Source organism: Episyrphus balteatus, chromosome 1 (assembly GCF_945859705.1).
Source record: "Episyrphus balteatus chromosome 1, idEpiBalt1.1, whole genome shotgun sequence".
Classification (NCBI taxonomy): Eukaryota; Metazoa; Arthropoda; class Insecta; order Diptera; family Syrphidae; genus Episyrphus; species Episyrphus balteatus.
Genome location: NC_079134.1, coordinates 11,768,776 through 11,840,864, shown reverse-complemented (window position 1 = coordinate 11,840,864; position 72,089 = coordinate 11,768,776). Strand labels below are relative to the sequence as shown.

Below are 72,089 nucleotides of genomic sequence, written 5' to 3'. Positions count from 1 at the left end.
TTATTTGTGTCTTCACTCAACCAGCATCCTATATACCCGTAATGTTGCGGTTTTCACAGTATATATATATACTGGTAAAGTGGGTGGCATGCATCATTCGCTGTTTGGGCATCTTCTACAAGGACTCCTCTTTATCTCGAAAGTAATCTCAACTGACTGCGTTGTGGTGGTCTGGTTTCTCAGTTTCTATACCGCATCCTAGACAATGCACATTAGCAACAATGATAAACTTAAATAAAAAAAATAAATACGATGACAGTTTTCGAATTTGTGGATTGTATTTCAAAAAAATAAATAAAAACTGAATAAAAAGTCCTTCTATGGAAGGATATGGTTATTCTAGAACTAGGATAAAACATAACTCATGCACCTCCTAGAAGATGATTGTTTTTGTATTTGCACAAGGGAACGGCGACAGCGTGTAGGTAAATACTTGAGAAGAGTTCAGGGCTGCACATAAGGAGAAGGATTCATACGCGAGATAAGGTCATTAACATTTTACTCAGTTTTTCAATCCAACAAATGAATTCGCTCCTACATCATCTAACAAGAAATTGGTTGAACTAAAAAAAACAAAAAAAAAAAAATACAAAAAAGGATGAAAAACACCTGAAAGTCTGAATTTCTCTGTCAAAGGACTCAAACTGACTTTGTGTGCAAATGCATCGCTATGCGCCGTTTGTCGCCTTTGGATTCATCATCCACACAAAATTATGAGTACGCCAGTGGGTGAAATAGTCTGCTGCTGCAAGTTTATTTATTATTATTTTTCCGTGTGTTCTCCTTCGTGTCTCATGCATAAATGTATCAAGGAGGTGTGTATTTCTCAAACCATACAAACAAAACACCTACAACAACAGAATAGGAAAGTGAAATAAAAATAGATGCAAAGTTGAAGAGATATGGCAGCATAAGGAGCTGGATGGGATTGAAGTGTTTTTCTACTATATCGTTAGTGTGCTGTCGCCATCTATATGACAAAAGACACGGTTATTGTTTCGTATCGTCCTGATGACGATATTCTCTGGCCACTTTTGTTTTGTTATTATTAACCTCCTTCCCCTCCTCTTCAAGCTTTTTTTTTTTGGGTGTTATTTGGCTCGAATGTCAATAGCAAGGATACGCACTCGAAATGATAAAAATAGAAAAAAAGCTGAGTGATTCTTATGATAATGTATCTTCTATGACGTATATTTTCTGATGGTAATGTACAAAGGTGATTGTCATAATTAAAGGATTCATATGGAAGTGATATTTTCTTTAGAAATATGTAATGGAAGCTGAATGTCGAGGTTAATGGAAAAGAAAATGAGTTATTGATTAAACTGGATATAAACACATCTATTATCGTAAATGTTAAAGAAAATCTATCTTTACATCCATAATCATTAAGCTTTTTTGTTACATCTTGTAAATGGAGAGTTGTGTTTAAACCCACACTTTATACCTAATAGAAATGTCATCCACAAAAAACAAAATTCTTTCTTTGAACATTTCATCGTATTATTATCAGAATTTATGGGACTGAAGGATAATATTTAGTTAAGTTGTTACTTTCCTTCCCACCATCTACCAACTTTCTTAACACAATTTGGCAACCGCCTATCCCAGACTACAAATGGTTAATAACCGAGCGTCCCAGACTAAACCATAATTTTGAAATACCGCCAGCCACTTCCAGTAAAAACACAAGATTTACATTAAAAAAACGACAACTTTTTTCTTTACTTCCCAGACTATAGCGAATTTTTCAACATTGAAAGCCATACTATAAATGAGAACAACAGCAGCACGACAACATAGGTACATTTTTAATTGTATACAAAAATATTATTTTAATTAATTTTAGTTTGATTTTTTTCTTGATTTTTATAATTCACATTTGTTTTTACAAAAAATTATTTGATTTTTTTAGTCTACTTTTATTAGATGATCTCCACAAAGTTAAACCGTAATAGATTTGTATTAATTTTATCAGTAAAATTAAAAGCAAGTAAAGTAAATGATTTGTTTTTAAAAAACTTATGCTCTCTGAATTTTTATATTAATAAAAATATATTAAAAAAAAAATTAAATCCTTTTTTTTGAAAATTTTTCGCAATAAAAAATTAATTTGTCTATTTTTGGCTATATTTATTGTAAGATATTGAGAAGAGGAAAAGTGTTTCAAAAACTTTACTTCATTAGGTACTATTGAATTTTTTTGATAAAAACAAACTTTTCTTCAATTTTTCTTAAGTTTGAATTTTTGAACGTAAATTTTTATTTTATGACGAAAAATTAAATAAAAAAAGATATGTATGTCAAATGTGTTTCCTTAATTTTTTTTTAAATCCTGAAATTGAGGACCAAGTTTTCAATAACATTTCATTCGGTTTAATTGGATCTTAATTTAAATATAGAAATAAGGCAGCCACACAAAAAAAAAATAAAATGTTCTGACTTGGGGGTGCGACTATGTTAATCATATGTTAATCATAATGTCATTTTGCACATCACGTCAGGTTTTCGAGATAACCTCAAAAAATGTCACAGCCACACAAATTTTTTTTTTGTTTGATCTAAGGGTGCGACTATGTTAAATATATATTTTTCGGGTCGCTGAAACCAGATTCTAAGTCTATTTTTCCATATCAGTTCAGATTTTCGAGATAATCTCAAAAAAGATCATTATGTCAGGTTGTCTGTGGCCTCTTTTTGAGTTTATCTAGAAAACCTGACGTGATCGAGTAAAACGGATTTCCGATTCATAGTCACACAGACGACCTGACTCAAACATCTTTTTTGAGGTTATCTCGAAAACCTGACGTGATAAGGCAAAATAGACTTCGAATCTGGTTTCAGCGACCCGAAAAACATATCGAAGGCTGAAAACTGAAGTGAACCAAGTCACGAAAAGAAGAAAAAAAGAAATAATAAATACGGTAACATAAATTAAATGTATGGAGAAAGAGTATTAAAAATTAGTGATGGGAACTATCGAATAAAAACTATCAAACTATCGATAGTTGTAAAATATTCATTCATTCGATAGTTTTAAATCATTCATTCATTCATTTATTTAGTTACTATTTTCATTCGAATAGTTTTTTCATTCGATAGTTTAGTTAATATTTTCATTCGAATAGTTTTTTTTATGCGATAAATTTTTCATTCAAATAATTTTCTTAAACGATAATTTTTTCATTTGAATAGTTTTCTTAAACGATAGTTTTTTGATTTGAATAGTTTTTTTATACAATTTTTCATTTGAAGAGTTTTTTTATACGATAGGATTTTTATTCGATAGTTTATTCGATAGTTTGTTCGATAGTTTTTATTCGATAGTTTTATTCGATAGTTTTTATTCGAATGAATAAATGAAATCGATAGTTCAAATCATTCGATAGTTCCAATCACTATTAAAAATAAATGATTAGAATCGTAACTGTTTCGTTTTGGCTCCCTAATATTGTTATTTATTGATCTTAAGTTACTCCACTATTAGGCCAGTCATTATATACATTTGGAAATGCAAAATGACCGAGAAAGCTAAATTTTGGATATGTTGTAGAGGATACTTAAAAAAGCTTAGTTTTCGACCCAGATTTCCTATGAGCTTTTTCCGCCATTTTGAAAAAAAGGATAAAATTGATTTTTTGACAATAAATAACTCGGCTATCTGACGAGATGCGAAAATTTTACAAGAAGCTTTTTTGTAGCTTTTAACAAGTTCTACAATTCATGCACACACATTTTTTGTGTATCATGAACCGTTTCTGATCTAATTGCAATTTTGATGAACTAAATAATATAGAGATTGAAGCAAATTACAAAATGCACAATCAACACAAAAAGCCGGTATACTGTATTTACAAAATTTGGGTTAACAAAATTGGGGTTACAAAAAAACCATTACCATCTTCTTCTCATTATTTATTAAATAACATTTGTATGTATGTGTTACTGATATAATAATATAAACATTAAAAAAAAAACATGAATGATTGTTTTTTTTTAGAACCGAACGGGTGCGCTTGCTTGGCGGTTCGGCCGGCTGAAAGTCGTAATTTTTGTCCAAAAAAAAATATAAAACTACGACATTGTAGGGGTGAATGTGGTCTACAAATTTTATTTTAATAATTTTTTCGATATTCATCACCCAAAAATAGATTATGTCAAAAAACAAATGGCATGTCCTAAATTTTTGACTTTTTTAACCGATATTTCGAAAACGGTACATGATACACAAAAAATGTGTGTGCATGAATTGTCAAAAAAAAACAATTTTATCCTTTTTTTCAAAATTGCGGAAAAAGCTCGTAGGAAATCTTGGTCGAAAACTTCAAGTTAAGCTTTTTTAAGCATCCTCTAAAACATATCCAAAATTTAGCTTTCTCGGTCATTTTGCATTTCTAAGCCGTTTTTTCCGACATAATGACTGGCCTATATAGAAACTTTCAAATGTTTATTTTTTTAGTCAATATGTACCAAAAAAATAGTACAAATTCCTTTTGTTCCTTGAACTGTTTGGGTTATTCTTTCAGCCCTGGTAAGTAAGAATTGCTCTAGCGTTCAAATTGAAATCTCACAACTAGATACATATCGATATAGGAGCAGCTCAGAAAAAGTCTTCAACAGAAAATATGTACCCATTCCTATAAAATTATCGAATTAATGGTAGTTAACACAGCTATCAAAAGATCTTAATCCAAATTTGTTTCTGACACCTTACTGTTGGAGTTATAATGACCAGTCATTAAAAACTTAATTAGATTCTAGCAATTAATACAAATCATTTTAATCCTTCCATCTATAGAATGGTCTTCCAAATGCCTCCTACACACTCTTATTGAAATCGCATTTTAAAGTATCTAGGCGAGGTAGGTACTTTGTGAAAACGATGATGTGCCAACGTGAGAATATTGTCAAGTCGCTATCCGGTCATCCCGTATTCGTTGATTATGGCAAGCAGAGAAGAGACACTCGACTCGACAAATAGAAACCCGTGTATCCTTTAATGAAAATCATAAATTAAAATTAATCCAACAGCTGGAGGAATGCATTTCTGGTCACCACTTCGCATAATCGTTCACCACAATGTGTGCAAGAGCGTTTTAGTTCGGTGTTTGGGTTAGGTGTATCGACTACGACGACATCAAGGACCCAAAAGGAAGATATAACTAAACTGCTCTATGCTATAGAGGGCGCGTGACACTGATAACCGCTCTCTTCATTGGGGCAAGGATTGTATACGCGATCTAATGGTCAGGCTATAAAATTTAATGACCGGTCATAACTTGTCTAGCGGCTTAAAGGGCATCGGACATTGTAAGCATCGTATACAGCGGCTATAAAGGCGGACGACTAACCAACGTCGACAACGATGATGATAGCAATAGCCAACAAATTGGCAGGCAGCAATAACAACATACAAACACTGCTCCTTGTTGTTGTGGCAACAACAGCAGCAGAAGCAGCGGAGCATCCGTAGTCGTCGATACAACAACAAAACAGATTAATCGATGATTTCGATAAAGTGGAAGAAGATGATGATGCCGATGCGTCGGTCGTCGTTCGGTCAGACAGAGAATGAGGCATCTTCTTCTCCACGATAGACAATTGTTTCGAAGGAAACACAAGAGGTTATAGAGGAGGATTGAACACTTTAGTGGGCAAGAAATCCACAGAAATGAATGCTCATCAATCCGAAGTTGGTTCGGATGATGTCAAATTTTGATGACTATCACCGAGAGAACAATCCGTTTATCTTGCTAATGCAGGGAAGAGGGCGGATGAACAGGGGTTAAAGACTGCGAGTAGAAACCTTTGGCAAGGGTAGCATCGCACACAAAGTGCGAAATTAGAAGCCGCTTTCAATTTTATGCAGTCTGGAGGTTATAGGAATGGTTTCGATAAGAATGATAGACTATATATAGATTCGATGGAGTTGTGGCGCCAAAGATGGAAATTTTGTTGGCAAAAGGTGTCTGGGTGAGGATTAGTTTTCTTCTTTTTTTATCGATACGATGCAGTTTTAAAGGGTTCCAAAAGTTATGGTCAGATTAAAAAGATATATCGAAGTAAAAATGGTGTTTCCGTATTGAATTAAATTCGTCAAAAAAAAGACTGCCATTGACCGGAAATAAAGTATTCAATTTGGCCATGATGATTGGCAGTTACAAACAGATTTATAACTTTTGGAAATTGCTGAGTTAATGTGTGTCTGGGTTTTAGGGAGATTTATAAATGAGGTAGTAAAGATAGTCGCGACGAAAGATTAAGATAAACTACAAAAAGAAAACATAATCAATAATCATAAATTGGAATGATTTTTGATGTGTTGGAAAAGAACGAAAATGGAGTTAAGGAACTCGTAAAGAAGAATAGTGACCGTCTGGATTAAATCTATGAAAAGTTATATGTAACCCGAGTAAAAATGGAATTCCGCCGCACCACCGCTGCACCATGTCCGCACCACTTTTTGACCGCCGCACCAACGCTGCACCACGTCCGCACCATTTCATTTTAAAAAATATGAAACAAAAATCGCTGCACCACCGACCGTGTCGCACCACGTCTGCACCATGATCAAAAATTGTACTCTCGTACTTATACAATTGTTTAAGTCGCCTTCAAAGTTATTTTGACTTAAGCAAGAAATTGCCAGTTCGTACAAACATGGTGGTCGAGTGGTTAAGGTGTCGAATCTCCTTCTCGTCGGTAGTTTTTTTTATTTTTCAATAATCCAAGAATATGTTTCATGGTGTAGCGAATTTTTCATAGAAAATGAAATGGTGCGGACGTGGTGCAGTCGTGTTGCGGCGGTGGTGCACCGAATTTTTCATTCAAAATGAAATGGCGCGGACGTGGTGCAGTCGTGGTTTGGCTTTGGTGCTCCGAAAACGGCGGTGGGTGGTGCAGCTGTGGTGCGGCGGTCAAGATTTTTTTATTTTTTAATTATATTTCTATTTTTACTCGGTAAATGAAGATATAATAAAATTTCCACAAGCAATGTGATAACTTTATGTGTTTTCAATGAATCGCTTAAAACTCGCATTTAATGTAAAAATTAAACGTATCTGGAAAAACCCATTTTCTGATTAGCTATAAGAAACATGTGTAAAAAAAATAAACAAAACGTGTCGCAAATCTTTCCCACATTTTTGTCTTCAAAACCTCTACCTCTAATTTGTTTATTTTATTTTTCTGTCTATTTGAAAATACACTTTCTAACCCCTTTAACTCTTTCTTTCCTCACATCTAGATAACTGATTTCTCAATTTCACTTTGCCTTCAGGGTTTTTGACAAACGAAAACAATCTAATAACAGACTATTTAATCACCTAACCTCAACCTCTAAACTTTTTCTGAAAAAGACAAAAGTCAACGTTTAGTAGTCACATGCTCACAAAAGCAAAAAAAAAGGTCCTTTAAATTTAAAATTGCTCTTACAAATGTAAACAAAGCAATTTAGAACATCTAAGTTGTAAAGTAAACTTATATCGTTTCTAATCTTTTCTTTTGTGCTATCATACGAAAATTGTTGAAACCCCGCATCAGCATCTCAGAGAGATCACATAGAAAAAGGATATTTGAATTTGGAACAAAGGCCAAAGGCAAATATCCTGCGGCTAAATGGTTTTCATTTGCCTATCAACTTTAGTTTTTTTTTTTTTATACAAGCTACAAAGAAAATGATACGCACACAGAAAAAATAACCCCCATGAGACATCGCTTAGAAGAAAAAAAATTCATCAGAATTGAAATTACAATCCTTTTCCTAGTGCCTATAAGCCTTTGATATCTCTATAAGAGTGTATTGTTCATTGACAAGTTTGAGTGTTTTAATCAACTGAAACAATATTGAACGCTTTGAAATTGGATTTTAAATGAGAAGTTTGTCACACGAAAAAAATATACCTACAATCGAAATCGTTTAACCATGGAAAATTGAAAAATTCACTCATTTAAGATTTAATTTATTTCAACAGAAACACCTTCTTCAACTGTCCCTTAAATTCAGCAGCCGCCAGGCATATTAAACAGAAAAGTCCTTCTTAAAAAACATAAAAACATAAAGTAAACTTTTTGGAGAAGGTCAAAAGAAACAAAATATAATTCTTGGAGGTTTATATTTTAGGTTTTTTTTTTTTTTTTTGTTGATTTTTCGGTCTGGTTTTTGGTTAGATTTGTTACATTATTTTTTGTTTTTTTACTTTTTTTTACGAACAATCTGGTTCTGACCCGAGATTCCTGGAGATGTTTTTATTTTTCTTCTGTTTATTCAAGCCATTGCATTTGAAATTCTTTCTGTAACCAAACCGCAAACTTTTGAAATTATGTGAAATGATTCAGAAAGGGTTCACCTTTAACATCAGTTATAGGGCTGTTAAGAGAAAAGTTGGGTTTCAAGAAGACCCTTAACTTTGTGGCTTCAAGGTTTTCTTTTTCAGTCAAATCATTCATTTGATAATTTCATTACTTTTGCTTTGTTAAATTTATAAATTTAATTAACGAAGTAGGTATACTATTTTGGCCCTCACTCGGTTATTTGAGTCACAAAATCAAAGTTGTTTTAATTTTATTGTAGGCAACTAAATTGTCTATAATATTGGTTATGATAACTTTGGCACAAAAGTCAATAATTAAGGAGTTAAAGCGCTGTTACTGAAACTGAAAATAAAGTGAAATCTTACACGTTTTTGAGGTCCTTTGAAAATTCGTTTTTTGTTCTTAATTTTGTAACAAATTGAAAAATTATAATAATCAAACGCGCAAGACATATTCTTGTAGGAAATAGATTGTACCACAAAAAATGTCTTATTAACTTTTTTCATTAATCTAACCATTCTAAAGATATTCGAGCTCAAAGTTAAAAAAAAATTATAAAAACATTTTTTACTTTTCAAAATTTTCTAATTCACTAAAAATTCATTATTTTCAAATAAGCAAGATATATTCTTGTAGAAGTTTAAACGTTCTATACAAAATTCCTTGGAATCAAATTGATTGCTTTAACCGTTTAGAAGATAATCGTATCCAAATCGCAATGCATACGAGTCATAAGAAAACTACTGAAATCAGTGGGCATTGGTTTGGATACGATTATCTTCTAAACGGTTAAAGCAATCAATTGGATTCCAAGGAATTTTGTATAGAACGTTTAAGCTTCTACAAGAATATATCTTGCTAATTTGAAAATAATGAATTTCCAATGAATTAGAAAATTTTGAAAAGTAAAAAATGTTTTTATAATTTTTTACTTGCTCTATAGGGCAAGTATTGGTTTCGTGTAGAAAAAAAAATCGAGCTTTAATCAAAACCAACATTATAGCCCAGTAGAATTAAACATTTCAAATGGAAAAAATTAGATCGTGCAATTTTTTTTCATAGGATGTTAGAGGGGATCACTGGGAGCTTAGAACCAGTTTTTCGGGAAAATCGACCTTGTGCTTAAGCCGCCATCTTGGATTAAAGGTAAAACACGTTTTAGTGAATAACTCGGCCATTTTTGATTTTTGACAAAAATTATATATGTAAAACTTGTAGAAAATTTTATTTTCTATAACTTTTGTCTTAATAAATTTTTCTATGGGACCTATATTGTTCGAGTTAATTTGAAAAAACTATACCCCTACTCAGCTTAAACTTTATACCCGCTTTGATTATAGATTTTAAGATCAACGCAATATGGGAGTGTTTTTATATGTTTTTGGGAATGATAAATCTAGCTGCAATGTTAGTTTTTGCAAATTCCTGAAATTTTATAAACAAAAGGAACTATCTCAAAATCGGTAAGTGTCGTTTTAAAAAAAATTAGTAAATATTATAATTGATGTCTAGCAAGACAAGCAAGTCTTTGAAATTTTCAAATCGGTTCATTAATGCCTGAGATATGACCAATTGTTTATAACTCATTCTCTCTTTTAAGCTTTTATTATAAACAATTGGTCATATCTCAGGCATTAATGAACCGATTTGAAAATTTCAAAGACTTGCTTGTCTTGCTAGACATCAATTATAATATTTACTAATTTTTTTTAAAACGACACTTACCGATTTTGAGATAGTTCCTTTTGTTTATAAAATTTCAGGAATTTGCAAAAACTAACATTGCAGCTAGATTTATCATCCCCAAAAACATATAAAAACACTCCCATATTGCGTTGATCTTAAAATCTATAATCAAAGCGGGTATAAAGTTTAAGCTGAGTAGGGGTATAGTTTTTTCAAATTAACTCGAACAATATAGGTCACATAGAAAAATTTATTAAGACAAAAGTTATAGAAAATAAAATTTTCTACAAGTTTTACATATATAATTTTTGTCAAAAATCAAAAATGGCCGAGTTATTCACTAAAACGTGTTTTACCTTTAATCCAAGATGGCGGCTTAAGCACAAGGTCGATTTTCCCGAAAAACTGGTTTTAAGCTCCCAGTGATCCCCTCTATCATCCTATGAAAAAAAATTGCACGATCTAATTATTTCCATTTCAGCTTAATTTTTTGTACATCCCGACTGGGCTATTACGATGATGGAGAAGATCAAAAAAGTGGTTTTCGTCATGCCGTCCGTCGGTCTGTGCGTCTGTGCGTCTGTGCGTGTGTGCGTCTGTGCGTGTGTGCGTCTGTGCGTCTGTGCGTCCATCTGTACATCGAGCTAGGGCCTAAACGGATGGATGGATTTGCTTGAAACTTGGTACAGATGATTTTTACGTAATTCCCTAGACCCGTTTTTTTTATTTTTTTAATATCTCCATTTTAACGCATACCTCCCATATAACGTTTTCGAGCTATTGCAAATTTCTCGAAAATGGCTCTAACGATTTCGATCAAATTTGGTGTGCGGAATACTCTTATTGATTCTAACAAAACTGCGTTTTAGTTTTTCTCAAAAAATGCGGAGAACGGAAATATGGCGTTGCCGTTTTTCAAAAATTGACATATTTTTTAAGTTCATATATTTCATCAAAGAATTAGTTATTTTATTAAAATTTACAGAGATCATTAAGTTTAAAATGTTAAAAAAAAATATTTTTAAAAACATTTAAAAAAAAAAAAATTTTTAATCAATTTTTAAACTTTTGCTTTTTTTTTTTTTGATTTTTTTTCTACAAAATCTTAAATTTCCAATAGATATTTAAGATAAAGATACTGTGAACTACAAGAGCAAGTACGTGCGACCCAGTCGTGCATTTTATTTTAAATTTGACCTCGAATTTTTTAAGAATGCTTAGATTAATGAAAAAAGTTATTAAGACCTTTTTTGTGGAACAATCTTTTTCCTACAAGAATATGTCTTGCGTGTTTGATTATTATAATTTTTCAAGTTGTTACAAAATTAAGAAAAAAAAAACGAATTTTTAAAGATTTTCTCGATTTTTGGACCTCAAATATCTATTAAACGGTTAGATTAACAAAAAAAGTGTACAAGGCCTTTTTTGTAGAGCGTTCAATTTCCTACAAGAATATGTACAGAAATTTTCTAAACAATCGATTTTTAAAAAAATGATTTTTTTTTTAGTAGAAGCTTGATGTAAAAATGGAAAATTGCGAAGAGGAGGACCTTTCTATTAATATTAAGAGCTCATATTTGGTGTGTATATTCTAGAGGTGTCTAGCAATCGATTTTTCGGAGTACCAAATAAAAAAAAAAAAATTCAATTTTTTTGACCCACCCTAATAGGTATGCCTGGTACACGGTTTTAAAGGTAAAAAAGTTATCTCCATATTACAAAGTAAACTTATCCACATAGTTTTCTCCTAAAAATAGACTAGTAACGGAATTTATTTTCACCGTTTTCTATTTCTAAGGGTTCCAAAAAATATGATTTGAAATTAGAAGTCTATTTAATCTAAACTTCTTTTGAGGCAAGTAGCTAACTACCTACTATATGTACCTATAATAGTCAAGACTTAAAAAGTGTTTTCATACTCAGCCATTCAAACTTTTCACTAAGTTTTAACTTAGAATAAACGCTTACGGCCATATTATTCACTAGTTTAAAAAATACATCTGGATGTAAAGAAATTGAAATGTCAACAATAAATCTCAAATAAAGAATCCTTAGGAGGCGTTGAGGGTTACTTCTGAAACGAAATGTTAAAAATTGTAGATGATTTTAAGCAAAAATACTGGAAAGAAATATGAGCAATTTTTGGTAATGTTTGAACCTTGGAGTAATCATAACATGCAAAGAAAATCTTGTGAAAGACTAGTCTGATAGCATAACTTAAAAACTTTAAAACAATCAAAAAGAGAAATCAAATCATCTTTTTTTATTTTCAGAACTTGTTATATGCACACCAAAATAAGTCACATTTCGTTTTAAAAGGTTATAACATTGAAGACCTTTGCCATCTTAAACAATGATTTTTGTGTACTTATGTACATTTTGAAATTTGATTCGCTCAACTTTAAGTAGATTGATTCTATTTCGTTGAACTTTCAATAAAAACCCAACCTTAAATATTTTTAAAAACATAAAAGGCACCCATATGATGTATGCCTCTGGCTGGCTGGTTCAGCTTTTTTCCTCAATTTCATTGCCCTTTGCACCAGAATATGATTCTAATTCTTTTAGCAAATATGTAAAAAAGCAAAAAAAAAAAACGAATTTACAAAAGAAGTTACTCAAATAAACTCGAACCCTCTCTTTGAATACCTACCAACCATCAAATTTCAAATATTCTTTTAAATTCATTCAAATAATATAAAAGTTGATTTTTATCTCTATATTTGACTGAGAACATATGCCAGGATTTTTTTTTTTTTTTCAAAACCCTCCTCCACATCATCCACATTTATATATAGAACATATTTGCATTGTACCAATAAAAACTTTTATACTTTTAGTAGAGAATCATATCGTTGAGAAAAAAAGGCCAAGTCTTTACAATTCAAGTTTCAACAAAAAAAAAAAAAGAAAGTTGCACTCCATTCCCTTTGAATTCAAATTGAATGTGCGTAGCTTTTTTTTATACATAAAAATACACATCCTTTCATGAGCCACCCCAAGCTTCAAAAAACGAACACAAGTGGTCTGAGTCAATAAAAATAGAAAAATATAAAAAAATAAATTATTGATAAGTAGATGTTGCAGATTTTTGCTCATTTATTCTTCTTTTAAAAGGATGTTTAAGGAAGTTCTAAAAGAGCAAGAACCTTTCAAGAGGAATAAATTTCAAATATTGACTCAAGGCTTAAGGATTTTAATTTTGGTCCTTTATATAAAATTTGTAAGCTTTTGGGTAAATTTTCGTGTTTCAAATACTGACCCAGTAGAAATCGATGCTCTGCCCTGATTATCCTCAAAGTACAAAAAAGTACTCGTGGTATCAGCAGTTACAAAAGATTCAAAGTTACAATTTCAGGGCAGACCACATTGGTGCTCTCATTCTTCTTGTTCTAGCTCAAGTCCATTGGATTTTTCTATAGCACTCGGGTTAATTAGACTGTCCATAACTTTTACAAAACCTCCTCGAACATCAATGTTGACCTCCTGATATCTGTTTCAGGGAATGTTTCTTTAAATTACAATAAATTCAGCAATTTTCTCCACCGTTAATGGTCAACCATGAGGAAATCATTAATCAGTAGTTGAAGAAGAGACCAAGAGAGCAAACCTAAATGCGCATAAGAAATCGTAAAGGAAAAGCCATTTTGGCCACCGGCATAGAAAGGCTTTTGTGTGGTGTTCCTCTGTGTGTAGTTGGAGACCACAAGGGTCCACGTCCACGATAGTGGTCAGATGATTTATTTGCGCCGATGATTGCAACAAATCGGATTTTATGCTTCTGCAACGTTGTTGGTCGTCTTCGTGGTTCAAGCAAAGACTGCACTCGATATAAAAAAGATACACTCGAATCGATGATGATAGATACAACTAAATCAAGGACTGCAAATGACTTTTGAATGGGCTGCTGCTTGTGGAAGTGATGTCAATTGCTTGAACTCGAGTTAGATAAAGAGTGAAGTGTGGTTTGACCACTTCTTGGTTATTTTTTTGCTTGGTTTGATCTTTCATCATATGAAGCTAGCTCAGAAGATTGAATCCTTATTAATAGGCGTTGTGGAATGAGAGAGACGTAAAGAGGTTTTTTCTCGAATTGATGTGTTTTTAATCGGATTTTATTATAAATGGCTGCGCTTGAAGGCTAGAAAGACTTTAGTAGAAAAATAATTGGATGTCTTTTATTAAAAGAAAGAAGGTAGGAAGTGATAATATTCTCCGTTTAGGCATTTTATATATAAAACTGAGTTAAAATAGAAAAAAAAAGTATTTGTGCAATTCACACGTGGTAGAAGTGAAACCTTCAAAAATCATTTTTCTGGAAAAAAAATTACATCGTTAAAAAGCTTATACAAATTTTCATAAAGAATAAATCCATACCTAAATTTTTACAATGCACAAGAAGTATAAAAATAATTTATTCCAAACAATCATTTTTCATCAAAAAACAAAAAAAAAAATAATCTTTTCTTTCTTCTAACACCATTAAATCCACTTTTTTAAATGATAACCTATAATAAATCTTAAATCATTTGAAAGCTTATTATTTCACCTTTTATATGCAGCTTCAATCATATTTCTACGATGCGCGCAAAAAAAGTTAGAATTTTTTAAAGCCAACCATGTCAAAATTTGAAACTGAGATTACGGTACTTCCTACAGTGGTGGCTGGTCATCGGTAACAGATCTCCACAGTTATGATCAATTGATTTTTCATTTCGCTTTATCGTTTCATCGTGTTTCAAATCACTACGATACTAAAGAAGTTTTCACTTCAAAAATTATTAAACAACAACCGCAACATTAATTCTTTTCTTACAACTCCTGAAAAAAACACCCTTTGATCTTATAGGTTATTTGAATTAAATTTTTTAAGTACAAAATTATTTAAAAATGAAAATAAAAATTTAAAATTCAAAATGCAAAATGTAAAATGCAAATTCAAAAATGCAAAATGCAAAATGCAAATGCAAAATGCAAAATGCAAAATTGAAAATTGAAAATTGAAAATTGAAAATTGAAAATTGAAGATTGAAAATTGAAAATGCAAAATGCAAAATGCAAAATGTAAAATGCAAACTAGAAAATCAAAATGCGAAATACAAAATGCAAAATCCAAAATGTAAAATTTAGAACGTAAAATGCAAAATGCAAATTGCAAAATGCAAGATGCAATGTGCAAATTGCAAAATGTAAAATGTAAATGCAAAATGAAAAATGCAAAATGAAAAATGAAAAATGAAAAATGCAAAATGCAAAATGCAAAGTACAAAATGCAAAATGCAAGATGCAAGATGCAAGATGCAAGATGCAAAATGCAAAATGCAAAATGCAAAATGCAAAATGTAAAATGCAAAATTCAAAATGCAAAATGCAAGATGCAAGATGCAAAATGCAAAATGCAAAATGCAAAATGTAAAATGCAAAATGCAAAATGTAAATGCAAATTGCAAATGCAAAAGACAACATATTTAACCTCTAGTGATTACCCGTTGCTAAGTGGTCGCTATTTTCTCATTCCACAGAATCAACTTTTTCATAATATATACTCCAGATAGTGAATTTTAAGAAAAAAACAGATAAAACACTTTCTTTCCATATTTTTATTTTTTTTTTTTAATACAGACAATTGTTGCAAAACATAAATGTACACCATTCCCTTGCGATGCATATCGAGCTCTAGCCAGTTCAGTGTAGTGTTCAACAAGAACGGATCCGATAACTACAAAAGCGGAAACGGAAAAACCTGTTTGCTTTTTGGTTCATATGACGAAGTGAAAGGTATTGTAGTCGAGTCACCTACACCATCAACCTACACCTCCTTCAAACAAAAATAAAGGATATTACTTTTTAATGAGGACATGTAAGAGATTTTTTTTTTTTATATTTTCATTTTTATCCTCGTTCCTTCTTATAGAGTCCTCTGGTGTGTCCTGCCTGCATCTGTGACTGATATGTACCTATGTTGGCAAGCGCATATAATTCTGTCTATGTTTGTCTGAATAATTCAACATAGGGACAACGACAACATAACTTTCCACAGACATTTTTTATTTATTCTATTTTTTTTGACTTTATTTGTTCATGAGGAAAAGTAATATCGACAAAATTTCCGCCTTCAATGGATTTATATAAAAGTTTTTTAAATCCCATTCGATGGTCCCAAAAACGCTCGCTCTGGCTGGCTTTCTGGCTGACTCTGACTGAGTTATAGGATGAAAATTTTTAAAAGTGGTTGTGGAATGGAGATTGAAGTGGTTTTTATTACTTTGTGTTTATTTGCTGTTGAACATTTTTTGATCAACTTTAATGTTTGCAAAACGACAAAACTTGATGCAACTTTGGTACCTACAAGCTATACGACTGACGACTATGAGTAAATATAAAGACCATGAAGAATAGCTTTTGTATGGATTGGTTTGCTATTGTCGGGAATCGATATTGTTTTGGCGTATAGGTACTAACTTATGCATTAGTGTGTGTTAAAAGTATGAAGTCAAGTACCTGCAACATTGTAAATGTGAAATTTAAAGAGGATTTAATTTTGAACTTATATCCAGAATGCCAGTGTTGCAAAAAGTTTGAGGGAATATTTTATTGAAGATTTTTGCTGCAAAAATTCAGCAACAGTGCAAACAAAATAAGTTTTCAGTTAAACTTAAAGTTAGTCAGAGTTTGAAGTTGAAGAACTGAGTTTATAATTTTAGTTTTTTTTATTTTTTTTTTTTTTTCATTTTATGTCAAAGAGAATAGAGTATTTATGTAAATTTTTTTGTGGTAATTTGAAGAATTTTGGGCAGAGTTAACACAGAGTGCACGCAGTTGTGCATTTGGTGCTCTTTGACGACAAAATTCTTTTGCACGGTCATTTCTTGACGAAATGTCATGAAGAACATTTGTTTGGAAAATACAAAAAAGGTGCCAATTTTTCTTTTTTAATTTAAAATGGCGGCACCAAAATGCAGCCAGAATAAGCCTTTAAATAGAATGTTCTTTTTAAAAACAGTATTTAAGCTGGAAATTTGGCTAAATTCATAGCAAAAATGTGTTAGCTTCGATTCAAGATTCATATTTCATAAAAAATTAAAAAAAAAAAATGAAAAAACAGCCCAAAAAGTAACAATTTAATGAAACACACTTTAATTAAAGCATGTCTCATGGGACATGTCTCACGGGAAATATCTCATGGGACATGTCTCATGGGACATGTCTCATGGGAGCTAATAGATTTAAATATTTTAAATTCAAATCCGAAGTCGAAAAAAATCTATGAAGTCAAGTTTTTGAGGTATAAGAAGGTTTTAAATGAATTTTTATCTACGAAACGTGACTTCATAGATTTTTTCGACTTTGAATTTGAATTTAGATTATCTATAAAAAAAAATGAGAAGAGTAATATAAATTCGGTTTAACCCTCTACTGCATACGAAGCCAAATATGGTTTTGTCTATTTGTATGCACTTTTCTCTTCTCTCTCACAAAAAAAATGGTAAAGATTCAATACAATCCTCTTCTTTGTATTTCTGAGAACCCATAAGGATAGTTTTTTCGTGTGTCCGACACAAAATAAAGGTGTATTTTATGATCACAGGTGAGTCGATCAGTTGTGTGCATTGAAATCGAAAGTGTAGAATATTTTCATACTTTAAGTGTTAATTACTGCGTTTGTTTGGAAAGAAAAGTGGAATTAAAAATGTATTTTTGATGGATTGTCTTATTATGTATGCTATGAACCAATTTTTATTGAAAAAACAAATGATTGGCCTGGTCTTATGAGGGCAAAAAGTACGGAAGCCATATTTGGCTTCGTATGCATTAAGGGGTTTTAAATCTACAAAATTTGTTAAATTTTTTTGTTGTAAATTTTGTTCCTTTACATTTTTACTTTGCTTGGAAGCTATGTTTTACTTCAGAAATGGAGCCCCTTCGCTTTTAGAGACATTTTTTTAATGTTAACCCCATTTCCAGGGGCGTAACCACAAAAAATTTAGGTGGAGGGAGGCTCACCTATAATATTTTTCAATCATTTTATTACTTTTTAGTTTTTTTAAAATCTGGGAGTGGGTGAAAATGTTGGAGCAAGACTTACTTCGACAGTGGAAAGAATGTGAACCAGAAAAAATATATGTAACTGAAAAAACAAATTGCTTTTCTCGGTTCCATGGCTTAAAATGAGCCAAATTTAAAGTAATTCTTAACCTTTTGTAATGCAATGTATTTATTTTACTTTATTTTGTTTTTAAATGATAAATATTTATCTTTTTATAATTTTAATTTTATTCTTTACCTAATCTGAATAAATAAAATTAGTAAAATTTCTTACCCCTTAATGCATACGAAGCCAAATTTGGCTTATAAACAAATTTTTTAAATTAATTAATTTAAACAAATTTTTTTAATGTAAACCGTTTTGAAACAACCCAAAAAACCCATGTAAAGCATTTTTTAATTTTTTCGTCCGCTAATATTAATTCATGCAGTAGAGGGTTAACGAAAAAATAAATATTAGAAGAGGTTTGTGTATTTTCATACTTGCAGGCAGCTGCTTGTGTAATCAATTTATATTGAGGAATTTGAATGAACAACAACAACTTGTGTGTGTTACCACCAAGTTTATAGGCTGGAGTTATAGCTATTTCACGGGGACCAACCCGATCATCAGACTCCTTTCAGTGGTGCTAAGCCGCTTATGTTCAATTGATTTTGAAAATTGCCCGAGCTGGGCTTGAACTCACGACCTAGCGGTTGGGAGGCCGACGCAAATAAATTGTTCGTTTTATTGAACATTGAAATTTTTCATTATACCGTCATTAAACCGTCACAGGGTGACCAATTTTTCGATTGTTTTTTTGAATGCCCATAACTCCCGAAATATATGGCTGTGATTTTTTTTTATTATTTTTCTGATAACTGTCACCACCTACCCTATCTACCGTTTTCGTTTCGACGTTAACTTTTGGGACACCCTGTATAAGATATCTAAAAGTGTGTTTTACTAATTTGGTACTTTTTGGAGCAACAAAGGCAACACTGTGGGCCGTAGCATCGCTACATAGACACAGCTTTTTGAGAGCTAAACCACAGTGCGTTGCGTATATTTTATTAAAAAAAAAAACAATTCTATTCAAAATATACAGACAGATATTTCTTATCAATTTGAAGTGTAAAATGTAAAAAAAATTTAAAAAAAAAGTTTTTGATTCTTCGATTTTTTTTTAAATTGCTTTTTTTCAAAACTCAACCAGAATGTTTGATATCCAATACCTAGTTATTTAAGATATACCTAATTATACTTTAAACTACAAGAGCAAGTACGTCCGACTCGACCGTGCCATTTATTTTCTTTAAAAATTAAATTTCTATTTTTATTTGGGTACCTATTTTATTAAAGAAGAAAGCCCCAGCCATTTAAGTAGAAACCATTAATTAGGCTTTAAAAAGCATAAAAAAAACTGCTGACTCTGCAGTCAGTAAATGACAATAAATTTTCCAAAATTAAAATTAGTTTTCAGTTTGCAAAATAAAAAAAAAATTAATCCCACGAGTTTAATCCATGGTGAAAACTGAATTTGAACCATTATTTTCCAAGTGTTTCCGTGGTGTAGCGGTTATCACATCTGCCTAACACGCAGAAGGCCCCCGGTTCGATCCCGGGCGGAAACAATTTTTTTTTGTTTGTTTGTTTTTTTTTTTTTATAAATTGAATAACATCACATAACAAGTAGGTACCTATTTCAGATGAATACATTTTCTTTTTTCATAGTTCATCATGAGGTCACTTAGCCTACAACTATGGGCCGAAAAAGACGCTTTCAACCATATCTTACTTATTTAATTACGATAAGTAGTTTCGAAGTTATAGTAGAACAAACATGGTAAATGGTCAAGCACATAGCCATTCTTTATGCTTTGCAGTAGTCGAAATAATTAATTTGTAAAAAATAAAAAAATAAAAAAAAAGTTATCTGTTTCCGCCCGGGATCGAACCGGGGGCCTTCTGCGTGTTAGGCAGATGTGATAACCGCTACACCACGGAAACATATAACTAACGGTACTTTCAATAAAAACTTGACCACCATTCAATAATTTCAATCATAAAATTAGACCAATGTTGATTTAAATGTAATTCCATAGAATTGTACGTATACATTCACTTATTGATTCAACAAACAGGCTTAACAAGTAATAACGAGAGCAGTTATTCAAATGAGTTTGCCCCTTGATCTTATATGTTTTGTTGGCCTGGCTATTATGTGTACCGAGTGTCTGCTACTGACAATAATCACGCGTCATCGATAAAATCATTTTTGTATTTTTATTTTGACGACAAAAAAACCAAAACAAACCTGATAACTTTTTTTTTGCTTTGAAATTCAAACCACGACATATTCAAGAAGTGTCTCTGTCTCTCTTTCTCCCCATTTTGTCTGACAGACAGAAAAATAAACGAACAAAATCTTAATCTTTTTGAAATTGCAAACAAAACATTCAACACGACAGCCAACATAATAATTTATTGCATAATCATTTCCCACTGGACAATGGCCAAACATATCCATTCAATTCGCAGTCCGTCCGTAAGTCGGCTTCATCGTCGTCGACAAGATCAGTGATCATGTGGTGCCCACTTAAAACTTAGGCCTGTGACCAGAGAGCAAAGACTTCTGAATCATATTTGGAGCAACTCAATGACAGCTTACGACCGACAACGACGACGGGACGTCCAAAACCGCCGCCGCCGACAACGAAAACGCACGGTTTTGCATTCACATGAGAATAATTTTGTGAATACAATCCAATTAGTGTAATTCCCAGCGATTGTTAAATATCGATCGGCATCGGCGAGCTAAAAAAAAAAGAGGTTGCAACTTGCAAGTCGTCGCAACGATCAATCGTTTACAATTTACCAGTAATTCGCAAGAGGGTTTGCGATAATCGCTCTCTTTCTATTCTTTTTTCGGTTTTTGTAACTAAATAGGCTGGAATTGGCCAGCTTAACTGGTTTTAGGGATAAGGCTTTAATCTTGATATTGTATTTTAAGGCACAATGATCGATTGAGATCAGTCGCAGAGTCGGTCAGGAAATTAAGTTGATCGACTTCACTTTAGATTGTAATGATCTTGCAATTTTGCGAAAAGCGCTTCGGTTCGACGCGAATGGGTCCCTAAAAGACTTGTTATCGACTCGGCGGCGTTAGATAATTAATCTCAATTGATCTTGCAGTGAACACGGTACAGAGATGTTGATCGTTAGTCAGGTCGTTTAGACTTTTCGATCTTGCGATGCGATTTGAAAAGCGTCTATTAAGTCTCCATTGCTAATGGTTCCATGATATTACTTTGAAAGTTTATGATTCTCTTTCAAAGTTAACTTACATTCACATAATTTGTAGCTCATTTTGATATGTTCTTCGAAATAGCGTGACGAAGAATTTCAACCTCATATTGAAGGTATAAAGGTAAGGTATCTTTCTTTAACTTATGCATTCTGGTGGGCTCCAGAAAGCCATTACAAAGTTATGTTCTTGACCGTTATACAAGTACCTAAATAGTTTATTTTTTTTATGGACTTGGCGATGAATAATGTTGGAGGTTTTTTTTTTTTGGGAAAAACATGACTACAGGTCCACGGAAGGGATTAAGCAATGGAGCACGTAACTTTGCGTGTTTGGTATTAAAATTTACGGTATATTTTCTGAAAAGAAGACGAAAAAACAAGTGATTATGGTTAAACAGGATAGAATGAAGCCGTGAAGATGTTATAAGATATTACAAAACATACAATGATACAATTGATTTTAAGACTTTAAGGAGATATCAGATATTTAACAAAAATATGCAATAAAGATGTACCTACGTGTACGTACAATTTAATAAGTGAGGTGGTAGTTACATAGGACTATAAGGAAGTGAATTTTAATAATGAAGATAATAATGAAATTTTGAAGATTTTTCTCATTGATATATAGAACTAAAAGAATCGTCGTTAGAAAAATTACAATATTATATTAATTTATCGGGTAAGGAATAAATAAATAATTCTTAACATTATAGGTACAAAATATTTTTTAATGCCATTTAATATTTTTTTTTAAATTGTTGGATCCGTTTAAAAAAAATGTTTTCCAATAAAAAAAAGTCTTAAAACATTAAAAATTAAAGCACCACTGGGTTTTACGTAGGTACTTGCTCTAATGCTAAAAACTGCTTTTAATGATATTTTTTATAGCGTTAATGAAAGAATAATTTAAATTTAATTTTATCATTTATTTTATAAAAAAAAGTTTGAATTAATTTTTTTTTTTAAACAGCTTTATCAACCAATTTAAATTTCTAAATTTCAATTTAAATTCTTGTTCAACAAATAACAATAATAATTAATTTATCGGAGCCGTTTCATAAAAACATAATTTTTTGTAAGCACATGCACGAACATGTATGCAAACATTTTTGAAATAAAAAAATAAAAAAAAAAATGGCATGTCGTTTTGAATAAGTTTTTTTCACATAATAAGCATTCAGAGGGCTTGGGGCACCTCAAAATGAAATTATTTAAAAATTTTAAATATAAAGTTTTGTTCGTTTATAAATGGCGCAACTTTTTATTATTATGCCGATTCGAAAATAAAAAACAAAAATAAAATCACTCCACTTTAAAGTCCAGCCACGTAAAAACAGAAAATAAAGAGGTTTTTTAGAAAACCTCGAAAATGACAAGATATTTTTGAATCTGGTTTTCTGTTCTTGTTTTAAAATAAATAAAAGCATCGAATTTTTAAAACTAAATTAGTACTTAATTACATAAAATTTTGAAAAGAATTAGTTTGAAATTTTTTTTCCCAATTTTTTTTTTTAATTTTTATTTAAAAAATTAATTTTTCAAAAACTGTGCTATTTTATGGCTTTGTTTAAAATTTTTGTAAGAGAATAGGGTTTTGGCTTTGCAAAAAGGTATAGCACATTATTATTGATTTTGATTTCTAATAATTTTTTTTTCCAAAATAAGTCCCCGCTAAACGAGGGGGAATAGACCCCCTCCCATACGATTTTTTTCTTGTTATTTTGTATTTTATTTAAACACTTAAAATGAGGGTTACATATTGTACTAACAATCCTATTAATTTGATCCTTTTATCACAAACTGCACAATTATTTTTCATACTTTTACTTTTGCACCTCACTCCTTCAAAATATTAATTTGTATGAAAATTCAATACAAAATATAAGGAAGCTCTCTAAGTTTTTCATGAAAATTCAATATTCCATGATATATATAATTCATTTTTTGATTATTTTTGATTCTAATACGATGTATAAAATATATATGCCGTTAAAAAAAATGCAAAAAATTTTCCATGTGGTGCACCCTTTGACCTGAAATTTTTTGCAGATGACATATTTTATTATTTTTTTTATGGTATATGAAACGTCCACACAAAATTTTATCAACCTACCACTTTTTTCAAGGAGTACTTGGTAATATTCTGACTCTAGCTATTTGAGTAAAAGACAACTCATAAAGAGTCCAATAACTTTTTACATGATGGTCAAGATATTTTGGTTCTGATTTTAATTGATCGGACGTTAATAAATACCTCGAAATCATGTATCATACTTATAAAAATGTTTTATTACTTGTATTATGATATGCAATAAAGCAAGTGCAACACAAAAAAATTCTTGTATCTACCCTTCCGGATGGAATACAAGTTGGCCCAATATCTCAAAATAACACTTATATTGAGTATTACCCAACGATGTTAATTTCATGCTTTTATCACAAAGTGCACGATTGAACTTTTTTTTACCTAATGCTAAGCCGCCTCACTATTGAGCAAAATTGTTGATTTAAAACGGAAAAAGTTTGGCGGATTGTGAATCCTTCCGTATTTTGAAACATCAATGATTCCGCAAAATGTGTTCGAATACGGGATTTCGAAAAGCGAAAATTCAAAAATAAGATTTTCCTTTTTAATCATTTTTCAGAAGATCAACAAATTGGCGGCGGAAAACAACGTTTTGACTATTGCTCTCCCTATTTAATCAGCAGAAAAAGAAAGGGACACATAGCAACCATACGTTAACGAACGTATGAAGTAGTACTTACTTACCTACCTCATATAGAACCTGTTTTTTTTTTTATTAATCTGCTTTTCTCCCTCACAACTTATTCGATATCTAATGACTTTTTTTCAAGCATTTATATAGTTAAAAAATAAACCAAGAACAAAGTAAAAAAAATAATTTTTTGATTAAAATTTTTTGAAAAATCCAATTTTTCAAAACGTGACATTGAAGTTTTTTTTTTCAAATTTCTTTTTAGATGAGGATTAGTAGTTTCTTCAAAACTTTATTTTTTTTTTTTTAATCAAACGTCTCTGCCAAATTCGAAATTTTTTTTTGTTCTAAAAATGCATCTTAATAAAAGAAATTAAATTGCATACTTTTTTGGAGCTCAATTTTAATTAAAATGTTGTTTTTTTTTTGTATTTTAAGAACGAATTTAATATTTGTTTTTACTACCTATAAATTTACCAAATTCTTAAAACTTTTAGCTATTTCATGTGACCCAGGCGTGCATTATTTTATTTGTGATTTGTTCAAATTATTTTTTTTTAATTTTCATTTACCGTCAAGTAAAATTCAATCCTTTGTCAGTGCAGTGAATTTGATTTAAAGCAACTCACACTCTGTTTTCTCAGAATACCTTCCTTTTTTAATAAACAACTTCCTTGTAGTTAATACTGTTCAAATGTGCATTGTTCATTACAAGGCTCTTTAATTCATGTAACTCAACAACAGATGGTCGAGTTCGAGTTGTTATGTGTGTATTATAAAGGTCTTTAAAGGAAAGGAGAGATTGAAACGATTAAGGAATTTTATGAACTTCCATCCATGTCCTCCAGTCATTTTACAGAAGAAAACCCTCAGCCAGACAGATGGGTTATTCGAGATAATCCAAAAAGGGATATCAAAATCAAATATAAAAAAAATCTACATTAACAGGATATTCTACAATATTCCAACATTTCTATATGTAAATTAGGAATATCTTTTCAGCAAAATGGTCAGAGAAGGTTATGCATTGATTTTCTCTGTTGAAGTGCTGAGCTATATTAGAAGACGAACATTGGAATGGCAATCATGTAAAATGGAAGTATGTGAATGTCATTCGATTTTATATGACAAAATCTAATGGAAAATGCATTAGAATTTGAATCCTGGCAATAATTCAAAAACAGAACTTTATATTCATGTGATTGGGAGGAGAAGATTTCAAAATTTCAATTTATGGATCAATAAAAATAATATTATGAGAGGACGACAAAGTCTATGACCGTGAATTTCCCTTTTTCTCTATATTCGCATGCAGATTTTCCACACACACACAAACACTTTCGTATGTAGTCCTTGGATGATTCAACTTGGAGTTAGACTTCATTTAAAATTCTATTTAAATCTCTATTTTGAGTTATGGACGCATATAAAAGTTATGATATGACTTACGTAAGGAAGAGAAAGAGAGAGTAGATCAAGATTAACATAAAAGACCACCCGCGGTCGCGTGATGTCGAATTCACAAGATTTTTGTTTCAGTTTTTTTTTTTTTTTTTTTTTGAAAAACTACCGCCACTAGACACATTAAGGGTGCGGTATCATGTCATTAGAAGGCATTTTCAAGTGTGAAAATCTTCGAGGAAACCCATCATCATCATAAGACGAGGAAAAACGGTCTCACTTGACTGCTTGGATGTCATCGATCCATGTTTGAAGGCAAATTGTTAAAGTTGTGTGAAAAGATACATCCGCTGCTGTGTTACTGCCGCCGTCATAGTTGAAGTTGTGCCGTCAATTAGAGGCGGTTCCCTATCAAATGGTTTACAAAAAAAAAAGATCTATCTGTCTTTTCCTCAATGTAATTTAGAGTGGAATTGTATCTATGGTAATTGTAGACTTATACTAAACAGTTACAGTTACACATGGCATAAATATAGTTCAATCGAAACTAATTTAGAAGGAATTTTTTTTTAATTTCTGTTTTTTTCTTTCCGATAGATGAAAATGTGGAACTTTATCAATGTGCAGCAGTATTGAGGCCAAAATGTAATTTAATTGCATCTCAAAGGGGTGGCGTTGACTTTTTAATAATAGCTAGCGCCTTAGACTTGATTAATCGAAGGGATTTCTATAGATTTTTATCGTTTCTTGAAATAGTTTTTTTTTTTCTCAGACACAATTAGGTATCTTACTACATAATTGGGAACACTATTTCCGTTAGAATGGAATTAATAACTCGTCAGGTTAACGAACAAATAAATGTCGATTCAGATATTTCAAGTATAGGTACCTACATATACATAAGGCATCTTGTTTTAGCACCAGGGGCGTACATATCATTGTCTCCCGACTGCCCCGACAGATGCCAGGGGCCTTTGAAAGATTAGGAAGATTAGATGTATAGTGAAAAATTTTTTTTTTAATTAAATTTTCAGCTTTGTAAGGGCCCACAAATTGGAACCTGTCCCGGGCCTAAAACTAACTAACGGTACCTTTCATATTCAGTGCATTTTTACTTGCTCTATAGGGCAAGTATTGGTTTCGTGTAGAAAAAAATCGAGGTTTTAATAAAAACCAACATTACGATGATTGAGAAGATCAAAAAAGTGGTTTTCGTCATGCTATCCGTCGGTCTGTGCGTGTGTGCGTGTGTGCGTCTGTGCGTCCATCTGTACATCGAGCTAGGGCCTAAACGGATGGATGGAAAAATTCGGAGAACGGAAATATGGCGTTGACGTTTTTCAAAAATTGACATATTTTTTAAGTTCATATATTTCATCAAAGCATTAGTTATTTTATTTAAAATTTACGGAGATCATTAAGTATAAAATGTTAAAAAAAATATTTTTAAAAACATTTTTGAAAAAAAAAAATTTTTAATTTAATTTTCAAACTTTTGATTTTTTTTTTTTTTAATTTTTTTTCTACAAAATCTTAAATTTCCAATAGATATTTAAGATAAAGATACTGTGAACTACAAGAGCAAGTACGTGCGACCCAGTCGTGCATTTTATTTTTTACTGAAACCGCATCATGAAAAAAAAAAAATAGTTTAAATTGATAAGGATAATTTTAGAAAAAAGAGAAGAAACTTTTCTTAAGCGACTCATCGGAATAAAAGATTTGAGCAGCGAACTTTTTTTTTTTGAAACAATTTTAATTTTTCTGCAAAAAATTCTTAAGTTTATTTTTAATTTCAGTAACAAATTGTACTTATTGTTTTTAATAAACTTAAAAAATTATGTCATAAGCAAGAACAGTATTGTCCCATCAATATCGTTTAAGTCTACTTAAGGTAATTCTATGACTTTCAAATTATTGCTGAATAGATGAAGAATTATTTTTTAAATCGATCTCAGTAGTATGCGAATCTGAAGTAGTTGGGAAATGATTAATTAATTTATCACTTTTTGAATTTATTTGCAGCAATGGTAATACATTTTGAAGACCTCCAATTTTCAATCCAGAAGCTTTATTTAAATGATGAAGTTCTGTATAAAAACGTAAAAAAAAAATTAAAATAACGCAAATTTGCACAAATGTTCCACTGATATTCAGTCAATAGATACAAAGATCACCATAAAACAAGAAAAATCTCAAGTATTTTTTTTTATTTTAGAAAAACTTACTTAATCCCGAAATTCAAATGAACAAAAAAAAAAAATATTTAGAAAATTATATTTTGTTAAACGGTCTTGTTAGGTTCTAACGTTACGGGTGTATGTAAATATATAGCATTGGTATAGTATTGGAATCTTACACCAACATTCAAAGAAATACCTTCAAGAATTGAATTTAAAAAAAAATATTTAAAAGTACACCCATTTCAAAATTAGGTGCAAGTTTTTGGAACAAATCATTTTTTTTCACCTTTATCTGAATAATTTGAAACTTTTATTGAAACAACAAAAACTGTTGTGTAAATACACACACACGCTAAAGAAATTGGAAACGTCGTCCTGAAATCGATAGAATAACTGATAAATGTAAACTTGCAAGATTCTTAGAAGAATTCGTTGAACAGCTACTGCTACAAGTAAACAAACAATCATCTTGAACTATGATTCAAATGTTTCAATTGAATATTGAACTGCAGCGAATCATTTGTTGTTATATTGTAAATTGAATTTGTCGTTAGCACGTGGCACTACGTGTGTCGTTCTGCTGGTGGTTTATCTATCCAAAACACACCCACTACAAATTCAGGGAATAAAGTATAAGTTCTTGCAACAGGAGAACATACTCGTGCACTAAGTAAAATTGTTACACTCATTGAGGTTGTTTCAATACCTAAATAAAAAGATACAAAAATAAAAAAGTGAAAAGATGAACTTTCCCTTTATTTAATTTATGTACGTCTTGTCACAATAATGTTCTTAAGATTAGGAAAATCATCCAAAAGATGTGTTTTCGACATTAAAACGCCAACCAGGCGAATATTTGCACTTTTTGGTCAAACCGAAATTAAGCTTGAAGACAAACACCAGTAACATTTACATCTAATACCCCTTCAAGCAAACGAGTCCGACCTCGGTCCGAATCCGCTCCGCCTGAGTCGGACCTCGCCTACGAAACGGGTCCCACGGCGCACAGTGGGCCCATATGGACTTAGGCGTCTCAAAAATCTGTAACTTTGTTGTCTTTTGTGATAATTGCTTCAAATTTGGAATATAATGCCTTTGATATATAACGAATCATTCAACTTACTTTTTTTTTAAATTAAAATTGATTTTAAGCTTTTAAAAATTAGTCAAAGTTAAAAAAGTACGATTTTCGCTTGATTTGGGTATTTAAAAATATCTGTAACTTTTTTGTCTCCTGAAATAATTAAACCAAATTTGGAACATATAATCTTTAATGTATCAGAAATCATTGAGCGTAGTTTTTTTTAAACGCAAATTATTTTTGAGCTTTGAAAAGTTAGGCAAAGTTCAAAAAGTATAATTTTTGCTCGACTATGGCGTTCCAAAAATCTGTCATTTCTTCGAGTCTGAAAATAATTAACTCAAATTAGAAACACATTACCTGAAATGTTTAATAAATTATTTGACTGTTTTTTTTTAGCTAATATTATTATTTAAGTATTAAACTTTTATTCAAAGCTAAAAAAATACGATTTTGACTAGGCTAGAACGTCTCAAAAATCTGTATCTTTTGTATTTTAAAAGATTTTTAAATAGATAAAATTTTTTTCAACAATTACAATATTAAATTCTAACATTTTTCTGCTACCTTAGACTTTTTCTAATAGTACAAATATCTTCAATTTCGGGTGCATATACTAAGTCTAAGAGCCCACAGCAAATTTTGGGAGTGGAGGTATAACCAAAATGTGAGTATGCGTTTTAATAACGAATTCAAAAGTCTGGCAGCTTTAAATCGCGGCTTTATATGGTTTCCGATAGGTTAAATATCGCGAGTTTTCCAATTAATGTGAGTAGACTAAATTAACACAAAATCACATTCTGAATATAAGGACTGATGCTCTGTCATTCCCCCAAAGACTGAAAACATCAATCTTGACAGTGCGATCAATAGAACTCAAGATATGTATTGAAACAGGTCAGGATGCACCAAAATACGTTTTTTTGTACCATGTCTTTCGACAGATATATCGTTCTCTATCAAAGAGAAGCAGATAAAAGCAGCCAATTCTTTTTGTATCTTTTAGTACATAAACCAAAGAACAAAATTGTGAAAAAAAGTAGACAGCGGAAGACAGCGGAAACATTTAAAACTCAATTCGAAATTAAAAAACTGCAAATAAAAGCTTATTGTGTGAAAAAAATAATATAAATTAAAAATATATTTTTAAAAAATTTTATTTTCAGCAATATAAATAGCAGTTAAAATAAGCTTTCCAACGACATACAACACTTATATAATTTATTCAAATATAGTTTTGAAAACGTATCGTGAAGATTTGCTTTATTTTGTTACTCAAACAAAGTATTTTCAAGTGGAGACTTCAGATACAATTTTGTAATAGAGAAACTCATTTTAAAAATCAAATTTCAATGAAAACATATAGATTGACTTTCCCTTGATTCATTTCCGTAAAGAAATTACCAAAAATTAAAATTTCATAAAAACCATTTTTGAGACTCAAATGGTCCTTTGGGCCCATTGTGTGGCGGCTCAAATTAGTATGGAAATTATAATCACCGCGGAGCCGATTTTATATGAATTGGTTTTTTCACCACGATTTCTTCTTCGACTTTGTTTTCATACACAAAAAGTTGCAAGTGTGTGATTGCAACCCCGTTTTTCTCGTTTTGAGGTCGGAGTGTCTTTTTTGAACTCAGTTTTCATACACAAAAAATTGCAAGTGTGTGATTGGAACCCCGTTTTTTTTTCGTTTTGAGGTCGGAGTGTCTTTTCTGAACTCAGTTTTCTTGCTTGAATTGAGGAATTTAAAAAAATGTATAACTTTCAGGCATGGAAAACTCGATACAACTGTATCGAATTCGATACAAATGAATTTGCTCGAGTACAAAAATACAATTACAATTTGTCTGAATTCGATACAATTTTTGAATATGTCTCTTAAGAATTATTTTGCAATCTAATGCCGACTTTTTACGAGCACGATATTGATTGTCACTTTTGTCGCCTACGACTTACGTTCACACGAGTCGAAAAGCTTCGCCGCACGGCAAAAATTGACTCGTAAAATGTCCCAATAATATTTCAAAAACAGAGGAAATTGAAAGTAAGAAACGACAGATCTATTTTTATGTTCAATTTAATTTCAGATTTTTTTAACCAAAATAAATGTTACAATTTATTTATTATATTTATATTAATAAAACTGATGAAACTGTTCTATTTTTTCGATATTAATCAATAAAAATATTGTAATCTTAAAACCAAAATTACACTTTTATTTTTAGGTCCCCACATTTTTGCATTTTTTTTTTCATATTTTTTAATACTTCTTGTAGTCTTCTGTGAATAACTTTTTCCCATAAATATTTTTTACCGAAATAAAATAAAAATTAATCTTTTACGCAGAAAATAACGAAATGTATATAGAAAACTTAAGAGTTTTTGCTAATAAAACATTTTGATTAAATTTTAAATTAATTTCTCGTATGAAAACTATATTTCAATACAATTGCACCCATTTCAGTATAATACAAATAAATTTTTCAGTACAATTAAAAATGTCATTTTCCATTTCGATACCTTTACCTACTTGTTATATTCGATTGGTAGAAAAAAATTAGAAAAAATTTATAAAAAAATCTGTTTCCGCCCGGGATCGAACCGGGGGCCTTCTGCGTGTTAGGCAGATGTGATAACCGCTACACCACGGAAACACTTGACAAAACCTATTTTCAAAGTTTATCTCACGTTTGGACGCAATTTAGTATCAAATACCAGATTTGATAGAAGAATTATTTATGAACTTGTTATACAATTTCATTAAGTTACCAACCCAATCCTTATGTTAAATAAGTGTAACTTATTAATAAAATCAACATATCAGATACATTAATAAATTTATCAAAAAGCTAACAAGGCTAACATATTGATTTATAGAACATTCTTTATCGACTTCTAATAGCTCTCTATGTTCAATGTTATCAATAATTTCATTCATCAAACACTCTACTTCACCTGCACACATGAAATTAAATAAGATTAAAGGAGAGAGAAGGTAAAAAAAATAAAAAAAATTCAATGTTTATCACCATAAATAAAGATAGATAATAGCAATTAAGATTTGTATCTTTCAGATAAATATGTACACACACACGCCTTATGAATGAGTCCACACCGGGGCCTTTAAAAAAAAAAAAATACTTTCGACCGGCAAACTATGGTCCGTGTTCAGATGATTGCTCTGCGCATTAAATATTATGAATTCGTTATATGCACGATGGCGGCAGATCGTCATCATCATCATCATAATATCGACGGTTGTCGGTACTTTAGGCGGTCAGAAAACACGTTCAACTGGGGAAGAGATAAGATCAAAAGCAAAGCAGGACAGTGGGGATCTCGGTTTGGAGATGGAGGAAAGATAGAAGATCGATTGCATGATATTAACATTGAATTTAATGAGCCTGATAATAAGGCACTGGGTTAAATCGAGAGAGCTGTTGGTTGGACTCGCCAACTGGATATTGTCTTGTTTTTCCAGTTTTTCATAATATTCAATATGAGCTGTATCCATTGAATTTTGTTTGTAAGCAAAAAATATTTATCTTGGATGTGGGGCTAAAGGAAGCTGTTTTTAAAGGAAGAAACAAAGCAAGATCTTCAATTTGAATTTTTTTTTAAAACAATCTTCATAAAAGAATTTGCATTTTTATTCCTGGTTTTAATACCTATAAAGGGTCTGCTCTAAGTAAGCAGATGCTGTGCGAAAGTAGCACAAAATGTGAGTGAGATATAGAATACCTAAAAGTATTGTTTTTATACAAGTTTACTTTTTGGTACTAAAAAACTCTTTTTTACAGAATGCCTAAAAACATGTAAAAAAAGTTATCGAAAGGATTTTGGGGTTTTTAATTTTGAAAATATGTAAAATATAAATGTTTCCGCCCGGGATCGAACCGGGGGCCTTCTGCGTGTTAGGCAGATGTGATAACCACTACACCACGGAAACTCTTGATCATATAAATTCAAGCTGAATTTTTTGTGTTTTCTGTTAAAATTCAAATAACTTAATGAAATTTATTTCTTTAGAAGTAGAAATTAATAATCTTCTTGACTAATTAGATGTGACTGCTTGGAGTAAAAAGACTTTACTAAAAATGAGACTTTTAGAAAAATATAAAGTCTTCATATTGAAAAAGTAAGTGTGACTTCATGAACTAGAAAGGCTTCATGAAGCTTTTAGAAAACAAAATTTTTTTCAGGACGAATGACGACTTCAAGAATTAAAAGGTGTGGCTTCATAAACAATTTTGAGAAGTAAAAAGTCATCATGGTGAATGAGGACTTCACGAAACTGAATGTGTGAGTAGAAAGGCTTCATTTAGAGTGAGACTGTGAGAAAATAAAAGTCTTCATAACGAATTAAGACTTCACGAAGAAGAAAGTCCGACTTTATGGAGAAAACGGCTTCATTTAAAATAAGACTCTGGGAAATAAAAAGACTTCATGATGAATGGGGACTTCACGGAATAGAAAGTGTCATGGAGTTAAAAGGCTTAATTTAAAATCTGAGAAACAAAAAGCAAAAAGTGCTACTCCATGGATAAAAAGTCTTCATGACGAATGAGGACTTTATGAAGTAGTAATTGTGAATTCATGGTGTAAAGTGTGACTTCATGGAATGAATAAACTTAATTGAAATGAACGTGTGACTTCATGGCGTAGAAAAGCTTCATTTAAAATGAGACTTTAAAAATAAAAAGGCTTCATTTAGAATGAGACTTTGAGAAATGAAAAGTCTTCATAACGAATGAGGACTTAACGAAGAGTGCCTTCATGGATTTAATAGGCTTAATTGAGAATGAGACTTTGAGAGGTAAAAAGTCTACATGGCGAATGAGGACTTCATTTAAAATGACTCTTTGAGAAATGAAAAGTCTTCATAACGTGTTAGGGCTTAATTGAGAATTAGACCTTGAAAATAAAAAAATATCATAAGGATTGAGGGCTTCACAAAAGAACTTTAGTAAAAAAGATTTATTTAATGATGTGACTTCACGAAATAGATATTGTAACTTCATTAAGTAAAAATCATAACACTTGAAAGTTCAGTTTCTGTGTCCCAAATTTAAGACCAGATTCCAAGAACCTATTTATAGTGTCTAAATTACAACCGTTCTTATAAGAATGTTAAAATAACCTGTCTCCATCCCATTATATTTAATAAATGTATCTTTTTAAAGAACCATTCATCTTCTCGCATAATAATTGAATATTTTTAACCTCCTTTATTGCTGTAACCACATTGTATCACACAGGTTATCAGTTATACAATCTTTTCCAAGACTCATTTATCGTTGCATCTGAAACAAGAATTCAAAGGCATCAGAGTTGCTATCCGTTTAGCATCTCAATTAAAATTGTGTGAACAACTCTTGTAGCTGGCACTGGCAAAACTGTGTGTGAGATAATGAGTTAGTCAAGCGCGCAAACGGAAAGAGTGGTATCTTTTTTTTCAGCCAGCGAATCCGTGAATCCACACGAATCCGCTATAGGTCATTTAGCGTAAATGGGTGAAAAAAGTTATGTGGTGTTGAGGTATTAACATGAAATTTTGTGGTCGTCGTTCATTGTTCATTCGCAGATGATGATGATGACGATGTGAGGTAGATCTACTCTGCTGATGATGCGCTTGCAATGAAAAATTCCATAATAATTTCAGCAATTAGGTGAACGGGCTTAACAAGACGACTTCAAGAATTTAAAAAAAAAAAAAATTGCACTTCAAGGCTTCACTTTTACACACGCGCTAAAAGAGTGAGTGACATTGCATAGCTGATGTGTATGTGCAATAATGTAATAAACAACATTTCGGATGGTTGTGAAAAAAATGTCTAAAAATAAATTCAGATGGAATTAATGTAATACCATACCACAAATCCGTTGTGGTCCATTTGGATGATTTGCGGACATGAGGGACTGTGATTACACAGGTAGTTAACAAAAAAAGGACTAAATTCTATAAAAATGGTTCGTTTTATATCCTGCCCCCTGAGGCTATAGAAATCCAATCTAGAATGCAATGAATACTATTTGTGACGTCAGGCTTAATAAAACACAAACGAAAAAAAATAGAGGAAGGAGCATTTGCAATGATGTTCATGATGATAGGTTGAATAAAAAAGTACTCAAATTTCCGTTTGCCCTATATTCAGCTTATCAGTTTTTTTTCAGCATTCGTTTTTTTTTTCCGGAACTAGTTCATTCGAACAAGAGCTCATCCATTTTAGTCGGTAAACCTACCTCTCTGACACAACTCCTTTTTTTTAGCGTGTCGATATTTTTGTTTTTTATGTCCTGACATCTTCCACCCTAGTGACCAATTTGTGCCAATCGATAGGCAATCACTTTGATGAAATTGCACATTCGATTGAGTATAGAGTGTTCCCCCGGATACGCGAAGGCTGGATTCTTTTTTATGTGTTTCTCTGTTTCATGGAAACACGATTCGCATTGCCCTAGGAATATAGGGAGGAGTTCAATAGGAAATGTTTTTTTTGTTTTTTATATTTACCATCATGTCCTTCCTTAACAAAACAGGATAGTTAAAACAATAATGTTTTTATTGATTTGTTACGGAGAGTACCTATAACAAAAATTGTTACCTGGAGATAAATTGACCGTTGCCAGAGAGTGGTAGCAAATAAAGTCGACATTGTTGTGTATTCTTGGAACGTAGCTACACAAGGAAAAAGCAGGGTTCCCAGGTTGAGGGGAAAATCACCATTTTTGCCGATTTTCTTAGATGAAAGGGATAAAATAGGGGACGGGGATAAAAAAGGGGAAACAATATCTAAAAGGGGAAAAAATATCTAAAAAGAAAAATTTAAACTTACAAAAACGTTAGACACAATCTTTGAACAATGGAATCAATTTAAATAAAACTTAATTTCGAAATAAACTATCGTATTCAACGCTTAGTGGATTTTTTAATTTGACAGCTCTACTAAAAACTAGGGTGCTTCCATTTTGTAATTCACTCCTCATAATATTTCATTAAAGGAATCTGTACTTTTTTGGGTATATCAAACGAAATTTTCAGCCAGCAGCCGCGGCAGTAAAAAAAAATAAAAGTAAAATAAATACTTATACATTTTTAAGACATCGTTGTTAAAAAAGCCTGCCTTAATCGGCATAAATACTCTATGATTTACAAAAATACATCTAATATATGTAAAATAATATCCATTTTTTATTAAATTAGCACTGATATTTTAGATTTACCCTCAAAATAAAATTTGTGAAGTAGTTCCATACTTAATAAATTTTATTTTGACTGTTTTTAGTTTGAAAATTGAAATATGTATTTTGAGCTTCATTTTTGTCATTTTTTACTTGCTCTATAGGGCAAGTATTGGTTTCGTGTCGAAAAAAAAAATTGAGGTTTTAATCAAAACCAACATTACGATGGAGAATTCCAAAAAAGTGGGTCTCGCAATTCCGTCCGTGCGTCTGTACGTCTGTGCGTCTGTGCGGTTGTGCGTCCATCTGTACACATTTCCACAGCCTAAACGGGTGGATGGATTTTCTTCAAATTTGGTACAGATGATTTTTATGGAATTCTGAAAGTTGGTTTTTTTTTGTTTTTTTATATCTCATTTAGAACGTATACCTCCCATACAAAAAAATACGATATTACGAATTTCTCGAAAACGGCTCTAACGATTTTGATTAAACTTTGTATACGTAATATTTAAAGCAGTGGCAATAAAACTGCATTTTTTTTTTCTCAAAAAAGTCAAATAACAAAAAAAATTTTTTTCATTTAACATTTGCCCTAAATGTCGGCTCTTCCCCAATATCATTTTTTTTTAAATTTAGATCCAGCTTTTAAAATCTACAAGTAGACTAACATAAAAGTGCTTTGAGCAAGTACGTGCGACCCCAGTCGTGCATTTTATTTTTATTTACTTATGTCCATTATAAAGTTTTTATTTTTATAAATAAATTAAATACAAAATTAATATGTTTAAAAAATGATTTAAATAAAAAAATTTTTAAAAAATAAATACTTGCATTTTTTTCTGGAAAAAAGGGGATTTTTTTTTACGAAAAAGGGGAAAAATAAACGTTTTGGTGTTAAAAAAAAGGGGAATATTATTTTAAAAACCTGGGAACCCTGGGAAAAAGCATTTTTTTTTCTTCAGATAGGTAACAAAAGAGAAAAAGAGATGAGTATGAGTAATCATAGATGGACAATTTTAGTTTAAGAAGTAGCTATAGGATTTTCTATGAAAAACACAAAGATTTAAGGAATTTAAAAATAAAGAAAGTTTTTTTTTTGAAATAACTGTAAAAGACTTTACAATTGGGTTGCATCCAAAAAGTTCTCAACATTTAACAATGTTTTTATTGAAATAAAAAAAAAATTATAATGGAATAAAGAACAATTTTAAATGCGTTGGAGAAAAAGTTGTCAAACTCAAAACGAAAAATGTAATTTGAGCTCTCCTATTAAAAAAGAATTTAAGATTATTTTTTCTGAAGAGGCTTTTAACTAAAATATATAGAATAAAATGTACATATAGCGAATTGAATGTATTTTAAGAATTTGCGGTATGTTCCTTTAGTATATCTGAAAATGGTGTCTGACGATGAGAAAGATATCTCTGATCCAAATTGTTGGAAATAAAAAAAATCCAACAGATTCATTTTTAGGATAGGTGAATAATGATAAATGATCGAGGGAATATAGTAAAAATTTAGATTTTTTACAAAAAGTAGGCTTCCCGAAGAAAAAGATCGTATTTGCAAGAACATTAACACTTAAGAGCTGGGTTGTAAAAATATATATTAAAAAAAAATGCATTTGAAATTTAAAAAAAAATATTTACTGCATATGCAAAAAAAATTTTAGTTGCAACTGAAATATATTTGCGTTGAAAATAAAATGTTCAATGCAAATTAATTTTTTTTTCATTAAAAAAAAAATTGTATTGCAAATAAAAACATTCTGCTATTGCAGAATTCAATGCAAAATCTCTGCATTAAATATTTTTTTTAAATTCGTCGAATTTCTTACAATTTTAGCTATTTACATATTTATTACATTTGGCTATTACACTAGCTATTTCAATTATAATATTGAACCTAGTAAGGCCAAATAGTCAAAATTGTAATAAATTCGACTAATATACTTTTTTTTAATGCAGAAAGTTTTTTATTTTTTCAATGCAAAATGTTTTTATTTGCAATAATAATTTTATTTTCAATGCAAATATTTTTTTTTAATTGGAATAACATTTTTTTAGTGCAAAATATTTTTATTTGCAGTAAATTTGTTTTAAGGCAAATATATTTCAGTTGCAATACAAACATTTTTTTTTGGAATGCCAAAATTTTTTATTTGTAATGAATATTTTTTTAAATTTTTAATGGAAACCAGATGCATTAAAAAAATTATTTTTTAAAACCCTGCTTTAAAGGGGCTTGAAAAATCACAATTACTGTCAGAAGCCTTACTCCTTCGATCGTTACCTGACAAAAGTATCTTAGGAGATAGTTTGGAAATCTCTAATAGGTCAAGCAATCTCCGCTGTCTTTGAAAACACCGTTTCAAGAATAACGCGTTTAAGTTTTTGGGAACCAAAAATAAGCTTATTAATGTGAAATTTTCGGAAAAAAATATTCCGTTAAATGAAAGAAACAAATTACAACCACAACCCGGTTACAAAAAAGGTTAAAATCGATAGAGCACTTGTGGGATTGTTTGGAAAAACACATCCATAAACATCAAATTTCGTCAAAAAGCACATTAAAACAGGCTCTTCCGATAATATGGGTACCCGAAGAATTTGCGAAGAAACAGGTTATTAATATATGAGTTTTTCGGACTTATTATAGAATTCATTGCCTCTTCGAAAAGCACCCTTTCACCTAAAATCACTTTATTAGTCTTTTTGCCTTTTATCCTCTACCAAAATAAATTAGTTTGAAAAAATTAAATTTCCAGCACCCCGCTGCAAAATAAACATTCCTGATAGTGTGAACCCTACAGGGATCTCCATCATTCCCATCACACCTAATTTTCTTCACAAAAAATACCACTTCTTTAAACCAAATTATCCAAAACACACCTACACGTCTTCCATAACATTGTTTGGCCCTAAACATTTAACTTAGCTCTCCTCTCTCTGAACCAAAAAAAAACAATCCCAAAAGTGTAAATAATGTTTTCGATTATGAACTTGGAACGATCCCATTAATAAAATTGATACGATTATCGCCGGATCTTGCGTTTCGGTATGCACATAATCCCGAACGAATATAATTTACAACCACACAGCTTCAGCAGGTTCTCCTGGTTTCCATCCAGCTTCGTATAAGACTATCTCATAAGGAATCTCAATACTCTTTGGGCCTGACGATAAATTACTGCATGTGTCTCGAGACTAAATCGATCGTTAGATTTGGTCATGTGTAGGATGTGCGGGCATATATTCTTAAAATAAACTGCATCAGCCGTGACCTATGAGAGAGCAAGAGATCCCGAAGTTGTATATGTGCGCGCTTTCTATAATCAAAAAGTAATTTATCCGCACGGTTCCATAATTGGACCCAAACAACAATCAAAATAAAGTGTGTTCCAGGGATGTCATAAATAAAAATTCTTCAAACACATTTAATGCTTCATAATCCGATCTGATATCCATTTTCTGAGATGCTTCTGGTCCTTTAAACCTAAACCAATGTTTATAGTTCAGCATCATTAAAGCCTTTAAAGTGGAATCACAGAAGAAAAAAAGTTCTAAATCGAAACCCTCTACCGAAACCGTTTAAGCAAATAAATGAAAGAAGATTCAAAAATCTAAATGGGTTTTGAGCCTCTCAACCCGCACCTCAAAGCCTTTTTTTATGCCAAACAACGTGCTTCTCTTTGTCATCAAACAGCATACGCTGTGAAGCAATTTGTACTCCAACGGCATCGACATGGTGCTCCTTAAATCAAATGGAATTGCCCTTCAAGAAAACATATCCTGAGACATGTAATGGGAGCAAGGATAAGAGGCAGCTAGCTTATTTGCTGCTGCAAGTCACTCGCCATAACCGTCTTTTTTTTTCAAATTCATTTTCCGTTCTCGAATGACAGCTCTCGACTCTCGACAGAAGCCACTGGATTTGGCGAGATAGAAAAAAAGAGGGAAACTGGAACTCAATTGCTGCTGCCGTACAACTCTCGTGATCTCATTTGGAATTCTGTTTGCGTTTTTGGGATAAAACATTGAAGCTGGCTGGAGGAATCTATTTGTGGTGCGGTTTCTCATAAAGATACAGAGATACTCTCACTCACTACTGCTCTGCTCCTTCTTGGACATTTAACGTTGATACACGTTGCGTAAAATATGTTATGTGAGAAATCTCGGTCCTTGTGGTTCTTATCCTTGCGGTGGCGCTGCTACACACATTCGTTCCATTCGTATGTGGAATTTCTTTTTTTATGGAAAAACATCTCGGAGAAGGAGGTTAAATGCTTAACGAACGTAGAGTACGAGTAAAAGATTTAAACAAGGAATGGAGCCTCTGGATGCAGACTTATGTGTTGGTATGTTTATATGCTGCTGCAATTAATTGATTGCACATTAATTTACGGCAAGTCGAACGAAATGTAGATCAGAGAATAAAAAAGAACCAAAAGCAACCGGTCGTATATACACACACACAGTTGAAAATGTCAACGCAATTAACATTTCAATGAGGCCATCAGAAGATAAGAAGAAGCTAATGAATGTCCTTTCAATTCGTTTGGGAAGGATTTGCATACGCAAATCGAGCAGAAATTAATTTATTTTTTGTTGATTATTTTTGAGTAAATAATTGATCGGCCGGCGGCAGAAGTTGTGGTGCAATACAGATATCAGACTCAGGAAAAGAATGAGAAAAATAAGAGTGCAATTGTGTTAAATAAATTGTGGGGTACAATAAAAAGTATTTAATCTCATTTCTTTCTTTAATGTTTGTTCTTTAAATTAAAGGCTCGTATGGGGATTTATATTGACTAAAATGATTACGGAATTCTTAAGTTATGAACGCTCTTCTTAAAGAAAGATTTCTGTTCATACTAAATAAAATAAAATGCAAATTCGTTTTTCAAAAGAAATAAAACAACATCTGAAATCAAAATGTCCCACAAAACAAGTATGCAGTTTTGATTGATATATTAACATGCATTTTTAGAAAAAAAATTTTTAAATCGTTAGAGCCGTTTTTTAAAAAGCTAATTTTTTATAAATAATTTTTTGGAAAAAATAATTTTAAAAATAAAATTGGTATGCTTTTTTGAAGAAATCACTATTTAACATCTAAAAACGAAATTTCAAAAAAAATTCAATGTCACGTTTTCGAAAATTTGATTTTTCAAAAAAAAATTTTCAAAATTTTTTTAAAAATCCAAAAATTATTTTATTTTTTTTTTAAATTTTATTTTTGGCTCTCTATAGAGCTAAATGGAGTTAAAGAAGCCAAATTATTTAGCTTTATAAGCGCTTCTAGAGCTAAAAACGAACTAGAATTGTTACTTGGGCTGAAAATGCGTATTCATTTTCAGTATGCTAAAGAAGTACTTTCAGATTATTGCAATAAGTTCGATTTAGTTCCGATAGTGAATTGTGAATGCCAGCACAGAGGAATCAGAGAAACTAGGGGAGGGGGGGGCCAAATGTAACACTTTTTACTACTCCTCCTACAAATTTAAAAACAAGTCAACCCAACCTTTTTTAAATAAAAGAACCACATTTTAGCTGCAAGATCCAGCACAAATTTTTTTCAAAACCTAACGGTAATGTTGAAAAATAAATCTTTCAAAAAAAAAAAAATCGTGTTGTTTCAACCTACCCCATATACGGGGCAAAGTGTAACACATACCGGGGTAGGTTGTACCAAGAACTAAAAATAAGAAAAAAATAACTTTATTTGTTTATATTTATTTATTTTAATAAGTAATAATAAAAACAAACCTCTGTCATCAAATTTTGGTGCAGATTTGCAAAAAAAAAAAGGGATTAAATCCAAGATTTCGGAGAGGATTTGACTAAAGTCTTAAATCAAAATTAATTGAATTCATAAATTGTTTTATAAGCTTTATAAATTCAAGTGTTGGCTCAAAATGTGTTTGCAATTCCAAAATAAATACAAATTCATTTACAAGCATTCATATCCAGGGTTGTTGGTTATACTAGGTAAAAAATTCTTATGAAATTAAGAAAAAGTGGGGTAAGTCGAAAAAAATCGTTACGTTGAACGTTAAAGTAAATCTTTCTTCCCTGAAAGTTGAATAAATATGCTCCAAACCGAGAAAGGTTTGAACTCTGGTACTTATTCAAAAAATTAGTTAACATTAGTTGATAACAAACAGCATTTGTTGTAATGCAAAATAAATAAAAATAAAATAAACGAAAAATCACAATTCACGTGTAAAAAGTAAAAAAAGTCAAATGAATACATAATAAGAGGAGTATTTTATCTGAGTCATACTTTAGCAATCATAAATACCTAAATGAACAGATCTATAGGTAGGTTTTTACATGGTACAACTTGCCCCGGAAAAATGTTACAACTAGCCCCAGCATGTAATTTTTCAAACAAAATCAATTAAAAAAAAAGCGAAACTGATATAGACATAACATTTACACGCAATTTGAGCCAAAACACAATTGCATATAACAAAAAAACACTTAGCACTCTATCATTTTCGGGTTAAGAGGTAGACCAAAAATAAAATTTAAAAAAAAAGTTACAAACATGCTTTTTTTGGACACCACTAGTATAACTTCTCACCCTGTCATCTTATCTTCAACTGATGTAAATGTGCCGGTATAGATATGAAAAAATTGAGCATTTTTCTCCTTTACGCGTTTCTCAATATTGAAGGGAACATCGTTTTTGTTTAGCTGTTAATTCTTACCCCTGTTACTTTTAGCCCCACTCTCCCCTACCTACTCTTTCTCTTCCGTAGGGACATGGTCATGTGCGCCTTCAAGGTTCATAAAGTTATATTAAGATCGTCTGATTCTTTCGCTGAACGCTCTGAAATTCTAAACTTTATCCTTTAGTCTTTCTCTGTTTGTAAATCCCCAGCCAAGTGGATCTTCAAGTTCGCATTTCCCATAGTATTTGTTGCGCTACGTTTTTCAAATCGCCTCACAGTGGTCCCATTGGTTGTTTTTGGCGTCAATATTCATTTGCACGGCCATTTCTGGACGAAAAGTTATGAAATTTGGTACACTGAATGATAATAGTATAGAGAATAAGAAAAATCTGCCAACTTTTTTGTATTCAAAATGGCGGCTCCAAAATGGCGGAAAGAATGGGCGTTTAAATAGAATTTTCATTTTCAAAACAGTATATAAGCTAGAAATTGGGCTAAATTCATAACAAAAAGGTGTCAGATCTTAGATTTAGGATTCATAGATTCATATTCTTAAAAAAAAATCAAAAATTTTAAAAACAAAGTCCAAAAAATGCCAAATTAGTAAAACACATTTTAAGACCCCTTTTTACGCTATTTCATGGAATTTTTTTTTTTTTTTGAATTAGCACAATTTTGAGATCTCTTCTATTTATGTTTCATAAAAAAATTGAAAATATTGCGTTTATATGGTTGCCAACTATGTTTTTAAGTAAATATTAGAAAACATGATATAATGAAAAGTTTCAATGTTCACTAAAACTAAGAATTTTTTTTTTTTTTGTGAACAAAAATATACTTTTCTAATAGATTTTAATGTTCTAAGGGCCGGTTTGTTCACAGTCGATTACCGTTTAATCAAGGATTATTCTATACAAAAATCCTTGATTAAAAGATAATCGAGTGTGAAAAAATCGGCCCTAAATTCAAATCTGAAGTCGAAAAAAATCTACGACGTCACGTTTTTGAGATATAAGTAGTTCAAAATTAATTTTTATCTACAAAACGTGACGTCATAAATTTTTTTCGACTTCAGATTTGAATTTAGAACATTAAAATCTATTAGAAAGGTATATTTTTGTTCACAGAAAAATAAATTAGCCAATCTTTGTCAAAGTTCTGTGCTAATCTATGTATATAGTTTTATCGTCTATGGACATGACTTCTCAGCAGCAAAGTTGTAAACAATAACAAAAGCCATAATCCCTGTGAGTAATAATGAAGCTTTTCCTTTTCTGTCTATTCATTTTGAAACTATGTATTTAATAAACCACTTCCCTCATGCTTTTAACTTTTTGAAAATTAAAATAAAATGTAATCTTCCAAACTTTCTGATGAGGGATAAGAATTTTGAAAGAAAAGTTTTCTAATACACTAGCCCAAAAAATTAAAGGAACAAAAAAAAATCGTGATTTTTTTAGTGATTTTCGATAGGCTGTATCTCAGTCAAAAATGACCGCATCATGATAAAATAAAAAGAATGTGAAAGCTCTATTCTTCTAGTTTTAGGATTAAATATTAAAATATTTTATTTCTAACGGTAAAATAGCAAAATTGTTGGAAATGCTCAAAAACCAAAATTTTCTAATTTTTTTTTGTTTTTACCTCTCTCATAAGGAAGTGGGAAAATTTTTTCTGATAAAATGATTAATATTTTTAGAAAGGCTTTTTATTTGGCTTTAGAATTCTTTTTGTTTCAAACTTCTACGATTTTTTTTACACTGCAATATCAGTCATCAAACCAAAAACCATACTTTTGACTTTGACTATCAATATCTCAACAACGAATCACTAACCAGAAAATTTAAGGACACATTTAAAAACTTCATTCAATTCTCTACAAAGAAATTAAGTTTGCTTTGTAAAAAAAAATGTTTTCTTATTTTTGAGATTAATTTAGGAAAGCTATCAAAATAGGCATTTTGACGGTTTTTTAGAAAATGTACCGCTTTTTAATTTCTATGTGTGAAAAGATTAAACTGAGGCTTAATTATTGAAGTTTAATATACCTGAAATTAATATGCAAAGTTTCAGACTTATTCATCAAGCAGTTTTTCTGTTGTGAAGGTTTGAACTTTTGAGATGAATTAAAACACCATATTTCTACAGTTCTAAATGACTTACTTCTTGTTACTTTTTTATGAGCAAAATCAATTTTTTTTTAGTTTATTTGAACAATTTATTGATAAATATCGTTTAAATTATAGATATACCAAAGAAAAACAAAAAAAAATTCAAAATTAGGAAAAATATACAAAAATGGTATAAATAGCTTTTTTTCAAAATTTAAATTTTTTTGAAAACTTTTAATTTTTTCGTGGTTTATCTTAAATTTAAACGATATTTATCAATAAATTGTTCAAATAAACTAAAAAAAAATTGATTTTGCTCATAAAAAAGTAACAAGAAGTAAGTCATTTAGAACTGTAGAAATATGGTGTTTTAATTCATCTCAAAAGTTCAAACCTTCACAACAGAAAAACTGCTTGATGAATAAGTCTGAAACTTTGCATATTAATTTCAGGTATATTAAACTTCAATAATTAAGCCTCAGTTTAATCTTTTCACACATAGAAATTAAAAAGCGGTACATTTTCTAAAAAACCGTCAAAATGCCTATTTTGATAGCTTTCCTAAATTAATCTCAAAAATAAGAAAACATTTTTTTTTACAAAGCAAACTTAATTTCTTTATAGAGAATTGAATGAAGTTTTTAATTGTGTCCTTAAATTTTCTGGTTAGTGATCCGTTGTTGAGATATTGATAGTCAAAGTCAAAAGTATGGTTTTTGGTTTGATGACTGATATTGCAGTGTAAAAAAAATCGTAGAAGTTTGAAACAAAAGGAATTCTAAAGCCAAATAAAAAGCCTTTCTAAAAATATTAATCATTTTATCAGAAAAAATTTTCCCACTTCCTTATGAGAGAAGTAAAAACAAAAAAAAATTAGAAAATTTTGGTTTTTGAGCATTTCCAACAATTTTGCTATTTTACCGTTAGAAATAAAATATTTTAATATTTTATCCTAAAACTAGAAGAATAGAGCTCTCACATTCTTTTTATTTTATCATGATGCGGTCATTTTTGACTGAGATACAGCCTATCGAAAATCACTAAAAAAAATCACGATTTTTTTTTGTTCCTTTAATTTTTTGGGCTAGTGTAGTTGCGATTTTCACTTTAAGATTATTTTTGTGCAAAAATGAAAGAAAACAAAAAACTTTTTAATCACTAAACGAACTGACAACGAATTGACTTCCTTTTTCGACCTAGACAAACGCTTAAGGCACAACTTTTCCCTAAAATATTTAATTTTCCTCTTTAAAAACTCCAAAAGAAAGTCATCCACACATACATTCACAGTGTATTTCGTTTCGACCTCGTCTATAGAAGGCGCCACAAGCAAAACAAAAATAATCCCAAACATGTGTTTCCGTGGTGTAGTGGTTATCACATCCGCCTAACACGCGGAAGGCCCCCGGTTCGATCCCGGGCGGAAACAATTCAATTTTATTGCACTTTTATTTAAATGTCATATTCCTATTACCGTTTTGATTAATGTCCTATACAATGATTATTCCAGCAGATAATACTATAATAATTTTCACATGAACCTTCATTTATCTCTGACAAGCAACAAGTGTGTTTATAAATATGCAGCCAGCCTCAGTTCCAGCCCCCAACTCTCGCCCCCCAAAAAAAAACCAAGACCCAGACAGATTGTCAGACCACCCGACAAATATCGTAACTCATCTTGACGACAACATCAGTGTCGTGTTGTCAAATGCTAATGCACTGTCATCCACGCATAAAGAAAAGCCTCATTCACAGCACCATGCACCAGCACCAGCACCATGTTTGTATACCCTGCAACTGCGACCATGTACCCTATCGAAATTTATTAATTTTTCCTTTTTTTTTTGTTTTTTTTTTTTTTAATTGTAGCCTTACAATGTGATAAGGAGAGTTGTGGTTTTTTATTGGAACATTAAAATTAATTGCTTTGTTGGGACATCATAAATTGCATGATGAAGACAAAATCATAAAAAAATGAAAAAAAAAAACTTTGTCGTTGAGTAAATTAATTTATTAATTTTCATTATTTATTATTATTTTAATTTTTTAGATGAAAATTATAGTTTTTATTTTATGTATTAGATGGGTTAAGTTTTTTTCTCTAGATGTGTCATGTAAGGAATAAATTATTTTGTGATTTATTTTTATGGTGGTTTAGTTAATTTTATTTTGTAATGAAAATTATTATGGACTGGAATTATTGTAGGAAGGCAAGACCGGGGACAAGTCTCAGGACTGCAAATTTCTAGTAAATTTCGAAAATAATGAAAATTCATTGAAAAGGTCAACAAATGGTAAAAAAAAGTGTATCAACTACCTACGCCACTATGGCACTTGTTTACAAAGATTAAAAGAAATAAGAAACTTTTTGAGCAGAGATATTAATTTTTGTTTTTTGTTTATATTTTTTAGAAACTGATTTAAAAATCTTCTTTGCAATTGGTTGAGTTGTTTACGAGACATTCAGATGTCTATAAAACGCTGAAAGGTACTTACCTACAACAGTTAAAAACGGATAAAAAAAATTCTCTATTTTGGATCGTTATTAACGTTATTATTTTTTAAATTTTTATTTATAAAAAAAAACTTAAAAAAACGGCTATAATGATTTTCAAAAAAAAATTACTAAAAATTCTGTATACCTTCATAAGTAGGTACATCAGAAATTTTATAGCATATTTTTGTTTGCAGGTAACAGCTACATAATTACACAGATGTTTTTGTAATTTTAAAAACAAATTTTATTTAATTTTTAAGTTTTAATTAAATTTCTTATAAAATTAAATTAAAAATATTTTTTCATGATTAAAAAGAGATTGTCTGTTTACCGACGATGATTTTAAGTGATAACGTCGTCAGAAAACAGGTTGTGTGCTTTTGTTTAAAATGAGTCAATTGAAGCGTTTACTTATTTCAATCAATCAGAATTTACAAGAAAAAGCTTATTAAAAATTCCTTTTTAATTTTCTCATTATATTAATTTTTTTATTTTAAAAACTTACAAAAAAAATTATGCAATTTAAAAGCCAAGTATTTCTTCTTAAAGTAAAACCATTTTTGTTGCGCCAAAGGTATAAAAATAATTTATTGAAAACAATCATTTTCATCAAAAAAGCAAAAAAAAAACATGAATTTTCATCTTCTCACGTCATTAATTCCATTTTTTTCCCCAACAACCTATAAAATGTTATACCATCTGAAAGCTCAAAATATATATCGATCAGGTCTATGAGACATCTACAAAAAGGGCTAGAATTTTTTTTACTCGATCAAATTTCATTAAAAAAAGCAAAAAAGCATTTATTTTTATTTTCTCACGCTATGGAATAAATTTTTTTGTTTGACAACCTATAAAAAATTTACATCATGTGAAAGCTTATTATTTCACCTTTCATATGACGTATCAATCTCAATTTCAAAGATGCCTACAAGAGAAGTTAGAATTTTTTAAAGTCAACCATGTCGAATTTCCAGACTGAGATTACGGTACTTCCCACACTGGTGCCTGTTCGGGGGGCAACAGATCTCCACTGGTGTTTTCAGGTTTTTCGCAAGTTTCTTGATTTAACATTGTGTAGCTTGTAGTTAGTCTAGCGTTATGTGTGATATACCAAATGAAAGGTAATTGTATCAGGATGCTCATAAAAGTTTAATCAAATTTCTATCTGCTCTTGGTAAGAAGTTATAACCTGTTGAATTCTAAAATTTTATTTTACCGTTATCTCAAAATTGTGTTTACGAAAATGATTGAAACTTCGCACACATATAGTCGTAGTCATGGTCTATCATTACTCCCTATACTTTATTCCTGTATCTATTAAAGAAAACAAGTTAAAAATAAAAAACGATGAAAATCGGTTAAAAACGGTCAAAAAACGTGTTTTTTAAAAACTTGTTTCTTCCGTTATTCAGTCAAAACTCACTAAACGATTCCAAGTATGCATAAGGTCTAAAGCTTCATGTCCTATAAGTTTGAGATTTTTTGAACGCTCCAAAAAAAAACTAAAAATCAAAAACTACCCAAAAATACCCCTAAAAAACAAGGTGTTTTTTAAAAATTCATATTTCGAAACGCAGAGTGTTGGAAAAAAATCCGTATAAGACGTATAATTTTTGTTCCCTCATCTTTGACCTGGCATCTTTAGAATTGTCAAAAAAAAAATTTCCTTTACCCAAAATCATCATTTTGTCATAGCCCCATCACGTGCACAACGTTCAAACAAAACGTTATAGCTTAGTTTCAAAATTTTTTAGAATTTTTTCTTATCCTTAATTCTTAAATTAATCTCATATGTCTATAGCAAAAAAAAAATCAATTCTCTACGACTTCACGTTTAGATTTTAGCCCAAATTTCATATTTCCGTTTTACCCCTGTTTACCCTATTAAATGACGGAATTTTTAAAAATCCTTCATTTCGATTAAGCTTTAGGTTATTATCTTTCAAATAAGCTATAGAAGATTTTTGTATCTCTAATAGTTTATTTTTAATTTTGAATTGAAATTTTTTGCCGCACTGCGAAAGTGCGAGAGTGGAACGGGAGAAAATGGCGTCACTTTTTTGTGGTGGCTGTCATGGTTCATAGATTTATAAGACGTTTTCACGTCAAAAAAATTAGTTTTTCAAGCAACTTTTAACATGAGAACAAAGAATAAACACGTGCGACCCCTTTCTGGTTGTTTTTATTACTTGAATTAAAAACCTGGATAGTCCTTTTCTAAATGATTTAATATTGGTTAATACTTTTTTTTACTGCCCATAAAATGTTGAAAACATTTACTAATGCAAAAATCATTAAAGGTTGTAATTGCAATTTATTCTCCATTTCAAAACAAACAAATAATGTTTCAAAAATATATCCACAATTTTTTTTTTTCAGCAATAATCCCCAATCAACCAATTGAATGGAATAAATAACTTTTGTTATTATCGCCATAAAAACTACGATATTGCAAAATTGATATCTGATTTGAAATAAAAATAAATTTCAAAAACAAACTCTTTTATCTCAAACTATGCGTTAGTGCGTATACATAATATAATATTGGCAGCAACCTGAACAACCATCCACTCACTATAATACTCACGGTAGCTAGCTAGAGAATTACCTGAATTAATTTCTAATTAAAAATCGTTTTTTTTACGATCTTAATCCAAACTAAATTATTCCATTTTAATCCTCCGTCATTGGGTAGTAAAATTCCCCTGCCAGAGCAAATAAAATATTTCAATGATTCTATCCTCTGTTCTGATTTAATTGGCGCCATCCCAGTTTCATATAATATCGATTTATGATGCACAGAAAGAGTAGAGAATCCGCGAGTGTGCTTTTCTGCGATAGAAGACAGAAGAGTCCCTGAATCATTTTTATTAGATTTTATTACTTTTTGTGAAGAAAGGAAAATAATTAAATCCATCACGGTTGGTTTCAAGGAATTATATCTATACTTTTCCATTCTGTTTTTCGTCAAGAAGACAAAAGATCTATTCTATATTGAAATGGTTTTATGAGTTTATATTCGACAATCCTTGCAGATTGATGATGATGAGTAATTTTGTTTTGCTTTTCAATTGAATTTCCAATCAATTTATGAAGGATTTTTTTGTTTTCCTTTTTTTTCTTAATTTGTTTTATTACGAGGAAATTGACTTTGCAAGAAAAAAACGATATTATTTCAATCTGCTTTGAATAGATAAGCATCGTTGTTGTGAGTGCGTGTGAGTATATTTAACTTAAACCAAAGAAACCAAAGAAAGCCATTAAAAATATCCTTGGGAATATTATACACCATTCCGACGACAAAAATGACATAGCCTCAGACGACAACACTGTATACAGACGACCGACGACACCCGCGTAAGAAATTGATGCTTTTTTCCAAAGAAGTGGGTTAACCTAACTTTTTTTTCAAGACTCAACTCTTGTTGGTTTGGTATTATTATTGGCGACACTGCCGCGCCGCCATTGCCATTATCGTAGTCATGGAGCAACAAAAATCAATGTTGTACCAACCGACGACATTGACATTGTCGGTTCATGGATTATGATACCTACAAAAATAGCGATTTTTTTTTTAGGAAATATTTTTGTTCTCTTTCTAACCAACTCACTCTCTCTCTTTTTGTCTTCATAATAATAGTTTGGAAATACTAAATGGGTTATGGGTGATTGTGTAATATGCCAAAACGCAGAACCAGGAAATAGCATTTGGAAATTGTTGTGGGACTGGGTTATGTTTCTACTACCCACGTTTTAAGCATTCGACCTTTTCCAAAAACTGAAAGTTAAACTATATTACCATCCGACCGAAGCAAAGTCAGATACTATGACTTTTTGAAAATCGATTGACTGGAAATAAGTTATATGAACCGGAAAACTAACATAAAGAAATAAGATGAAAATGATGTTTTGAGTGGTAAATAATAGTTTGATTTGAAAATAATTTTTAATAAAACGATTTATACATAGTTTACTGGATTATGTAAAATGTCTATACAATGTAACCTTTCAAATGTTATCAGAAAATTGAAGACGGTGTATTATACTGTTTTCAGAAATCAACAAAGCTTAACGGCTTTTTTCAATTTTACGGAAAGAATTTTGAAATTGCTCTAAAAAGGCTCTGTTAGTGTCTAATCCATCAATTTTGGCTTTTTTCAGATTGACCGATTTTGTCTATTTCAGTATTAAAAAATTCGAATAAAAAAATTCAGTCAAAATTGTTCATTATGGCACATATGCATTTTTTACCTCCCTAGGATGATTTTCTAAAAATTTGATTAAAATACACTTACATTCTATTCGTTTACCGGAATATCGCAATTATTATTTAAGAGAGGTACCAATTTAAATCAGATGGGCAAACAATGTTGTTCAGTAAAAATGAAACTTCATGATCATTTTTATAAGAATTCATATTTCGGTAAAATTTTATTTGAAAATATAAAATAAAATGCGTGACTGGCACGAAATCATAAAATTCGTTCTTCAATTTTTTGAAAAAAAAGAGGTTTTCTGTAAAGCCGGTTTACGGACGATGATTTTACGTGATAACGTCGTCAGAAAACAAGTAGTGTGCTTTTGTTTAAAATGAGTCAATTGAAGCGTTTACTTATTTCAAACAATCATAATTTAAAAGAAAAAGCTAAAAAAAAAATAACTTTTTTATTTTCTAATTATATTAATTTTATTATTTTAAAAGCTTACAATCATCAAAAAAAGCAAAAAAAACATAAATTCTTATCTTCTCACGTCATTAATTCCATTTTTTTCCCTAACAACCTATACAAAATTTTATACCATGTGAAAGCTTATTATTTCACCTTTCATGTGACGTGTCAATCTCATTTCAAAGATTCCTACAAGAGAAGTTAGAATTTTTTAAAGTCAACCACTGGACGCGTGAGGGACATGTCCGGGACACGTCCGGGACATGTAGGGGACATGTAGGGGACATGTCCGAGACAAGTAGGGGACATGTCCGGGACATGTAGGGGACATGTCCGGGACATGTAGGGGACATGTCCGGGACATGTAGGGGACATGTCCGTTACATGTAGGGGACATGTAGGGGACATGTAGGGGACATGTCTGGGACATGTAGGGGACATGTCTGGGACATGTAGGGGACAGGTCCGGGGCACGTCCGGGTTATGTCCGGTACATGTCCGGGACACGTCCGGGACATGTCCGGGACATGCAGGGGACATGTAGGGGACATGTAGGGGACATGTAGGGGATATGTAGGGGACATGTAGGGGACATGTAGGGGACATGTAGGGGACATGTAGGGGACATGTAGGGGACATGTAGGGGACATGTCCGGGACATGTAGGGGACATGTCCGGGACATGTCCGGGACATGTCCGGGACATGTAGGGGACATGTCCGGGACATGTCCGGGACATGTCCGGGACATGTCCGGGACATGTAGGGGACATATCCGGGACATGTAGGGGACATGTCCGGGACATGTAGGGGACATGTCTGGGACATGTAGGGGACATGTCTGGGACATGTAGGGGACAGGTCCGGGGCACGTCCGGGTTATGTCCGGTACATGTCCGGGACACGTCCGGGACATGTCCGGGACATGCAGGGGACATGTAGGGGACATGTAGGGGACATGTAGGGGATATGTAGGGGACATGTAGGGGACATGTAGGGGACATGTAGGGGACATGTAGGGGACATGTAGGGGACATGTCCGGGACATGTAGGGGACATGTCCGGGACATGTAGGGGACATATCCGGGACATGTAGGGGACATGTCCGGGACATGTCCGGGACATGTCCGGGACATGTAGGGGACATGCCCGGGACACGTCCGGGACATGTCCGGGACATGTAGGGGACATGTCCGGGACATGTCCGAGACATGTCCGGGACATGTCCGGGACACGTCCGGGACATGTCCGGGACACGTCCGGGACATGTCCGGGACATGTCCGGGACATGTAGGGGACATGTCCAGGACATGTAATGGACACGTCCGGGACATGTCCGGGACATGTAGGGGACATGTCCAGGACATGTAGGGGACATGTCCGGGACATGTCCGGGACATGTAGGGGACATATCCGGGACATGTAGGGGACATGTCCGGGACATGTCCGGGACATGTCCGGGACATGTAGGGGACATGCCCGGGACACGTCCGGGACATGTCCGGGACATGTAGGGGACATGTCCGGGACATGTCCGAGACATGTCCGGGACATGTCCGGGACACGTCCGGGACATGTCCGGGACACGTCCGGGACATGTCCGGGACATGTCCGGGACATGTAGGGGACATGTCTGGGACATGTAGGGGACATGTCTGGGACATGTAGGGGACAGGTCCGGGGCACGTCCGGGTTATGTCCGGTACATGTCCGGGACACGTCCGGGACATGTCCGGGACATGCAGGGGACATGTAGGGGACATGTAGGGGACATGTAGGGGATATGTAGGGGACATGTAGGGGACATGTAGGGGACATGTAGGGGACATGTAGGGGACATGTAGGGGACATGTCCGGGACATGTAGGGGACATGTCCGGGACATGTAGGGGACATATCCGGGACATGTAGGGGACATGTCCGGGACATGTCCGGGACATGTAGGGGACATGCCCGGGACACGTCCGGGACATGTCCGGGACATGTAGGGGACATGTCCGGGACATGTCCGGGACACGTCCGGGACATGTCCGGGACACGTCCGGGACATGTCCGGGACATGTCCGGGACATGTAGGGGACATGTCCAGGACATGTAATGGACACGTCCGGGACATGTCCGGGACATGTAGGGGACATGTCTGGGACATGTAGGGGACATGTCGGGGACATGTAGGGGACAGGTCCGGGGCACGTCCGGGTTATGTCCGGTACATGTCCGGGACACGTCCGGGACATGTCCGGGACATGCAGGGGACATGTAGGGGACATGTAGGGGACATGTAAGGGATATGTAGGGGACATGTAGGGGACATGTAGGGGACATGTAGGGGACATGTAGGGGACATGTAGGGGACATGTCCGGGACATGTAGGGGACATGTCCGGGACATGTAGGGGACATATTCGGGACATGTAGGGGACATGTCCGGGACATGTCCGGGACATGTAGGGGACATGCCCGGGACACGTCCGGGACATGTCCGGGACATGTAGGGGACATGTCCGGGACATGTCCGAGACATGTCCGGGACATGTCCGGGACACGTCCGGGACATGTCCGGGCCACGTCCGGGACATGTCCGGGACATGTCCGGGACATGTAGGGGACATGTCCAGGACATGTAATGGACACGTCCGGGACATGTCCGGGACATGTAGGGGACATGTCCGGGACATGTCCGGGACATGTCCGGGACATGTCCGGGACATGTCCGGGACATGTAGGGGACATATCCGGGACATGTAGGGGACATGTCCGGGACATGTCCGGGACATGTAGGGGACATGCCCGGGACACGTCCGGGACATGTCCGGGACATGTAGGGGACATGTCCGGGACATGTCCGAGACATGTCCGGGACATGTCCAGGACATGTCCGGGACATGTAGGGGACATGTCCGGGACATGTCCGGGACATGTAGGGGACATGTCCGGGACACGTCCGAGACATGTCCGGGACATGTCCGGGACACGTCCGGGACATGTCCGGGACACGTCCGGGACATGTCCGGGACATGTCCGGGACATGTAGGGGACATGTCCAGGACATGTAATGGACACGTCCGGGACATGTCCGGGACATGTAGGGGACATGTCCAGGACATGTAGGGGACATGTCCGGGACATGTAGGGGACATGTCCGGGACATGTCCGGGACATGTAGGGGACATATCCGGGACATGTAGGGGACATGTCCGGGACATGTCCGGGACATGTAGGGGACATGCCCGGGACACGTCCGGGACATGTCCGGGACATGTAGGGGACATGTCCGGGACATGTCCGAGACATGTCCGGGACATGTCCGGGACACGTCCGGGACATGTCCGGGACACGTCCGGGACATGTCCGGGACATGTCCGGGACATGTAGGGGACATGTCTGGGACATGTAGGGGACATGTCTGGGACATGTAGGGGACAGGTCCGGGGCACGTCCGGGTTATGTCCGGTACATGTCCGGGACACGTCCGGGACATGTCCGGGACATGCAGGGGACATGTAGGGGACATGTAGGGGACATGTAGGGGATATGTAGGAGACATGTAGGGGACATGTAGGGGACATGTAGGGGACATGTAGGGGACATGTAGGGGACATGTCCGGGACATGTAGGGGACATGTCCGGGACATGTAGGGGACATATCCGGGACATGTAGGGGACATGTCCGGGACATGTCCGGGACATGTAGGGGACATGCCCGGGACACGTCCGGGACATGTCCGGGACATGTAGGGGACATGTCCGGGACATGTCCGAGACATGTCCGGGACATGTCCGGGACACGTCCGGGACATGTCCGGGACACGTCCGGGACATGTCCGGGACATGTCCGGGACATGTAGGGGACATGTCCAGGACATGTAATGGACACGTCCGGGACATGTCCGGGACATGTAGGGGACATGTCTGGGACATGTAGGGGACATGTCTGGGACATGTAGGGGACAGGTCCGGGGCACGTCCGGGTTATGTCCGGTACATGTCCGGGACACGTCCGGGACATGTCCGGGACATGCAGGGCACATGTAGGGGACATGTAGGGGACATGTAGGGGATATGTAGGGGACATGTAGGGGACATGTAGGGGACATGTAGGGGACATGTAGGGGACATGTAGGGGACATGTCCGGGACATGTAGGGGACATGTCCGGGACATGTAGGGGACATATCCGGGACATGTAGGGGACATGTCCGGGACATGTCCGGGACATGTAGGGGACATGCCCGGGACACGTCCGGGACATGTCCGGGACATGTAGGGGACATGTCCGGGACATGTCCGAGACATGTCCGGGACATGTCCGGGACACGTCCGGGACATGTCCGGGACACGTCCGGGACATGTCCGGGACATGTCCGGGACATGTAGGGGACATGTCCAGGACATGTAATGGACACGTCCGGGACATGTCCGGGACATGTAGGGGACATGTCCGGGACATGTCCGGGACATGTCCGGGACATGTCCGGGACATGTCCGGGACATGTAGGGGACATATCCGGGACATGTAGGGGACATGTCCGGGACATGTCCGGGACATGTAGGGGACATGCCCGGGACACGTCCGGGACATGTCCGGGACATGTAGGGGACATGTCCGGGACATGTCCGGGACATGTAGGGGACATGTCCGGGACATGTCCGGGACATGTAGGGGACATGTCCGGGACATGTCCGGGACATGTAGGGGACATGTCCGGGACACGTCCGGGACATGTCCGGGACACGTCCGGGACATGTCCGGGACATGTCCGGGACATGTAGGGGACATGTCCAGGACATGTAATGGACACGTCCGGGACATGTCCGGGACATGTCCCCTACATGTCCCCTACATGTCCGGGACATGTAGGGGACATGTCCGGGACACGTCCGGGACATGTCCGGGACATGTAGGGGACATGTCCGAGACATGTAGGGGACATGTCCGGGACATGTCCGGGACATGTAGGGGACATGTCCGGGACACGTCCGGGACATGTCCAGGACATGTAGGGGACATGTCCAGGACATGTAGGGGACATGTCCGGGACATGTAGGGGACATGTAGGTCACATGTCCGAGACATGTAGGAAACATGTCCGGGACATGTAGGGGACATGTCCGGGACATGTAGGGGACATGTCCGGGACATGAAGGGGACATGTCCGAGACATGTAGGGGACATGTCCGGGACATGTAGGGGACATGTCCGGGACATGTAGGGGACATGTCCGTTACATGTAGGGGACATGTCCGTTACATGTAGGGGACATGTCCGGGACATGTAGGGGACATGTCCGGGACATGTAGGGGACATGTCCGAGACATGTAGGGGACATGTCCGGGACATGTAGGGGACATGTCCGGGACATGTAGGGGACATGTCCGGGACATGTAGGGGACATGTCCGGGACATGTAGGGGACATGTCCGGGACATGTAGGGGACATGTCCGGGACATGTAGGGGACATGTCCGGGACACGTCCGGGACATGTAGGGGACATGTCCGGGACATGTGGGGGACATGTCCGGGACATGTAGGGGACATGTCTGGGACATGTAGGGGACATGTCCGAGACATGTAGGGGACATGTCTGGGACATGTAGGGGACATGTCCGGGACATGTCCGGGACATGTAGGGGACATGTCCGGGACATGTAGGGGACATGTCCGGGACATGTGGGGGACATGTCCGGGACATGTAGGGGACATGTCTGGGACATGTAGGGGACATGTCCGGGACATGTAGGGGACAGGTCCGGGGCACGTCCGGGTTATGTCCGGGACATGTAGGGGGACAGGTCCGGGACATGTCCGGGACATGTCCGGTACATGTCCGGGACACGTCCGGGACATGTCCGGGACATGTCCGGGACATGTAGGGGACATGTCCGGGACATGTAGGGGACATGTCCGGGACATGTCCGGGACATGTAGAAGACATGTCCGGGACATGTCCGGGACATGTAGGGGACATGTAGGGGACATGTAGGGGACATGTAGGGGACATGTAGGGGACATGTAGGGGACATGTAGGGGACATGTAGGGGACATGTAGGGGACATGTAGAGGACATGTAGGGGACATGTCCGGGACATGTAGAAGACATGTCCGGGACATGTAGAAGACATGTCCGGGACATGTAGGGGACATGTAGGGGACATGTAGGGGACATGTAGGGGACATGTAGGGGACATGTAGGGGACATGTAGGGGACATGTAGGGGACATGTAGAGGACATGTAGGGGACATGTCCGGGACATGTAGGGGACATGTCCGGAACATGTAGGGGACATGTAGGGGACATGTCCGGGACATGTCCGGGACACGTTCATAAATGCAGTTATTTTGAAATTAGTCTCATCTTGCTTTAGCAAAAAAATCAACTCTCTACAACTTCGCGTTTAGATTTTAGCCCAAATTTCATCTTTACGTGTTACCCCTGTTTACCCTATTAAATGACGGAATTTTTAAAAATCCTTCATTTGGGTTAAGCTTTAGGTTATTATATTTCAAATAAGCTATTGAAGATTTTGTATCTCTAATAGTTTATTTTTAATTTTTAATTGAACTTTTTGCGCGCACTGCGAGAGTGGAACGGTAGAAAATGGCGTCACTTTTTTGTGGTGGCTGCCATGGTTTATAGATTTATAAAACGTTATCATGTCAAAAAAATTATAATAAACTTGGTAATTTGAACTAGATATATCCTAGTAAATTTTTATGAAAACTTCTCACCCGTTTTCGAAAATTTGATTTTTCAAAACGAAAACTTAAAATTTTTTTAAAATTCGAAAATTTAGTTTTTCAAGTTTTTCAATATTAAAAATATGTAGGTAAATGGAATTATACAATAATAATAATTTTTATAATCAACAACTGAAAACCAAAACTTCACAAAAATTCAATATTCCGTTTTCGAAAATTGGATTTTTGAACAGCAAAAAATTTCAAACCCTTTTTAAAAATGAAAAAATTAATTTTTCTAAATATTATTTTTAATTGAAATTTAAATAATAGAAATGCTTTTGTATAAAAACGTTGAAATCAAACTATTCGTTTATGTGAAATTTAGAATTGAAACAAAAATGTTACCGTTAATAAAATAATTGAAAAAAAAAACTTTTTCATCAAAAGAAAGACCTAGATTGAAAAGTACCTTCCATTTGATTCTTTACAAGGATTTTCTCTTATTGAATAATGTTTCTTTCCAAAAATGATTTGGTTCCACTGAAATCTTTATAGATTCATTTCTTTAAATGCTCTTTCTAACGGCTTGTCATACTTACACTATTTTTTTAAACAACAAAAATAATATTTTTGTTTTGGATTTTTCAAACAAAATTTTATAAAATTTTGATTTGTGGAAAACCTACCAATTTTAAAATTTATTTTTTAAAACGAAAATTTAAAATCAATTTCATTCATGGTTAGTTTTCTTTAAAACGGTAAAACAATAATAAATTAACAATATTTTATTCTACTTGCAACAAATAGCCATTATAAGAGTTGAAAATATAATCTTGTTTAGGTATATTGACAAATTTGCCTAATTTTCCATGAATTGGAATTTTTGGACATCCAGCTTTCAAATTTTAAATGTCAGTAGACAAGCACAATAATTCGCTATTCATATTCAACCAACAAAATACTTTCATGAATAACCAGTTCATTTGAATTAACATGGAAAATAAATCAACCTAAGAATCGGATATAACTCTATTCATGCCACAATAACTAATGTAGAGAGTTAAAAGTGCGTGCGAGACAAATAAATCTTTACTTATGAACATTTATAGTTGTTAGTTAAGATATATTACTTTCCCCAAAACAATTTTGTAGAAACATACACACAACTTTATGCATTAATATATATATTTTTTTTTTTATTTTGCAAAATCATATTTCTTGAGATAAAAATAGAGCCCGCAGCTATTCAGCTGCGTGCCATAGATTAAACTCTTCAAAAACTTGAATTTTTGTTGTTATCTCTCTTTGTGTCAACATTGGCAGTATGCCATATTATTGTTGTTGCAGGTGTTTCATGAAAAATAGGTTTGATTTCAATTTGATATTCAACCAACTACAATTTTATTTGGATTAGGTTTGTTGTTTAAATTGAAATATATGTTTCCGTGGTGTAGCGGTTATCACATCTGCCTAACACGCAGAAGGCCCCCGGTTCGATCCCGGGCGGAAACAGAAATATTTTTTTTTGAGAAATTGTTTTAATTAATAAGTACTCTTAATTTAAGTACAGGGAAAGTTAAATTAACAAAAAAAAAATATTTTCAAAAATTATTTGATAAAATATATTTTTTGTATTTTTTTTCTAAATTATAGGTACTAATATACTTATTACTATAATTTTTGTTTTTGAATAATTTTTTTGTGTTACGCAATAGTAAATGATAAGAATATTTGAAGAAAAGGAAAAACAACTAGAAATTGATTTCGTGTTAAAAAATAAGTTGAGATTTTTTAGAAATATAAGAAAAAAAAAGTTAGAAAGTGCACATAATTGAAATTAAGACAAAAAAAAAAAATAGTAATAATTTTTGTATAGTAATTTTCAAAAACAAAAGTTTCAAAATAACTAAAGAGAAACCTTAAAAAAAAAACAGATTATAACATTAAAGTAATTGTAATTTGATTTTTTTTAAGAATTTAATATAGAAATGTACAAAAAAATAAAATGTGTGTTTTTTATAACAAAATTCTGCTTTCAATTTCTTGTATAAAAGGAATTTTTGGAAAAAAATTAAAAACCGTTAGAGCGTTTTGTTCAACAATTTTTTGTTGTATAAAAACTTTACAATATTTTTCTATAAAATGTTGGTATGCCATTTTTAAGAAAATATTGATCAACAAAGTTCCAAGAAAATTCATAAAAACCTTTTTCAAAATATTGATTCAGAAAAAATTAAATTTTTTTTATAAGATACATTTTCGAAATACAGGGTGATTCAGGAGCAATGTGCCAAAAAGTTAGTGTGTGTAGGTTGGGTTGAGACAAGAAAAAAATTGTGTGAGACTACCTACTAAATAAAATGCACGACTGGGTCGCACGTACTTGCTCTTGTAGTTCAAAGTATCGTTATCTTAAATATCTATTGGAAATTTAAGATTTCGTTTAGTGTCGAGAAAAAATACAAAAAAATGAAAGTTAAAAAAATTACATTTAAATTTATTTTTTTCAAAAACCTTTTAAAAATTTTTTTTCAAAAACTTCTTTTTAATTATGTCTATAAATTTTGAATAAAATTGACTTATGCTTTGATGAAATTTATAAACTTTAAAAATATGTCAATTTTTGAAAAACGGCAACGCCATATTTCCGTTCTCCGCATTTTTTGAGAATAACTAAAAATGCAGTTTTGTTAGAATCAGTAAGAGTATTACGTACACTAAATTTAATCAAAATCGTTAGAGCCGTTTTCGAGAAATTTGCAATACCTCGAAAACGTTATATGGGAGATATGCGTTAAAACGGAGATATTAAAAAAATAAAAAAAACGGGTCTAGGGAATTACGTAAAAGTCATCTGTACCAAGTTTCAAGCAAATCCATCCATCCGTTTAGGCCCTAGCTCGATGTACAGATGGACGTACAGACGCACAGACGCACAGACCGACGGACGGCATGACGAAAACCTCTTTTTTGATCTTCTCCATTATCGTAATGTTGGTTTTGATTAAAACCTCAAATTTTTTTTTTTACACGAAACCAATACTTGCCCTATAGATACGGTGACCATTCGTCCCGGTTTACCCGGGACTGTCCCGTTTTTGTACAGCTTGTCCCGGGTTTTTATTCAAGAAACCCGGGACGTATAAGTGTCCCGTATTTTGTAATTTGTCCCGTGATTGTCCTGTATTTGGATATTCTCTGATTTTTGTATTCAATATTTTAAATACTTTGTACGGAAAATAAGAAAACATTGGGTGGAAATTAAAATTTTTTTAATTTTTCGGATAAACCTTTCAGCCTAGTATGTTGCTGAAGCAAAATGAAAATTTTTCTGAATCGTCAAAGTCAAAAAACTTTTGCTGCAAGAAATAAATGGGAGTGACAAACTATTAAAAATTCTCCATATATTCTAGAACAGGTAAGAATTTCGTTACCTAAGCTGCGTATTGTGTAATTGTATGAAAATTTTCGTTTCGTCTATAGACTAGGCTAGTTTTTTTTTTAAATGTTTGTCAATTATTTAGTTCCAGCTTCTGTTTGTCAGGTTTCTACACCAGGTAAAATGTTTTCAAATAAAGAACAACATATGGAAGAGTAAAGAACCCAGATAAGTTTCAAAACTTTTAAGGACATGTTAAAAGTTGTGTTAAAGATCATACAATTTCAAAATCATTTAAAATAAAATTAAAATGTTAAAAAACAGCTCTCCCGATTTGATTAAACAAATATTTTTTAGAAGTTTTTAACAGACAAAATCCTTTTCTTGATTTCTGGTTTCGTAAACGACTTAAATGATTTTAGTAGAAACGCTTCCATAAAATCGTTTAGGAAATCTTGATATCAAAATAAGGAAAAATTATGAAAACTCATTTAAATTTTTTTTTTTTTTGAAAATCAATATTTTCAAAACGATCCAACGAATTTTTATCTGTCCCGGGTTTCGCTTCCAGAATTATGGTCACCGTACCTATAGAGCAAGTAAAAAGTTTAAAATTATTGATGTGTAGCTTTTACAAATCTTTGTCTTTCTTTAAGATACATAGTTCTTAGTTGATGACATTTTAAAAAAATATAAATTTTACATCAACAGTCTATCAATTACATAAACGCTCTTCTTTGGTATCAGGTGAAGTAGCACCTTCAAGATGTTGTTGTTGTTCAAAGATTATAATGGAATTGACGGAACAAAAAAGCAGTCACTGCAAAGTATGGAAACATACGAAAAAACTGTGAAATAAATTTTGTTATCCTTTAAGACAGTGGCGTATCCAGGAAAAATGTTGGAGGGGGCTGGAAAATTTTTCAAACATTTTTTAGAGGGTAAATGTGCGAAAAAAATTTCATTTCTTTTTATTAATCTTTGATCGAGAGTTAAATGCTGTGCTGCGGTACTGAAAGTGGTAAAGTAGCATTATACTGCTCTAGACAGATTCGTACTACTGTCTCCTCCTTTCACATTCAGAGTAGGTACCTAGTGTTTTTTCAAAGTTCTTGTGTCCCAAACAGTTTAAACAGCAAGGAGTCGTGTCATCCTTAAAAAAAAACTCTTTATTTCGTTCGAACTTTGTCATGTGCTGAATCCAAAACTGTTTACAGATTTATTCCTATCACGTCAAGAGTTTTTGGGCTTAACTCACCAATATTTTCGTTATATTCGGCCATGTTCCGCAATTCGAACGAAAGTGAATTCAAATCACTTTTCAATTTCATTTCGATCGGTTTTGAAAACTTCGAAGAAGTATTGAAGAATAAGAAGTATTGCAAACATTTAACGGTAATGTAATTGGACGTCAAAATACTAAGAAAATTATCTAAAGAATTCGGAATTGGACTTAAATCCGAAAAAATAAAAATTATTACAACCCTCATCGTCGGCTAAGGCTCTTACTCAAACAAACCCAAACAGCCGTTTCAGAATTTGGAGGGGGCTCAAGCATCTGTGATGCCTCTAAATCTCTAAGATTTGCAAACAAGTTTCAGTTAATCATGTACATTTTGATGAAATCAGCTAAATAAAAACATGATCTTGAAGGCTTGGGGGGGGGGGCTTGAGCCCCCTGAGCCCCCCCCTCCTCAATACGCCACTGCTTTAAGATCTAAACTATAAAAATACTTGCTGAACTTTGTGCTTTTTAAAAAATTGTTAAATCCTTACCAAAGTTTTCTTAAACTCAATTTTTAAATTTAAAACAATAGTCCATAGTTATATTAAAAGCTTCCAAACTTTTCAATTGAAATGTTATTTTAGTATCTATTCGACCTTAACATTCAGAAAAATACTCGAAATAAATTTCTCTAGCCTCCTAAATCCCAACCAACGCACAAAAACATAGTCTTTCTTCTTTTCCAAACAATTTTTTAAATTTCACACATGAAACAATAAAACAAAGTTGCAATAAAAACTATATAGCTACATCCTTAAACTCTATAAGAACCACTAAAATGAAATTTATTATTGTTTTTTCTTTATAATCCTGCATCCAATATAAATATCGCGTGAACTTACACAACATTTGTTTTAATTTATTTATATCCAGTAAGAAAACAAATCACGACTGCATTGCAAATTGCAAGAAATTGTCGCAGAAAAAAAAACAAAAAAGAAATCATGCCAGACGGAAAAAAAGTAATTTTCTTGTGCGTGGCCAGTTTGTTCTGCAAAAAAAGGACATTGTAAATGTTAAAAAAACTTTGCTTGTAAAACTTTTCAAAAGTAAATGGCAACAGCCAACAAAAATAAACTTTAATGAATAGAAGAATATTGGTCTCCTTTGAAATTCAAGGATAATGAAAAAGATAAAAATACAAAAAACTAACTTTTTCGAAGGAAGAAAATTTCCTTCATAAAGACAAATTTTATTTAAAAATCCATAAAATTTCTCTCCTCTTCTTTTAGTTTTTGGCTTTAATTTCCAAGTACATACTTTCATTTTCAAGAGCTTCCCCAACTCAATTCGCAGCAATTCATTTTAATTAATGAATTTCCCAAACTTTTTTCGCGTTAAAGTGCTCTGACGTAAAGTCTAATTAATTGAATTCAAATGAATTCTATTTCGTCTCAAAACCTCCCCAAAAATCTCTTTCCTTCTTTTCGTTCAGAAATTATATGAACAAAAAATCTTTTGCGATTAATTTTAATTCTTTGACTTTTTCCATCCGCCAGTTAGACTGTACTTTGACAAAATAAAAAATTGATGTTACATAATCCCTTACCATCATTAAAATAAAACTCAAATAAAACAACAACAACAACTCTCGAGGTCAATTTTACTAAATCCTGATGATGGTTCCAAACAATCGGTGCTCTTTCATTCACAAGAAAACAACCATTACCACCGTCAATGGATGAGACAAAAGTCAACTATACTCATTTTTTTCTATTTTAGCCCGCAACAACCTAAAAGGACCAAAAAGGACTTAAAAGGTCACACTATATCGTCATCGCTGGCTTTCGAGATGATCTCTGTGATGTCATCATTTGGATAAAATAAATGATTCACCTCCAAAAAAAAAGGACGAAAAAAACGAAACAAAACTACGAACTATTGTTAAAAATGTCCTGATTATTCAGCCAACTATGACAACAACTATCTTTTGCCTACACACACTTGAGATTTTTTTTTGTTTTGAAGGAGAACGAGTGAGATTTTTTTAGTCAATGACAGCAAAATATACAAAGATAGATACCAAAAAGGACCTCCAAAAGGACATAGCTATGCTCTACGAAAGTAGCAATAATAACAAAAACGTGTATAGTAAATTCCATCATAGCATAAGCAGCATCCTCACTTTGCTTCTTCTTCTTAAATTTTTTGCCATGCGCATGTCCTTAAAAAGGGTCTTCCTTGTCTATCTTTTGTATATACATTTTATTATGCCGAATTTTCACTTTCATCGCTCATCCATGGAACGAAAGTGTATAAATACCAAAGCGCCTCAGGATATCGAATTAGATCAGTAGTGCGAATTTCAGTGCCAAAAACTCCTCTCAACAAGCAAATACTTTATACTAACGGTCGACTACTACTTAAAAGCTCAAGAAATATCATCATTATTTATATTGGATTAACTCATTGGTCTCGAACGAATTATTTCTAAATAAAAAATAAAAACCGATTTGATAGTAAGTGTTAACCAATAAGACTCTTAAGGCTAACAAGTGAGTGAATGTTTAATTAATTGATGTGAGTGTGTTTTTTTTTGGTCATCTTCATCTTCATAGTGAGTTACAACATAGAATAAAAGCCTTTTGGCTGGCGAATCAAGTAGCTTAGCATCTTCAATTGGTATTTCAATTAATTTAAAAATGCAACCGAGATAAAGATTTGTTAAGTTTTTTTTAATTTTTTTTTTATGATTTTTTTGGTTATTACTTGTTTAATAAATTTTTGTGGTATCTGTCAGATATAAGTTATTATGAGAAAGGCACAACATCGAAATGGTTTAATGCGTGTAAAGTGTGTGCAATTATGTGGAATAAACTGAAGAAGATAACATAATATTTTTTTTTGAAACACTTGAGTTTTTAATGGAGTTTAATGTGGTTGAATAAATTTTGGTTAGATGAGAAAGAAATACGTGCATTATGTGACATAAGAGCAATTTTACGTATTTAAAAGGGTAACAATAACATTCAGATACCAAAAGTAATTAAATTTCAATTGATGGTACTTGTCTTGAAAAAAAAAAAAAAGAAACGGTTTGTTAACAACTTTATTGTAAAATGTTGCCTTCATTCAGAAAATAAATGTTTAGTGATTGAGCAAGCAATTTTTGTAAGCCTTTTTAAAAATATTAATGCAAATACATACTTTAAATTAGGAATGTTGTTAGCAAAAAAAAGTCAAGTTTAAAATTCAAGTCAATTCTTTGTGGTTTGATTCGTGTTCAGAAATATTAAACAAATGTTTGTTTGAATATTTTGGACGGATTTTTCTTTTCACCAAATTCAAAACCTGTAGCCTATTTTTAACCATTGTGGCCTACAGTGGTACGTTTTGTGATTGTTTTACTACAAAATCTATTTGAAAAATTAAAAAAAAAAAATTATAATATGTTGAATCTTGCCAGGAAACCTGTTGTTTATTAAATGGTGGCTAAATAATAATAACAGAATATTGAAATGTTAGATTTTAGGCTTTAAAAAAAAGTATATAAGCATTTCATTAATGAGAACGCATAGAATGAAATAAAGAATATTCTAGACAGGACGAACTTGCTCTATAGTAAAAGTTACTTAAAATGTTAAAGCATTTATAAGAAAATAATTTATTTGATTTTATTATTTATTTTTGTATATCAATAATTTTTTTAAGGAATGTATTAACAGCTTTTTTTAATGAAAACAAGCGGTTTAAATATTTTATATAAAATTGTCGTTTGATTCCTTGTTTAAAAAAGAAATAATTAAAAAGACTGTTTTGTATACATTTTCAAAAAATTAATAGAACCTACAAAAATAATTTTTAAATTGTTTAAATGGTTTACAAAAAAGTCAGAATTTAAGAAAACCGTTCTATGTTAGGGTAGTAAAGTTAAAACAAATATAATTTTTAAAAGTAGGAGTTTATTTATAGCAGTCAAAATTTCATTTTGAGCGCCTTAAGTTTTGACAAAACTTACAAAATTACCAATGTTTAAAAAAAATGTATTTTGTTAAAAATGTGTTTTAAAACTTTTTATACCTGTTACCTATATCTACTTGTTATAGACCTCCCCTTTAGTTTTTAACAGTCTTAAAAACCAATAAAAAACATCTTTTAATTAAAATAAAGTGTTTATTCATTAACTTTAATGTTTTTTGTACTAAATCTCTTCATTAAAAAAAAAAAAAATTAAAAATACTGAACAAAAGATAATACGTTCTGAAAAAACATCTAACAAAAAACCGTCTTGCCGCCCTATCGATTTCTGTTAATAATAAAACCGTTTCTATCTTAAAATTTGGAATCTTTTTGCAATAATCACAAACGTATGCTATATTTTCATCGGTTCCAAACTTTGATTACAAAAAAAAGAAAAAGTTGAGACTTTTAAATATTTCATTTAAAAAAATACAAATTTCTTTTCACACAAAAGATGACGATATATGTATACATGATACCCATATAGGTCTGCAAGATTTTGGCGGGACAGTCCCGACATTTAAGTGTCTCCCATTATTTTCCCCGATTTATAAAATATTCCGGTTTTGTCCCGAAATTTCGGTTTTCAATCAAAAACCTTCAATTGACAAATGGTATGACCACTGTAAGAATCAGTTAGAGAGAAAAAAAAAATTGTCACAATTATGTTTAATATCGCTTATTCCGGGAGCTTGAAATATCACTATTTCCTGATAAAAACAGGCAATCTGAACCAATTTTCTAAAAAAAAAAACTCCTAGTACTCTAGTATTAAAAAACTTGCCAAAAATTGGGTTCTTAAGTGTAATAGCCAAATTCAACTTCTTAAAATTTTTCGATTAAAGTATTTCTTATTAGTTTTCTACAAATTTTTCTGTTGATTTTAAAATATTGCTTTTTTATTACAAAATAAAATCAAACATTGATCTTGTATGAAAAATATTTGGTAACAAAGCATTAGAAAATATTTGGAATTGCCAATTTAATTTTTTTTATGTCTGTTGGATTCTTTCGGTCCCAATTTATCCTAATATTTAAGTCCTGTTTACCCAATTTTGATAAAATTTTATATTACAGCCCGAAGCCCCTTTGACTCAAATGTTTTTAAAAAAAGCAATTATTTCAACAAGTTTACTTTGAAATTTCAAGTAATAAAGCCACTGAGATAGAACTAGTTCCCTTCTGGGCACAAGATGCACTTTAAAATTCGTGTTTTTTGTGCAAATTGTGGACAGTCAATCCATATAAACTTTCATAAACCACACTTTTGCAACTAGGAAAAAAAGAAATCAATTAAAATGTCACACTCATTTTTTATACACCATTAAACAAAAGTTTTAAAAAATTCATTTAACTATTAATAGTTTTTGAAAAACAATTATTTCAAATTTAGTTTACTTACATTTATATAAATTTTAAATTATTTAAATATAAGTTCTTTCATTTTATAAACAGAATATTGGTCAAAAGAAAGACAACTGTAATAAATACCAAACTTGGGATAAAAGCATTTTTGCAATAAAGTTTACTTCTCCGATTTTTGCACCTTAAGTACATGTACAATTTTGAACAACCAGTTGTGAATATTTATAAGAGAACTTTTACCTATAGGTAAAGAATCAATTGGTAGGATTTTAATGGTCAGTGATAGAAATTTTATTTTAGTTGTTTAATTTTAGTATTAGAAAAAAAAAAGTTACACATACACCACAGTGACCTGTAAATCTTTCGGTTTTTAGGCATGCATGACCAAAGAAAATGTTTGCCGTCCAATATATTAATTCATAATTTCAATGTATTTCACATAATTATGTTTAACATTTGACAGTTTTTTAACTTTTTTTTAAGCAGCAAGTGAGAAGAAGAGTAAGCGGATAATAGCTTTTTTTGTTGTTTTCGATTTTTTAGTTTAGATAGTTTTTCTGGTTTTTCCACCTTATCTGGCAATCTTTAAAATATTAGCAGTTTAGCTATATCTACTATTTATTAAATCTTTCAGGCTTTAAAAGAAGCTTCTTAATTTCTATTTTCTTAATCTTTCGATACCGATGTTTTTCAAATTTTAGAATTTTTTTTCAGCCTAGTACGCTGCTTAATCGAGACGAAATTTAAAAAAATAATACATTTAAGGATTTAGATATAGATAAAAAAAAACTGCGAGAGTTATCATTCACTTTTACATTGGATTAAATTGTATAAACAAAAAAACCGCACTTCATGTTAATAAATGTGTGTTTTAAATTATTATGTACTTGAAAAACTTTTTATTACGTGATGAGTATAACATAAAACAAACACACAAAAAAAAAAAACATAAATATTTCATTGATCCATGAAATCTAATCATAAAATAACGTGATTTTGCAATTCCAAAAAGACATTATATGTATATATTTTTGTTAAACAACAAAAAAAAAACATCAAGAATATTAACTTTTTATCCTTAAAAGCTTTGAAATTATCCTCTTAACTGATTTATTTCTCTATCTTTACAGACTTGACAGTAAATTCACATTCCAGCCCCTCTAAAAGAACCTTCATTACCAGCAGAATCAACAACAGAAACCATCCGGGGAAACTCCATATAATTCACATCCGTCAAATCTAATTTAACGTCCCCCAGAAATACACACACATACACGAGCAAACACCACATAAAAAAAAACACAAAAGAAACAAAAAGAAAAACATGTCCTCCTCAATGATGAAATTCAGTTTTGTTGCTCTCTTTGTAGTCCTTTATTTGACAGTACAATGTGAAAGTCGGTATTTGCCAACAAGGGCACATGGCGATGAATTGGACAAGTTAAGGGAATTAATGCTACAGGTGAGTTTATTTAATTTGAATACGAAAATATATTTTTTAAATTCCTTTTTCTTGAGGGTGAGAATGTGTTGAAGGTTTGTAAGAATCAAAAAAGGTACTTTATTTCACAAAAAAAAAGGTAAAGGCGCCATTGAAATAGGGGGAAAAAAGCTGTAAGAAAATTTAAGGATTTCTTCATTTTATGTAGGTCAGTGTGTGTGTAATAAATACGAGGGGAAAGAGGTTAAAAAAGTTGAGAGTTTATTTAAATGTCGCAAGGACGTGACCGTTTTTTGTGAGTTATGTTAATGTAGTCACAATTTTTTTTTAAAGATTTTATTTATGGGATCCTTAGAGACAAAATGGAAAAAAAACCAAAAATTTGTTTCGTAATTTATTGGAATGAGCGATAAAAATCTTATATCCTGTGTGTTTTATTAAAAATGACCTTTTAGAAAGGCATACGTGATGTGTCACAGATTGAGCTTATGGTTGATTTTATATGCTTTGCATAGTAAAAAGGCATCTCAATATGTCAGAAGATAAGTGATATTGAAAATAAGTGTAACTTATTCTTATAGACTTAAAAATGACTATGCGACAAGATTTTACAAGGAGGATAAGAAAAATAATTTAAAATGAACCTTGATATCGAGTGGAACACGTATTTGCTCTTACATCTAATGGTATCATTTATTATTTAAATTTTAATCAGGTACGAAGTTAGAGATAAGGAGATACAACTTGACACTGTTTGGAAACATCGCATTATTTAATTAAAAATATTTTTTTTTTGTGTTTTTACCAAATTAACTTTAGCAACTCCGAATTATTCCTGGTTGTTGTAATATTGAAGTAATTTTTGTATTTGCACGTAGTAAACAATGAAATTGCTTGTAAAACGGCTATTATGAGATAATTAACAATTAGAATATTCTTTTGAGTTAAAAAACTTGAAAAGAACAAAATTTAATAGAAATTAATAACAAAAAAAGCCGGAGACACAAGGGAACCTTGACTTGGGAAGAAGTCCAGGGGAACTGAGTTCATGGAAGGTCTTCTCATTCAGTGGAAAGGAAATTTAAAGTGGAATTCGTTCCCATTTAAGGTGGGATTGAATTCCACTCATTAATGATGGGAACTTAAGAAATAAGTAATCTTTAGGGCTCACTATAGCCTAATTTTCATTGATTTTTAAATTGGCATGAATTATTTCTACTCACACTGGGTGGATTAATAAATAGACTCTAGACAAATAGTTGGCTAATGATTTCTTGTCAAATATCGAATTACATATGCCCAAAAAACAGTCACATACTGGAATAATAGTGTTAGTTAAGAAACGTTATTGATTTGGCAAAAATTTGCTATGCAATGGCTTAACCATTGCTTCATAGCATTGAACTAATTCGCTTACAATTTGGTACCAATAATATTTATGATGGCTGGATAATTTTTTTTTGCAAACTTTTCATTCAAAACGACTCAAATTATGATAGTAAGAATATATGAAAATATGTAGCAGAAATAAAAACTTAAAAGAGCGTTATGGAAAAAGCCAGATCTCAGTTTCAAGTTTTATTTTTTTTTTTAATATTTTTTAATGCTACAAAAAAAAAATACTATAATTTCTATGGTATATGAAACGTCCAAACAAAATTTCATAATAACCAATTAGGTATGCTAAAGATTTTGACTCATCAAATCACTCCTTCTCATGTATCAACAAAAACTAATAATTCGGAAACATCCGACACTGTTGATTTATTTAACATATCCATGATATTAAATTTTCGCCAGTAGGTATACATTTCTACTACATATTGACTTTCTTATACTTTTAATGTTAAAATGTATATCACATAGTTTCCGAAACACTTCGAGTGATAAATTTTCTAAGAACATGTTTCTATTTTATATGGTTTGAGAAATTGTCAAAACTATAAAATTTTTCGATACTTTAATGAATAGTAAATATTTTGTTATTTTTTCAAGCCATTTTTTTAAGGCGCTTCAAGAATTTCCAGAAAAAACGAAATCGTATAAACTTACTATAAAATAAAAGAGGTTGTCTGTAAAGCTGGTTTACAGACGATGATTTTACGTGATAAC

The 72,089-nt window shown here is 32.7% G+C and overlaps 1 long non-coding RNA gene and 6 other non-coding genes across 7 annotated transcripts; 4 read left to right on the top strand and 3 right to left on the bottom strand.

Moving 5' to 3' along the window:
- The first annotated feature begins 19,586 nt into the window (after nucleotides 1–19,586).
- Nucleotides 19,587–19,659, top strand: Trnav-aac (transfer RNA valine (anticodon AAC)). Its single transcript has one exon. It is a non-coding gene; the product is annotated as a tRNA-Val (tRNA).
- A 303-nt stretch (nucleotides 19,660–19,962) lies between these two features.
- Nucleotides 19,963–20,035, bottom strand: Trnav-aac (transfer RNA valine (anticodon AAC)). The gene has a single exon. It is a non-coding gene; the product is annotated as a tRNA-Val (tRNA).
- An 11,268-nt stretch (nucleotides 20,036–31,303) lies between these two features.
- On the bottom strand, nucleotides 31,304–31,376 carry Trnav-aac (transfer RNA valine (anticodon AAC)). Its single transcript has one exon. It is a non-coding gene; the product is annotated as a tRNA-Val (tRNA).
- Nucleotides 31,377–32,598: 1,222 nt separating this feature from the next.
- Nucleotides 32,599–32,671, bottom strand: Trnav-aac (transfer RNA valine (anticodon AAC)). The gene has a single exon. It is a non-coding gene; the product is annotated as a tRNA-Val (tRNA).
- A 13,382-nt stretch (nucleotides 32,672–46,053) lies between these two features.
- Nucleotides 46,054–46,126, top strand: Trnav-aac (transfer RNA valine (anticodon AAC)). Its single transcript has one exon. It is a non-coding gene; the product is annotated as a tRNA-Val (tRNA).
- Nucleotides 46,127–59,986: 13,860 nt separating this feature from the next.
- Nucleotides 59,987–60,059, top strand: Trnav-aac (transfer RNA valine (anticodon AAC)). The gene has a single exon. It is a non-coding gene; the product is annotated as a tRNA-Val (tRNA).
- A 5,399-nt stretch (nucleotides 60,060–65,458) lies between these two features.
- LOC129906463 (uncharacterized) lies at nucleotides 65,459–69,812 on the top strand. The gene is made up of 2 exons (XR_008770792.1): nucleotides 65,459–65,670; nucleotides 69,667–69,812. It is a non-coding gene; the product is annotated as an uncharacterized LOC129906463 (long non-coding RNA).
- The last annotated feature ends 2,277 nt before the right edge of the window (nucleotides 69,813–72,089 follow it).